Genomic DNA, 60,948 nt, shown 5'->3' on the forward strand with positions numbered 1-60,948 from the left:
TTGTTGGCAATGGCATTTGGACCCAATGACATGCAGCTTTTACCCTGTGTTTTCTTCTAAGGATTTTATAGCTTCAACTCTAACATTTATATCTTGGATCCATTTTGAGTTAATTTTTGTATATGGTGTAAGGTAAGGGTCCAACATCATTCTATTGCATGTGGGTATCCAGTTTTCCAGCACCATTTGTTGAAAAACTTATCCTTTCTCCAATGAATGATCTTTGCACCCTTGTCAAAAATCATTTGACCATATATGCAAAGGTTTATTTCAGGGCTCTCTATAATATTTCATTAGTATATTGTGTGTATTTATGCCAGTACCGCACTGTTTTGATTACTTTGTAGTAAGTTTTGAAATCAGGAAGTGTGTGTTCTCTGATTTTGTTCTTTTTTTTTTAATAATTTTATTTATTTATTTATTTTTCCCCCAAAGCCCCAGTAGATAGTTGTAGGTCATAGTTGCACATCCTTCTAGTTGCTGTATGTGGGATGCGGCCTCAGCATGGCCGGAGAAGCGGTGTGTTGGTGTGCGCCCAGGATCCGAACCTGGGCTGCCAGCAGCCGAGCGCATGCACTTAACTGCTAAGCCACCGGGCCGGCCCTTGTTCTTCTTTTTCTAGATTGTTTTGGCTGTTCAGGGTCCCTTGAGAGTCCATAGGAATTCTAGGATAGATTTCTCTATTTTTGCAAAAAAATCATTGGAATTTTTACCTCTGTGATTAAGTTGATTCTTAAGTATTTTACTCTTTTTGATGCTATTGTAAGTAAAAATGTAAAGTCTTTAAATTTCTTTTTCAGATTACTTGTAATTAATGTATAGAAGAACAACTTTTTTTTGCAGGTTGATTTTGTGTCCCACTACTCTGCATAATTTATTAGTTCTAAAATTTTTTGTGGAATTTTTAGGGGTTTCAACATATAAGACATTATGTGTAAACAAATATAATATTACTTCTTCCTTTCCAATTTGAATGCTATTTCTTTCTTTTTCTTATCTAATTGCTTTGGCTAGAACTTCTAATACCATGTTGAATAGAAGTGGTGAAAGTGGGCCTTCTTGCCTTTCTCCTGATCTTAGATAAAAAGATTTCAGTCTTTCACCCTTGAATACAATGTTCTCTGTGGATTTGTATATATGGCTTTTATTATGTTGAAGTAGCTTCCTTTTACCCTGAGGGTTTTTTAGTGTTTTTAACATAACAGCATGTTTAGTTTTGTCAAACGCCTTTTCTGCATCCATTGAGATGATCACTTTTTTTTCCTTCATTCTGTTAATGTGGTTAATTACATTGATTCATTTTCATATATTGAAACATCCTTGTATTCCAGGAATAAATCCCACTTAAAAATGATGTATAATCCTTTTAATATGCTGATGAATTTGCTTTGTTAATATTTTATTGAGGATTTTTGTATCAATATTCATGAAAGGTATTGACCTGTAGTTTTCCTTTCTCTTAGTGTCTTTGGTTTTGATATCAGGGTAGTGCTAACCCCGTAGGATGACTTTAGAAGTATTCTCTCCTCTTCAACTTTTTGAACGAGTTTGAAAAGAATTGGTGTTAGTTAATTAAAAAAAAGTCTTTGGGCCTAGGAATAAATTCAGCATAAAATAAATACAAATAAATAATTTTTAAAACTGTGAAAAAGTTTTTTCCTAAAAAAATTAAAAATTAAGCAAGTACATCATTTATCACTTTATTTCTAAAAATTTTTTTTAACCTACTAGTAAGCATGAACAATTTGTTAAAATTAAAATGACTCGTGTTAATTTTTTTCATTGCAAATTTTCTGACAGAAGTATGTGATGCCATCATGTATGACATCTTTTATGAAAAAATGGTCATTTTTTGTAGTATTTGAGAACATTATGAATTTTCCCAGTGGGCTCTGACAATACTCTGATATGCAAAGTTATCTTTTCAACATGTATGTCTTATCATCATCTTTAACAAATTAACAAACTCTGTCAGGTGCTAATTAATCAACTACTTTTCATATGATTCAGGTTCTCTGCCATCAACTTCTCTAACCATCAATAATTTCTACAACTTCTGCAAGATTAACAATTTTACCTTATATTGTATTCATCTCATGTGGTTTAAAACATCCAAAAATCATTGATAAACTGACCCTGTCCAAACTAAAGCATGGTGAATTATGAAAGATGGTCTCTGTTAAGTGGAGAGGGATTTCAGGTTTAACAATTTTATAAGTGGTCAATTTATTACACTGTATTGTTCTGTTATGTATTTCACTTCTTTTTTTAAAAAAAGTGATAGTTTAGGGAACTTAGATAATAAAAAGTTGAGAAAATAAGGAACTGACACACACTATAAGCTTCAAATATTTTCAAACATAAGATACAGTAAGAACTAAAACTAAGAAATGGCAGAGGAAATAGAGATAAGATGATAAAATTGCAAAACTGAAACTATAATAACATCTCAATGGCTACCGTTGTGGTGCCAAGGAGATGGTGAAATCAAAGCATTCATAAAGATGATAATAAACAGACTACAAAGAAAAAGGACTGAAATTTTTTTTGTGTGTATGTGTCAGGAAGATCAGCCCTGAGCTAACATCGTGCTAATCCTCCTCTTTTTGCTGAGGAAGACTGGCTCTGAGCTAAGATCTATTGCCAAGCTTCCTCCTTTTTTTCCTCAAAGCCCCAATAGATAGTTGTATGTCATATTTGCACATCCTTCTAGTTGCTGTATGTGGGATGCAGCCTCAGCATGGCCGGAGAAGGGGTGGGTCCGTGTGCGCCCAGGATCCAAACCCGGGCCGCCAGTAGCGGAGTGCACGCAATTAACCACGAAGCCACGGTGCTGGCCCAAGACTGAAATTTTTAAAGAGAGAATTTTTACAGCGATATTACTGATAGATAACAGGGAAGAGAAGTTGGAGTGAGAGACTGTTTCTTAAATTACTTCCACTGTAGAGAACAAAAAACCAATTTGCTGAAATCTTTATTCCCCTCTATGACCCTATCTTTACCTGCAAAATCTGAGCACTGAATCAATGTCACATTCCTCTTTTTCCATCCCTGTGGAACAGAACAATTAAGCTCATCTGAAACCTCAACTGCCCAGCCTGTGAAATAAGGCCGGCCATCCATTCTCACAGAGGAGCCAAATGGAGGTAGGATTTTTGGCTCTGAATTCAGCTAAACATCTTCAAAGAATTGTATCTGGCCTTCCTTATCCAGGGCTATCAATGAAGGGCTGGTTGGCTTTCAGAGAAGACCAATTCACAGCCAGCTCAGACATTTTCTGTTGAGCTCTCTAGAGAAGGCTGTGGGGCTTGTCAGGAAGAGTTGATTTCTATATGGGTTATAATTTTATTTTATTCAGAGATTTATAAAGAAATTTACATGGTAAATATTACTTATTATCAAGAAAAAAGGTGGTCTATTTTCTGATCATTTAAGCAAAATCCTCCTCTCAGGGCGCACCCATGGACAAAGCCCAGATTTAATCTCCAAGAGTCTGCCAGACACTCTGTGGTGCACGGGAAGCCCTCAAGTTGGCAGCCTGTTCCCTAGTGTCCTGTGCTGGTACTTAATCTTCCATCTCTTCAGAGTACAACTAGACAGAGTCTCAAAGGACTTGACATTGGAGAAATGTACTTTTCATGATCTTTATACTTCTACACTTTTCAGAAAGACTCTCAGCATTTCCAGTAATTGTGCAGCAGTTTACCCAACACTAAGGTTCTCACTATTAAAAATTAAAACAAATAAATTTTAAAAAGGAAAAAGTGATCTTTGCAATTTTGTACAGAATCTATATAATGGGTTCATCATTATAAAGGGAGGAAAGATAACAAATTTAACTATTTTGGTTAGTTAACACAGTAAGTAATATACTTTATATATTAGCATTTTTGAGATTATTTGTATTTAAAGATACTGCTTCAAACCCCTAAATCATTGTATGTAGTGGAGTCTACCATCTCCTTTGGCCGAACAATTATATACAGTAAGTCAGCCTAAATTCTTCCATTCCTATATAATCTTATATGTGGGTGGTAATGGTTAGTTCTTATAGATTATTTGAACACGTGCATATCACAAAATACAAGTGACCATTAAAAATTAAAGTGTTCACCAAATAGAAGATTATCTGATTCACAGAAAAAGAAAACATTACTGTGACATTAAGGCTAAAACTGTCAAAAAGGAAGCCAAGATACACTCAAGTCAAGCTTTTGCTGAAAAGTAATTGGCTCATCTTTGAAACTTTATCAGGTTTACTATGTAAGCAAGATACTTTCAGAGCCTGGAATATAGAAAGTGCTTATTGGTATGTTAACAATGTGATCATTTATTTTGTAAATGTTAATATTACAGATGGAATTCATTTTCTACTATATTCAAATTTTCAGGTTCTGCTAAATCTTAAGGCCACATTACTGGCAAGTTGGGATACCTCTGGACATCTGGAAAATATGAATCCTACACAGAAGCATATAAATTCTCTATTCACCAGGTTCTAAATTCTAAAACATTCTAAGCTTTTGGAAGAAACCAATGGCATTCCAAATTGACAGTAAGGCTGCATGTGCCATACATGATCCTATAGGAAGAGAATTCCAGATTTTAAATAGAGGAGATTGTGCACAAAAATAAAGTACATTTTCACGTCTGAAAGAGGATTTCAAGAAATAAGGGACTCTCAGGACATGTGGTAAGTGGTAAATAACTTACCAAGGGCTCTCTAAAGGAGAACATATTGTGGAAAAAAGAGCTTCACATGCAGAGAGCTAAAATGGCCTCTCTGGAATCCTCACGATGAAACAGACACTGAATTACTTTTTCCTAAAATTTAAAATGTGTCTTATCCTTCAAACAAATACCACCTCCCTGCCTTGTGGCTTACCTGGGCATGGTGACGTGTTGGAATCCTTTTTCTAATTCATTGTCTCTTAAACTTGATGGGCACCAGAAGCACCTGGAGACCTTGTTGAAACCCAGATTGCCAGGCCCCACCCCAGAACTTCCAGTTCAGCAGGTCTGCAGCAGCACTTGACAATTTGCATTTCTGCCCAGTTCCCAGGTGATGCTGATGCTGCTGGTCCAGGGACCCCACTTTGAGAACCACAGCCTAACTTACACCCTATATATGGTTACCAAATCCATTATTTCATCCCTTGGCTGTTACTTTTCCTTTATCACATCAGCACCTTAGCTCTGAATCTCCTCACCAAGCAATGGGAATACATGGAGAGTTTAACAGCTGGTTCTTCTTTCTGGCTCAGTTCTCCCTCTTCCTCTCAAAACTACATTCTCTTGCCAGGTAATTTTTCCTCAAACATCAGGTCATCATAGATCTTCTATGCTCAAAAACTCATGGCTCTTATGCTGAACACAAGACATTTTAAATTCTCTACTTGGCTCATAAGGTCTGTAATAGCCCGTAGAATGTGGACACCCTGTTCCCTACCCTGCCTGTTATAAAGGAGTAGGTGAGGATTACATAAGATACAGTCAGTTCTCGTTATGCACAGTGTGACATTCTACAAAGTCACTGTGAACACTGAATCAGTGAATATGACCCACTGCTCCTACAGGAAATACAGGGTTATGTTCCTGCAAAGCTTAGTCACATTTTCTTCAACTGATCAATACATAACCTTTTTCTCTGTGTGTTTCTCTTTAAAGTCACCTTATTTAATATATATTGTTGATATATTAACATTGAACTTAGACTAACAGCACTGTACCTCGTGTCTGAAAGAAGCTTGTTGAACACAAATACTTTCTCCGTAAAGATACGTCGCAGCCTCTTGCCCTGAGGAACACCAGGCAGCATTGCAGCACTACACATGGGGGACATATTAAACAGTCGAGTCACCAAAACAAGGCACAAAACTATAACAAATGAGGCACTAAATTGACTGTATGAAGGACACTCGTTTACAGTATGGGCTGAAACAACAGGGCAGAGAGTCACCTTGTACCCCTCAGCTGGGAACGTGCACTTCGAGTGAATCAAATTATTCACCACTTTGCGTTTATCTGCAAATGGACATGAAAGCCCTGTGAGTGTTGATTTGGGGGCTGCCAGTACATTTTATCTAGTAGGCAAGTGTGCAGACACGGAATCCACAAAAAATGAGGATCAACTATATTATGAAAACATCTTTTCAAAACCAGAGTATCGTTAAGATATAAGAGCAATAATGATAACACAACAGCTAACATGTTAATGCCTACTATGTGTCAGGAACTCTTCTAAATACTTTACATAAGTTAATGCATTTAAATCTCACTAAAACCCTATGAGACAGGAGTTCTCAGTAGCCCCATTTTATAGATGAGGAAACTAAGGCTCAGAGAGTAAATACTTTGCACAGGTTCTCCAGTTAAAAGCGGGATAACTGGGATTGCTGCCCAGAAAAACTGGTCCAAAGCCCACAGCCTCAAACCACTATGGTAGGAACGTGAGCGAATTTTCTACCACTCTCCAAAAAGCCCCTTCTGCTCCAGCCAGTGTGGTCTCCCACATACTTATTCACTCATCAAACATTTTCTGAGTGCCCCCAAGGTGTCAGGTACTGTGTTTAGATACTGGAGGGACAAATAGAATGTCGACGTAAATAATCCATAAAAAATCTATAAAACCAACTTGGGGTGAGTTTACTATGAGCCAACCTTTGAGGACCATATAGCCCAGGAGAATCCTTTCAGAAAGAAATGGAGCACTCCAAAGAAGTGGGGTGTACAGCGTGGTTATATACCATCAAAGAGCATGTACCACATGTGATTGCAACGTCCCTTTTACAATAGCCATGACATTGACCTGTCGGCACCTCCATTGATGGACCCAGTGGGTATCAGGTCTGTTGTCTCCATGGGCGTGGCTCTTGTCTCGAGTTGGGTGGTCACAGGATGAGTGCAGCAATCAAATCCTAGCCTAGGGAGAAATGTTTATCCTTAAGGAAATGCCAATGTGGGGGAAGTTGCATTTACACCTTAAGGGCATTGCTTTTGTCTTTGAGACATGTTAATTGCTTAAAGCGGATATACAATGGATGAACAGAGGCTACAGGCCCGTTTTGGAAAAAAAAAACAAGGTCAGGCCCAATTAGTTTTACACCAAATGGCTTCCTCATATGCTCCAATATATCCTATTGCTGGCCATTTATTTATCAAGAAGAGGGATAGTCTCAGCTTTAAGGAGCTCACTGTCTATGAGACATGAATAAAACAACAGTTATGGAAAAGTAGATAAGTATATGGTCCCAGAGTGGGGACATCAAAATGGGTCTCTAGATGGAGACCTCTCAGGAAAAGTCTCCAAGAGAAAGGAACATTTGACATGAATGTAGATTAAGAAATAGGAATTAAGTTGATTAAAAAACGGGGTAGGAGGACAGAAGAAGCACATATAAAAAGACATATATAAAGGATGCTAAATCTTTCAGAAAATCGGTGGTATTTTTAAGGCTGGAACAAAGCAAACATGTAGGACAGAGTGGGTGATGGGGGTAAAGATGAGGACAGCAAGGGAAAGCCTGCGTGTCCAGCTCAGGAGTCTGAATGTTCTCTATGCTACTCTGAACAGGCATTGAAGGAGTTGAAGCAGATATCAGATTTAAGCAAATTTGGATTCTAACATGTAACTCTGCAGGCATGGTGGAGGAAAGATTAGAAGAAATTAAGACTGGAAGTAAAGGGACCTGTTGGGAGACTAGGCAGCGATCCAGATAAGATAGGCCTTGGCTCAGGCGTGGGGTCTGCAGGTGGAGGTGGCCAGGAGGTGGGAAGCAGTGCTGGGCTTCTGCAGGAGGAAACTGAGCTGCCTCTCAGCCATGAGAAGACTGTGTCTGTCATGGCCTCCCCACCCCCATGCCCAAATGCCATGTTCCTTTCCACTTCTGTACATTTCCTCTCTTCCCCCATCCGAAATCCTCACTCTTTCTTCCCTCCACCTGCCCAAAAGTGTTTCCTTTGAGGACTTGATCTAGTCCATCTCTCCTAAGAAGCTGTCTTTAATTACAATTTCTCAATAACATTGCCATTTTTTTTAGGTTCTGTAATACAACATACACTAAATACCTTGGCAGAATCAAATTACATCTTGCAAACCATGTCATGTATGTGGAGGGGCTTGGAACCCTATAATTCTTTGTATTTCCTTCAATACCTACCACAAATACCTTGCTCATATAGGTCAATGGATGTCCAGTAAAGTTCAGTAAAGAAGAAGCACCCTTTATAAGCTAAGAACTTTTATAAGCTCAGTTATTCCTTTAGATCAGCTGCTTAAACCATTTGTTTTTCTCCACAGGTCAACAGTGTTGCCCAGCACAAATGAATTTTACACCTTCTCAAACTCAATAGAGCAAAGATGGAATTTCATTCCCCCTGCAAGCCTTACTGTCTCACATAAGCAAAACCAACGTGTGACATCTAATTCTTTCTTCACATTTTCATCTCAAATTGCAACTGATTTCCAAATGCTAACTGGTTTTCATTGTTAAAACTGACAGAAAAAATTTCCCATTATGGCTTTATTTCTTTTTTTTTCTTGTGAGGAAGATGAGCCCTGAGGTAACTTCCGATGCCAATCCTCCTCTTTTTGCTGAGGAAGATTAGCCCTGGGCTAACAACTGTGCCCATCTGCCTCTACTTTATATGGGATGCCGCCACAACATGGCTTGACAAGCGGTGTGTCTGTGCGCGCCTGGGATCCGAACCTGTGAACCTGAGGCCACCGCACCGGAGTGCGTTCACTTAACCGCTGCACCACGGGGCTGGCCCCTCTTTTATTTCTAAAGCTGAAATGTCTAAATCTTTCACTGGGCTTGTTGGAGTTTCCATAAAATGAAAACGTACATTCCAGAAAAATCCTTAACTTTGCAGAATAATCCTTAATATATTATGGTAAACACCTTTGCAAAATGTCACTGCTTTTCAATGCCAGTGCCTCCACAAGGGTATCTTTGCATTATCTCCGCTCCCAATCACGTGTCACTTTGCTCCTCCCCAGGCTCACGGGGTCAAAGTGTTTACTGAGCACTAAAAATGTGCAGAGTCTGAGGGAGACCTCAAGGATGACTAAGCCATATTTTCTGACCCCAACCATCTTTTTCCATCTCTCCTTTAACCTCTATTTTTCTCACTCTGGTTTCTACTTTAGTTGTTTACTTGTCTTTTGAATTGTTGTTTTGTGGTTTATAATTACCATGTAAATTCATGTTACTTTTTGCCTTAGAGTTTAGAAAGAACTTACATTAAACAATGTTTTTTTTCCCAGCTCTTTGATGTGTCTAATAACTTCCAACGCAATTCAAGGGGTTTCTTGCTTTTACGTCTCCATCATTATTCCTTCAGAATTATGTTCACCCCACACTTTGATCTGACCAATGCTGCTTTACCCTTTGAACTTTTCTATGCCAAGACTCACATGAGGAATCCCTCCAACACCATCAGCTAGGTGACCCCACATTCCTCACATCTGTTTACTTGATTTGTTCCTAAATAAGCATGTTTCTGAAACTAATAATAAATTGCACCAAGTGGTCATTGCATAAAAAGCACTATCACAGATACCTTAAAGAGAACAAATGAAAAAGAATATTCAATTCCTCAGATAAGTTTACAATCAAATGAGGCATTGAGGGGACCTGGGGGCACTGATCAGAGCAAAATCCTAAGAGAAGAGTTTTCAGTCCATTTCAAATGAGGTTAAAACAGGAATGAGATAGTATTTTACCAGTTATCTGAAATCATAAACATTTTTCTGACCTTTGAGAATTTATTTGCATATAAACTGTACAACGTGTAGGGTAAGAGAGTGTTGATATTGTTAATTTCTTTTTATTTTTCAGCACTTTGTAATAGATGTGGCTATTCACAATTAATAAATATCATAATGTGGAGAGACTCAACTTTCAACTGCCTGATATTATCAATTCTTACACAAAGCTTGAGTTTTAAAGATCAAATTTCATTTTAATTACCTTTCATCTAGTCGATTTATATCAGAAAGTTGTTGAGTTTTAGGAAAATACTTCAAATCACAAATTTTATATGTAATTTCAAAAGCAAAAAATGAGTTAAAAACTGGATGGTAACCAGTTTTGCTGCCATATATTAATCTTTAACATGGGAGCAAACCATTTTAGAGAATATAATTGATATTTGCCTATTTATATATTGTAGAATGTTAAAGGATTTACAGTCTTAATAATAATTTCAAATACCATAGAGTAAATAACAGAACTGTTTCAGTTTTATGAAATGGTTTTTTAGACATAGCAGATTTTCACAGTATATTACTTGAAAATAAAATAATCAGTTAATGAGGTTTAAGCAATGTGGTTTTCTTTTAAACTTGCTCATTCCATAGGAGCACCAATACGAGCCCTCCAGGAGTAGCTGACGCTCTTTCCCTCCACATGAGCACCAGCTGTGTTTGCTTTAAGCATCAGACTCTCGGGCAACACCATAGCCCTCAACTCCGTTACTTGAGAAAAGGCTTTATGAGTCGTGTGTTTTTTCTAGGGGCATGGAGCTCCCAGACTTATTAACTACAGGGAGAGAGTAAGAGTCAGAACACATTCAATAAACTCCAGTGTGCTCAGGTGAGAAGGTAAGTGCCTGAACTCACATCTGAAGAAGAACTTAGAGGATGCTTTCTGACTCTGCTTCATGCCTCTGACTAAGGAGTCCTGAACATCCCCGTTACGGCCATGGAATAACACAGGCAGCCTTGATGGAGCAGAAATCCTCTTATGTCCATCATTTGTACAGAGCAAACTGGCTTAAGACCTCTCGTTTCCTGCTGCAGTGGTAATTTACAGAGACACAGAACTGCCATCTAGTGACTAAGAAGAAAACAGCAAGGTGCTTTACATGGAAAATGAAATTGTGAGTTTTTTCAAAGAGAACAGTGAAGCACTAAAGTTGGTAAAATTGACACAAAGTTGACACGATGTGGCACACGAAAGTTATAGTAAACCTGAAAAATGTGTAGGTGAACTAATCAGTTGCTCTCTATGCCTCTAAAACATGTCTTGACATCTGACTCATAAATAGTACAGTTTAAATATAATAGAATATCTTTTGAAATAACTTCTCATCTCATCTCATCCAATGTTGTTGGTAGGAGCCGGTATTAAATAGCCAGATGGCGAGTACCCATGTTGAAGCACAATTTTTATCACAGTGGAGAGAATAGGAGGCATAAGCCCAACGGACTGATGTTCAGATCTTCCCTCTTACCCTTGATCAATTTTGTAAACATGGTTTTCTTTATCAAATATGAATTATAACAGTTACTTTAAAGGATTACTGTAAGAATTGCATAAGTTAATGCAGTAAAGGAACTGGCGCACAGTAGATTGATAGTTAATTCTCTCCTTCCCTGTCTCTCTTCTAAGAAACATACAGAAATAATCTAAGAATAGAACCCGTGTATAAAGTAAACTTATGGCTCCTGAAGTAAGGGACATCATTGTTGAGTGCTTAACCTCAACTGCCTCCAAATACTGTTAACTCTCAATTAATTTTATGTGTTTTCTGTCTTCCAGACACTTCACTGGCTACAAGGAAAGGAGAAGGTGTGAAATTTAAATTGATTTCCCCCTAAGGGTCTAGCTGTAACATCAGGTGTTTTAAATTACCTAGTTCTTCAGGTTTCCTGCTTATTACTATATATTTTACCATGGGTCACAGCCCGAGAAAATTAGAAAATCATTATAATTTTACACACATGAATATATATCCTGACTATTACAGCTGGACTCTTAATATATAGAGCAATGTTGTACATGTTTTGTCCTTGTCGATAGTACAGAATACTTTTGTACAGGTTTTCTTTGGCATTATCATTTATAATGAAGAACTCAGTAATATATGCCCTGGAGATAAGGGTTTAGAAAAATCTAACATACTATCCTCGTCATGCCTCAAAAAATATAAATAAATAAAAAGCTATAAAAATAGTGAGAGGATATTTTGAAGGCACTATTTTTCTTAATTATTTCCAACTTTATTTCCCTTTATCTCTTTTTAATTTTTCTCCGTCTTATTTGCTATTGGCTAATCATCTCACAGTAATTAAATCACCCTCAGCTGAGTCCCCCATGCCTCTTCAAGTGCCCCAGCCTGATGTAGGTCTCAGCTCTGACAAAAAGAAGCTGGAAAACCTGTTTTGTGGCACTATTCTTAAGAATATCTTTACTCTTCCAATAATAGCTATATTTTTGAAAGCCACCAGTGGATTACAAAACGAAGTACTCAACGAATGTTGTATCCTCATTTTCCCTCCGGGGGAGCACAACTTTCGTGTGTAATGCAGGGCTGCTGCTCTATTGTTTTTTCCTTTCAAGACATTTTATTACTTGTAAAACATAATAGGGTTAATAGTGATACATGGGTAACAATATAAACCTACAGACAGCAAAAAGATACTATTTTAGAGTCATAATTTTATATACTGTAACAAACAGTTATACTTTCAGAATGTAATATCTTGATTGATCATAAATTTTTTCCTGGCTCATTTTTATGCTAATTCATTTATTAGATTACCAAATTTATACTTTTATGATCTTTATTTTCAATCAATATAATTGAAGGGACATCAGTTGTTCTTGGTAAGTGAAAGTCACAAAAAATTTTTGATAATTTGTAAGTTTGAGAATGATCTTTCTACTTTTTAAAAGAGAAGTCATTTAATATTTGGGAAAGTTCTCAAAAATCATCAAATTCTTTAATTTTACAGAAAGGAATACTACATTGCAGAGAGCCTAAGTATGTTGTCACACACTAACCAGAAACAGACCTGGGCCTAGAACTCAGGTCTGAGTCACCTGACTTCTACTGGACCACACTCAAGGGAGCACACCCTCTTCTTACTGGTAATTTCTAATACTAAGTTATTTTCAAAAGCACAGTTGAGAGAAAGTGTAAATAAATAAAACAGATGATTTTATATAAAAAAGTAGCAATTGCTACCCACAATTTCTATTCCATATGAGTGTTTCCTTTCTTGCAGCTTTCTTTTTTATAATAGTAAGTCCATTTTGGTAACAAGAAAAAAGACATGAAATTTGGCTTCTTTAGTAACAAAAGAAAAAGCTTCTGTTGAAATTAAAAAGACACTAACTAATGTTTTATCTACTACAGCAACTTAAGAATATTATTTGATTTTGGAAAAGCTCTGAGAGATTTTTTTTAAAACTCATATCCATGTGACTATTAGTCCAGCCAGGCACATCTCCACATGACATCTCCTAGAGTGGCCAGTTTTCTGCTGGATCCAGCTGTTGTCAGGTCCAATGCTCTGGTTGGGTAGAGGATGATGCAGCTTCTGAAAAGCATGTGCTCAGTTCCACTTCAAGGCTGATTTTCTCTGCAAACTCTAAGTGGAAGAAAACATCCCCTTCCACCTGACTGGATTCCCCTGCAGGCTTAGAGAAACAAGGTGGCCTAGCCAGATGGGCAGACAGGAAGATAAATGAGAGTCTGTCACAATTTTATGATAAATAAGAGAGAAAAGGTTTTGACATCCTAACAAGATTTTCTTACCTGTTGAACAGCATCTGAACATATTTTTCAGAGTTTCCAAATTAGCAGATTGAGATTCTAGGTTGGAAAGGAAGAAGATAGTCAATATATTAAAAAATAAATTTTCTAATTTCCTCAATCGGAAAACAAAACTAAATAAAATATATCTTTCACCATAAGTACCTAAAATATCTAGTTTATCTTCCAGTTATACTTCTGTGTTATGAGAACATGAATACTTTTCAATATATTTAATATGTACAGAGACTAACACTCATGCCATTAATTACTTTTGAAATTAGACTAGGCCTATGCCCTTATTGACAGACATCGATCATAATTACTTTTATCAATTCCTAGTTTCTATTTTGTGTCAGAAAGTACTGCTAGACATTCACTTTTTATATTATTCACTTAGCGTAAGTCTGTAAAATGATGGAGGACAACTCAGCCATCTTGAAGGATGGGGTCTCAAATGCCATATCTCGCTATTGACAAATCACCTTCTGGTTTGAATGAGAGACAATGAGCTCTGTCACAAGAGACACTCGGAAAAAAGGGATCTTGCTCCTTTTGTCTGTCCTTTGGGAGTCTGTGAGACTGCAAATTCTTCATACTGGAAAACCTAAGTGAGGACCAAGTCCAAGAATCTTTTTAAAGCTAGGGGACACTTTCATCTACGTGAAGCTTGTATCGAAGTTTATAAACATAAGAAAAAAAACAAAGAGCCTTCAGGGCCAGCCCGGTGGGGCAAGCGGTTAAGTGCTCGTGCTCTGCTGCAGCGGCCCAGGGTTCGCCGGTTGGGATCCTGGGTGTGCACCGACACACCGCTTGTCAGGCCATGGTGTGGTGACATCCCATATAAAGTGGAGGAAGATGTGCATGGATGTTAGTCCAGGGCCAGTCTTTCTCAGCAAAAAGAGGAGGAGTGATAGATGTTAGCTCAGGACCGATCTTCCTCACAAAAACAAACAAACAAAAACCAAGAGTTTTCAGGAATACACAGTGCTCCATGGATCGGAGTCTGAAAACCACTCACCTTTTCCATTCTCCGCATTTTACAGATGAAACATAACACAAACAGTTGGTGACAACCTGAAGACTAGAGTTCGTCTCCTGACTGTCACATCACTCCCACCACCGACTGCTGTGCAGACCAGACACCTGACAAGATACAGCAGTCACTCTTGGGGATAATTTAGACATTCTCAATTTAGCAGCATTTTAGTTGATGTACTTGACAAGACTATAGAAAAACAAAAGGTATTTACTACTTAAATTGTATAAGGTATATTTAATGACATTGAAAGTTTTCATTTCACTTACAGCACAGTTTTGATGGGCCCAAGGGCCTTATTTCATCTGCTCACCCTCCCTGGCGTCTCAAACCTTCTCTGCCTTTCCCCTCTTGCTCACTGTGCTCCAGCCACACTGGCTTCTTGCTGCCCAACAACATCATAGTCACAGTTCCTCCACAGCATCTCTGCAGCCCTGGGATATCTGCACGTCCTCCTGCTCTGTCCCTTCCATCTGGGCCTTGCTCCAGCCTCCCTGTGCTCTCTAATTAAAGTAGCAACCCACTCACTCTCTAGCTCTCCCCATTGCCTGTCACTTACCTTCTTCTTGACACAGATCATCACACGATAGACTATGTAATTCACTTGTCTGCCTACTTATCCATTATCTCACTTAGCCAACAAAAACAAGTTCTGTGAAGACAGAGATTTTGTTGAAAAATTTTTCCTTAGTGTATCCCAAGCCTGGCATACAGTAGGTGTTTAAATATTTGTTGATTAATTGTAAGAGGGAATGAAAGGAGTGATCAGAAGAATGACCACACCATGGAAGTAGGTGCCACCATGAAGATGGGCATCCTGGGAAGGGAAAGAGGGAGGAAAGATTTTATATTAGGCAACACGGGTACCACTGTGCCTTTACTACTTCCTGCACATCAGCTTGTCAACATAAATAATCCATAATCAATCTATAAATCAAAATTGGGGTGAGTTTATTATGAGCAAACTCTCGAGAACCATGGCCTGTGGCCTTCCTTCCCTAAGGAAGGAAGGGCACCGAAGAAGTGGGGTGTACAGAGCGGTTATATACCATCAAAGAGCATGTATCGCAAGTGCTTGCAATGTCCGTTTTACAATAGCCACGAGATCAGCCCTGCCAGATTGCCCTGCCAGAACAGCTAGTGATGGACACAGTGGGGGAGCAGATCTGCTGTCTCGATGGGCGTGGGTGGTGTCAGGTCTGTTGTCTGGAGCTGGGTGGTCACAGGATGACTGCAGCAATCAAATCCTAGCCTAGGGAGAAATGCTTATCCTTAAGGAAATGCCAATGAGAAGGAAGTTACATTCTTATCTTAAGGGCATTTACTCTTCTCTTTGGGACACGGCAAAGCAGATACACAGTGCAGGCGACAGACCCTTTTGGAAAAACAAATTCATGCTGAATTAGCTTTACCCCAAATGGCTTCCTCATGTGTTCCAATATATCCTATTGCTTGCCATTTATTTATCAAGCTCAGTATGTCTTTCAAACAGAAATCATCGAGAATAGCATGAAGTAGTCACTTACCAACAGATGTCACTATGGCAACAGAATATGAACAAGTGACCTTCAAATATAACCATTCTCCCAAATACTGTATTTCACTGACTTAATCAAAAAGGGATTCTTCTCTCTTATACTGACAAATCTCCACTCTGAACTTAGCATTAGAGGTAGTCAATTTTGAATAAAGACCTTTAACATGAAAGCCAGCCAATAGATCTTGTTAAAGCAAATCCAAACTCAGGAACACTTTTGTTTTCAGTCACCTCCAATCCTCTCAAACTCAAGATAAGGTCCTGGTTTTGTGCAGATGGAGAAAAGCTTCTCTTCCTCTTTTTCTATTCAGATAGTGCAGGGAAGAGCCCAAAGGGTCTCCTGGTGGAACACTAACAGATCTTCATATTAGATATGCATGCAATGTTTCCTAGCTTCTTTTCTCTAGGCCGAGGTCTGATGAGCTGCCCCAAGGAGCAAACATCTGGGCTCCAGCAGTAAATAAAACTCTGTGCAGTTTACCACAACAATGAACTACAAAGAAGTATCAGGAAATATTTTGAACACCTACACCTAAGCTCTCAGTTTCCCTCTGTCTAATTCCATGGCTACCTGAACTGAATTCATTCTTCATCCCCATCCAATTTGTGATGGTTTTTATTTCCTTGAATGAGCATGTTATAACATCTAAGAGAAATTTATCAAAATACTCTCTTCAAAATAGCTAGCTGAAGTATAGGAGTTGTAGAGGGTCAAGATTTTAGGATGAAAGTGATGTACAGAGTAACTGTACTACAAAATAAAAAGAAAATGAATGAGAACAATAAGAGACAGAAAAAATGATAAGGAGAAGGAATATAATAGAGAGTAAAAGTAAGAAAAAGAGAAAAAAGAAGAAAGAAGGTGTAGGAAAGAGAGAGAGTCAGGAAAAGCATGAGAAATGGCAGAAAGGGGCAGGAGCAGAGGGAAGACACCAGGCTCAGAGCGAATGACAAGTCAACTGGCTTCTGAGCAGGGCTCAGGTCTAGAGTCACTGGGCTACATTTGAGAACTCCACTCAGTTCTAACATCCTGAGAATGACGACACTTCATCCAAACTCGGACGGCACTGGTTACCAGCGTTCTCCTATCCCAGCACCTGCTGGAGCTTTGAGAACTGCCTCTCTCAGCTCTGGGACTGACAGAGTCCCCATTAAATATTTATCAACTGGGATGGTTGTTTTGAAAGAGTAACCCAGAGAGAGCTCTATCAAGGGTACATTTAAACCTGCCAACTCCTTCACTCATCCTTCCAAAGAATTAAGAAACTAAACTGTTTAAAAAAAAAAACTACTGTTAAGCAAAGTAGCAGAAAACTTTCCTGGCCAACTTTAAATATTCCATCTTTTTTGAAGTTACCTCACAAAATTCTGAGCGTAATCTAAAATTCTGGGCTCCCCATAGTTCCAAATATCTTTCAGAAATGATCTCTTTTTCATCACAAAGTAAGCCTATGGCTTATGAAGCAAAATAAACTTGGATGAGTTTTATCGTGTAGAGAGAGGACAGCAAGAAAAAGAGTAGGATGTGCCTCTCTGCTATGAAGGATAATAAATAAAATCACACCAAAATATACAAAATATGCCTCTAAAACTGAATGAAGCAGTCTCTAAAGAGTTTTACATTTTAAGTAAAAATGCACTTATATAAAATTATACATCAGTTTGACTAAAATATAATCAACTTTATAGAAGAAGAATTCATTAAGTTTCATTTAAATAGCATGACTTAAGATTAGCTGCATTATAAATGCTAGATGTTTTAATTTGGGTATACCATGTCCTTCCACCAATGAGGGTGGGCTTAAACCTGTAATTTTCCTAAAAGGCACCAACCGTATGTTCCACATATTTGATTATTTAATAGTATGGATCTGCTCCTCATTGCCAATGAAGGATGTCTACACACACGCTTTAGCTTGCATATGTAAGGGGAAATGCAGGATGAGTTTATAAAAAGAAAAATTGAAAATGAGCATTGTCTTTAGGAGACGTGGTCAATCTGTTCAAGAACATTTTCTCCCTTGGTCAAGTGAGAAGCTGAAAGAGAGAATGCTATCAGCCTCTTCTTTGGCCCCTTATAAAATTCTGCATTACCTCAATTAAACGTGTGCTAAAGTGTTTGTAATAAACTTGGAAATGTGTTGATGATACTGTATTTGTATTACATCACACAGACTCTCTTTCATTAGGCACGATTCAAAACACTTTTTTGGGACATTAGAGGCCAGACAAGTTTTGCTTCTCTGACTGTAGCTTTTAATCTCATGGACATGAAATGATAGAGAATTGTTCCCATTTCCCTTTCTACTTTAAACCTGAGTGATAAATTTCCAACTACCTTTAAAAACTGCAGGTCCTTCTGAAACACATTTTAGTGTGCTGGTTTACTTTAGCTTCATTTCTTTGTTCTATCCTAAACTACTTTCAGTTTGATCTATTTACCTTTGTAATCCTTTTGTATACCTAGATATTTAAAATCTGCTCTTACCTATATTGGAGAAATGTTGGGTTACAAATCTTTCAGCCAGCATGTAAACTCAATTTTTAGGGTTCTACACAAAACGTTTCTCCCATGTTTCTACCAGCTCTCCTTCCATATATTTTCCTCCACGATTTCCTGAGACAAAATTACCTTTCTAAAAGCCAGTCCTCTGTTCACTATCTTGGCCTGTCACATTTTCATACAAAAATAAAGGACTGGATTTTCCAAAGATGCAACAAGAATGATCAAGTGCTGATTCACACCTAGATATCCTGCTTCTGTTCTCCATGAATTTTAAAATTAAAGTTAATTATCTCTTTCATTTTGTCTCAATCTATTGAGTAACCTTGGCACTGAGCCCCTAAATTGGTCCACAGCCTGCTTCAGCAGACACAAAACTCTCTCTCAAATGCTTGCATTCATGTGCTGAGTAGGTATTGTATTTATTTAGACCTTATTCAACAAAAGATCTTCATTGATTCACTCAAATACTTAAGTATATATTATGTGCCCAAAGGTCTTGAAATGTTGGGGGTCTGCAAGGAAGACAGATATGTATAAACAGATAAATTACGCTATAGAAATAATTTGATTGAAAGAGATATGAATAAAATGCCATGGAACTCCAGGAAAAAGAACCACCATTGGTTGACCTACAACTAAGATATATAGCAATGTACTGGGGTTTTGAGGAAAAAAAAAACACCATGGGTGGTGGATAGGGTTTATACCATCTAAGTAAGGGAAAATGAAGAGAGAGAAGATAAAGAGAAAACAAGATAAACGGAAAGGTTTTCTTCTTCTGAATGTTTCTGCCACCAACTTTTGGAGCACACTGCTTGCTGATGTCCTTTCTGGCCAGTCTTATCCTTCAGCCGGCTTCTAGAGACTTCAACAATTCGATTGTAACGAGCTGGGCTCCTCCGTGCAGACAATGCCAAGTCTGGAGGGAGCCAGGAGGGGAGCCAAAGATTCACAGGACTCTGCAGCCCTTCTGCAGCTCACTGGTGTGGAGGGGCACCGAGGCTTCACCTTGGCCTCTGTCTCCAAGTTCACAGAAAGGAGGGTCGGTTCCTTCCTCGCTAGATGAGCGTGGAGAGAAACCTCCTTCACAGAAGGGATGATGGAAAAATTAAAGTCAGAGCCATGAAAAAGGCAGAGGAGATAGCACCCTGAATCTGAAGTAACTGGACATGTGAATTAGTAACCAGTAGGAAGAAGAGCTGAAGACAAAAAAATAAAGGCAAAAAACCAGTTCTCAATTTTCTAAGATGGAAATGCAAGTCTTTCTTCTTCAAAAAGAAAAAAAGTCATTGAACCCTTTCCTTTAAAATAAAATTGAAAGGGGCCACATATTGCAAATAATGGTTTTAACCATGATGTCACTACACAATCATGTGTAGCCATCAGTTGTTAAGTGCACTACAAATAGTTCATTCCTTAACAATTATGTTACCAAAGTTTGCAATTGATATATATATTTTAGTAAATAGTAGACTGTGTGCAAATTTGTCACCATATTATTGACAATGTTACTCTTACACCTGAAAGCATGACTAGGAGCGAGAGGGTGGTGTGACCCTAGATTGCTAGAGTCACAGCAAGAAAAGTCAAGAAAGTGCCATCAGGTCATTTGGACAAAAGAATGCTATATGGCTGCTGGGTTTATAACAGATTAATTGGAGAAAAACAAGTCACTACAGTAAATTCTTGTCTACTTACCTCAGTCACCCTCTCCAAGAACACATTTTAAAATGAGACAAGTTATTATATTTAAAATTACTGGTTCTGGCATTTTAGAAACTACATCAAATAATGAAGTAAAAACTAGGTTACAAACATCCTGGTATCAATTCCAACTACCATCTTTTACCAAACTAAAACTCTAATTATCACTAATTCACTTGCAATCTAGTCCTCCTCCAATATGCAAAATCAACAACTTCAAATGTTTCATAACTTTTTTTAACTTTCCCTAAAATTTCAGAAGATAATATGAATATATCTCTTGGAAAATTTGAGAAAGATAGAGACACAAGGAAAAGTAAATATGAAAATATTACCCTAATAAATGATGTAAAACACAAGATATGAACAACTGTTAAAAGAATTCTCTATGAAATTGATAATTCTACTATCTGTACACCTGCTTATTACCTATCAGTAATTTGATACATAAACAAATAGAATAGTGTATTTAATGGGATCAATTCTTTCAGTTGTGTGCTTTTCCTTTTAAAACTACATCTGCTTTTATGTGCTGGCTTTATTTTCAGGTGGTATCACATTAGAACACCCTCATCTCTGAAGATTTTTGCAATAAGGAACTCTACCTCGGCCCTTGATCAACTGTACTCTGTGTTATGATAAAATCAGAGCCCTACATGGAACAATGTTTCCTAAATCCTATCTCTTGTGTGTTGTTCATGTCAGGGAGTATATTCCACCAAGTAAACACTAAACAGTGTTTCAATAGCATGGGATATTAAAAGGAGGACATGCAGGGTTGGGTGTGGGACCCCATTCAGTGCCTCAGTGCAAAGAAGAAAGAGGTAAATGCATCCCTCCAGAGACTGGGATAAAAACAGGAGGTTATGAGTCCGAAGCTCCCTCTGCAGGCCATTAGGCAGGAACCTGGAACAAAACTGTTGACACCATGGATCATGGTTGGTTTTACAGGGAACTCACGAGGAAGTGAAGGACATGAAATAATGATAATTATAATAACAGCAGCAAACACTTCTACTGAGCCAGGCACTACACTCTGAATGTTAATTCTGTGCTTGAACATACATTAACACACATAATCCTCAAAATATCCCAACGTAGTAGATGTTGGTCTTTTCACAATTATATAGATGAAGAGACTGGGTACAGTGGCTAGAAAACTCATCCAGGTTATACAGTTCATAAATGGCAGAGCCCAAGCTCAATGCTGTTATGTTATGCTCTTTTACTACAACTCCAAGTTAAGTTTCTAATGACTATCTCCACTGGCAACTGCCAAGACCTTAGTAGTCCCTCCATGGAGGCAGGCATGGGCATGGCAGGGACCCAGCTGAGGGAGGCAAAAAAAAACCAAGGTGTGGCACAGCAGTTGCCAAGTGGCTTCCTCCTCTGACAGGGGCGAGAAAACACCCAAAAAAACTTGGCGGCAGGCACCAAGACTCTCTCCTCCGGAACTGGTCCCCCTCGAAAGGGGCCTGGCGCAGGTGGATGAGCAAATAGGCCAGCCTCCTTTGGAAAAAGCAGGCGATCTGTGCCAGCCTTCCTGTCGCCCTGGGCGTGGCAAATGCACCCTCAGGCAGAGGGCCTCAGGCCTGCCTTCCAGCACGGATTTCTCCCCGGAGCCATGGCCTGGTCACTAGGAAGGCCAGGTCTGCCCGACTCCAGAGAGGAGGCTGGGAGCTGTCGCCAGAAGGACTTGCCCAGAAGGGCACCCCAAAGGCCTGAGGGCTGCTGGGGCCGCACGCCATATATCGCCATATTGCCTGTTTCGGCCCTTTTGTCTCCACAGAGCCTTTCCTCCACCTGACTGCAGTCGCCAAGTGTACGAGTGGGGTGAGACCATGGCTTTGTCTTTCCAGGAAGAAATGAGCCCCGGGACAAAGCAGCTGGTGCAGGCAGAGCCTTGAGCTCGAACCTCAGTCTGCCTGGGGTCACCAGGGCCAGACCAACACTTCCAAGAAAGTGAAGCGGCATGCGAGCTGAGTGGAATTGGGGGAGAGGAGGGAGACAACAGCTGAAGCCAAGTCAAGAAGGGCGGGCTTCCTTCAGCTGCAGCTGGTAGTCACTGGAAGGATGCCCCAGATGGTCAGAGCCAGGCGGGAGGGCGGGGCATTCACTGAGGACCACCGAGGGCCACCCTAGGCCCCGGCGGCCGTGCGTGTGCCCTTGGCCTGAAGGGGTTGAATTCAAGCCCACAGGGCTCACGGAGGGGCCAGAGAAAGAAGAGCCCATGGGAGAGGTAGCCGAGGTGGGCAAGGCGCGCCACCTCCCTCTCCTAAGGTACCCGAGAGGGAAAGACAGGGAGAGGGAGAGAGAAAGAGAGAGGGAGAGAGAGAGAGATCCCAGTCCTCTGAGTCTCTGCCTCCTCCGCTGGTGCCAACTCACATGCCATCCCACTTCCACCCACCACCCCCATGCCCACCTCGGGGCAGGCCCCACCACAGAGAGGCCGGTTCCAGGTCATCTCCGTGCCTTCCCTTCTGGACATGACCCTGGGCAGGGGAAACAGTTCAAAAAAGCCTTTACATGTCCCTCTGCACAACAAGCGTCTTCCTCCCCTCTCCCATCCCACATGACCACCCACGACATCTACCTTTGTGATTAGCTCAGGAGGGGATGCAAAATGAGAATCTATGCCATTGTGTGGAGAGACTCAGTTTCCCGGGTTTGTCCCATGGACACATGTTTTTCAGCTGGGTCTGATTTTCTCCAGACAACCTGTCTTGTTAAGGATTTGGCCAGCCCTAAGAACCTGAAGGGAAAGGGCGGAGAGGGATTCTCTCTCTGCGCCCGACAGCCCTAAGATGGGTCGGTGCCTCAGACGTGGCCAGGGACAGCCCATACCCCGGTGCCCTCTCCCGGAGCATCCTAGGGCAGGCTCGGCACCAGACACACCCCACTCCACCCCACTCACCACTGCCACGACCATTGTCCTCCCTCGGGAGGCCTGGGCAGGACAGGGACCCAGGTGTGGGAGGTCGCCAGATCTCAGGTCTGGCACACCGCTTACCAGGCTGCTTCCTCCTCTGACGGGGGCCCAGCACACGCCGCAGGAGACTTGGCAGCTGTCCCCAGGGCTATGTCCTCCAGAACTCGTCCCCTTGGAAGGGGCCTGGCCCAGGTGCCAGGTTCAGCTGGTTGGCCAGCCTCGTTTGGAGAAAACAGGCAAGCCGAGCCAGGCTTGCAGTGGCCCTGGGCGAGACACATGCGACCTCAGGCAGAGGGCCTCACGTGTGCCCTGCATGGTGGATTTCTCCCCAGAGCCGTGGCCTGGGCACCAGGAAGGCCAGGCCTTCCCAACTCCAAGGAGGAGGCTGGGGCCTGTCGCCGGAAGGGTTTGCCCAGTTTGGGCCTGGCTACCTAGCCCTGTGGTGCCACCTGCCTGTCTCGGCACTTCTGACTCCACAGAGCCTTTCCTACACCTGGCCTGGCTGCAGTCGCAAAGTGCAGGCATGGTGTGAGGCCATGGCTTTCTCTTTCCCGGAAGAAACGAGCCCCTAGACGATGCAGCTGGCCCAGGCAGAGCCTTGAGCTTGAAGCCCAGTACTCCTGTGGCCATCAGGGCCAGAGCAATGCTTCCAAGTAAGGGAAGCGGCCTTCAAGCTGAGTGGGAGTGGGGGAGGGGAGAGAGCCAACAGCTGAAGCCAAGTGCAGAAGGGCGGCAATGGAACAGCTGCAGCGGGGTGGCACCAGAGGTCCGCCCCCGCCGGTCAGAGCCTGGTGGGAGGGCGGGGCCTTCTCTGAGGACGCCCAGGGCCACCAAGAACTCTGAGGTCGCCCCGCCGACCTATGCACCACTCATCAAGCCATGCCGTGGCAGGCGTCCCACATATCAAACGGAGGAAGATGGGCACAGATGTTAGCTCTGTGCCAATCTTCCTCAGCATAAAGAGGAAGATTTCCAAAAAATGCTAGGTCAAGGCTAATCTTCCTCACCAATAGAACAAAAAAGAAACAGTTAAGTGCTTTCTAAACTGCCTTTGAATTACTCGGGGCAGTTAGTTGGTGACAACAATAGCCAAGATATGGACACAACCTAAGTGTCTGCTGATGGATCAATGGATTAAGAAACATTACATGTATCTACAATTAAATATTATCCAGCTTTAAATATGAGAGAAATCCTGTCTTTTCTGGCAACACGGTTGAACTTGGAGGACATTATGCTAAGCGAAATAAGTCAGACACAGAAAGACAATCACTGCATGATCTCATTTACATGTGGAATCTAAAAACGTCAAACTCGTGGAAACAGAGAGTGGAATGTGGCTACCAGGGATGGAGGTTGGTGGGTGCGAGGGGAATGGGAGATGTTGTTCAAAGGGTACAAACTTTCATTATAACATGAGGATGTTCTCAAGATCTAATATAGAACGTGGTGACCAGAGTTAATAATAATGCATTGTATACTCAAGAGAATTGATCTTAAGAGTTCTTAGCATTAAAAAAAGGGGGAGTTATTACAGGAGGTGACGGAACTGTTTGTTAGCTTGATTGTGGTATTCATTTCACAATGTGTACATACATCAAATCATCACATTGTACACCTTCAATATATACAACTTTTCTTTGTTAATCATACCTCAATACAGCTGGAAAAATATTTGTGCTGACTTCAGAAAATGCTTACGAATTAATGTGAATGAGGAAAACAAGAAGTGAAAGCACAAATGCAGCAGGGCCTGGGAGAAAATTTGCCAAATGTTACCCGTGGGTGATACTGGCCTAGAGCAAGTTGACTCGAGGGAAGCCATGTTGTAACTTAGAGTAACGTCTGACTAGCTCACTCAAGCTCTGTGTGTTTTACCTTGCACATAGCCTAGGAGATAAACAGCTCTCGGAAATAATCCTGGCTGACACACGTACCTCCCAAGAGTGATAGATGATAACTTTATTCTTTTGAGTTTCTTAGGAACATGACGACCTCCTCAGGAAGAACATCTATGCCGGCATCCATCATCGATGACAACTGAAAGACCCGGTGTGATGTCTCCAGTCGCCGATGCCAGATGGTCAATGTTGCTGAGCCCCCTCACAGCCCACTAGTCCCTATAGAACTGCCACAGATTATGTGCTTGTTTAAGATGGTCTCTGGGACATGAGTCCATCATCTTCCGATTTTGCTAGCTAATCGAGTAAATCCCTTTCCTGACCACCGACTCATCTTGTGATTGATTGGCTTCAAGGTTGCAGCAAGCAGAAGGAGACTTTGCTTGGTTACACGGGCAGGGATTAGCAGAGATTATGAATTTCTTCTTTACACCTTTCTCAATTTCTCACGTTTTTTAAAAGCACATTCACTTCACCAGGAGAAAACCAGCAGCAATTGTGAGTCACAACAAAAGGTGGAGAGATGAGAGGGTGCACCCCTAGCCCTACTGGCCCCAGGAGGGCTGGAGGGAGAACAGTGGGCAGTGCAGGCAGCCCTGACCCTGCTTGGCCCAGGGTCTCCTTCCCCAGAGCCTTTCAGGTGTCCACCAGGCCCCACCAGTGTGGCTGCGGAGCTCCTGCTGCTGGTGGCCCCCATCAGGGTGAAGCCCAGCTGAGTGGTGGCCTCTGAGTGACCAGCAGGACCTGGGTTGTGATCTTGGTCACAGGTGGGCAGGACCGAGGAGGGTTGGTAGCTCAGTTGGAGAGGGGTGGTGGGAGGCTGGACAGGGGCTGGGGCAAAGTAGAGCAGGGGCCTGTGAGGGAGTCCCAGCAAAGGAACCAAGGGTTGGCCAAGGGGCAGGGCTATGTCTGAGAGATGCTGAGGAGCACAGGGGGGTCACTGGGGCTCAGGGAAGCTGCCCAGGGCTGACCGTGACAAGAGTCTCCCTCAAGGTCACACAAGGCCCCTGACACTGTGGCCTTCAACCCAGCTCCAAGGCCAAGGGGATCCTTTCTTAGAGAAGGTGAAAGGACCAGAGCACTCTGGGGCTCTAAGTGTTTCAAAGTCTTTATTAATATGCTCCAAGTGCAGAGTGCCCATGCCCTCAGGGACCAGCCACCTGTGCTGATTAGGAGCACCTTCTTTATCCCCAGTGACCAAGCGAGGCCAGAGCTAGAATGTCCTTCCCCTGTCTTCCCAGGGGTTCTCACCTCGGAACCCTGGGTGTGGGTTGGGGGTGGCGACAGTTCTTCAGTCTGTGGCATGTTCTGCCCCCTGAAATGACACTGGTCTCCCCAGTTCGCTGGCACAGCCCAAAGAGCCTCCACACATTTCCCAAAACCCGGGAGACACCACGCCGCCCAGGGCAGGGTGAGAACCTGGCCAAGCTCAGCAGGTAGAAACTCCAGGAACACTTTTCGTGACCCTCAGTTCCACACCAGGTGTACTTGCTAGCTGAAGGAGGGCATTGGTGACACTTTTTGCACCTCCAGTTCCCCATATGACATGGGGACAATGCTGCTCCCAGGGTGGAGATTCTGTGCTGTTGAATGAGTTTGGTGCATGTGGAGCAGACAGTGCAGTGGTAGTTGTCAAGGTGAGTAGAATCAACACAGGGAGGGCAGATATGGAGACACGACTGCACCTGCTCCTCCAACTCTCCTAAGGATAAAATGTGGTAAAATTCATGCCTTCCCACTCATCTAAAATACCAGCGCCCACCTTGACCCCCTATCCTGTCCTCCCCACAGCCCTGTGAACTCTACTCTGGGCCATTCATGGGACCAGGGAGTTCTGGGACTCAGGGCCAAGGTTTTCCCGGAGATTTCTCATCTGGGTGGTGGTTAGGGAGGTCCCTGCTCCCTTCTGCTCTGTGCTTGGTGCAGGACACCTGGGGCAGCCCTGAGCTGGACCATCAGTGATCTGAGGCTGTTCTCCTTCACTCTGCTGGGCTGACAAGGGGACCTGCATCTGGCAAGCTCAGCCATCTGCGCAGGGGTGGAAATCCACGTCAGCAAAATGCCAGGGCTGCCAGTGCCATTCTCTGCTTCACGCCTCAGCTCTCCTGGGCACCGCCATCTTGCATGACCTTTGCCCTCACTCCCCAGTGGAAGAGCCCATGGCCACGGTTCCTACTGGCTGAAGGCAAAGGCACTGAGGGCAGCCAATAGCTCAGGGAGGCCTGAGGAGTGAGTCCCGTTGGTGTTGAGCATCTCTGGGCCCTGGCTGGACAGACAGGTGCACGAGAGGGCAATGGTGTTCCTGGGTCAGGCTGCCGAGAGGCGGGGTGAGTCAGTGACTGGAGCCCCCACCTGGGCTCCCGGGTGTGTCTTTGCCTCTGTGCCTCTCCCTGGTGAGGAAAGCTCACACCCTCTGCACCACCCTCATACCTCGCCCCTCCCTGCCCCATCCCTGTACATTCCAGAGTGGTGAGAGCTCAAGGAGAGGAGAGTGAGGGATGGGGGAGCCCTGACCACCCCTTGTCCCTCACCCCCAATTAGAAAGATGTGCTCTGGCTCAACCCTCAGCATGGCCTCCACTGGTTCCCAAGAAACCCCTTTCTCCCTCAGCCCCCAACCCTAATCCATCAGAGAGATGTGCAGTGCCACCTCTGCACCCCCTTCCTCCACGGGTGTCTCCAAAGCCCCCCAGCAGGTGCTGCCCATGCCACTGCCCTCAGCCCAGGGCACACATCTGAGCTGGAGAGGCATGCAGACCTCTCCTCCCCCAGATTCAGAGGGTCCAGAGCCCCCCAAGAATCAGCATTCTCCCCCTCCCACCAACTCCAGGCCACAGGCCCCTTGAGGGGAAGGAGGGAGCCAGGTGACCCAGAGCTGCCCACTGTGGCCTCTCCCACCAGGCAGCATGGCCTCGGGGACCAGTGTAGTGTCCAGAAGAAGATGAATGGTCTTGTGCGGCTTGTCCCCTCTGAGGGGACAGAGGAGGCCATGGAGGTCAGGAGAGAAGGCTCTGGGGAGATAGGAAGGGCCAGGCTCCCACCCCAAGCCAAGGCACCATTTGCCTGATAATCAAAGATGAACCGGCCCACCCACCTGGCAGCATTTCCCTGGAAGAACTTTAGGAGTCCCACGGCCACCCTGGGCCGCCTTTCTGAGCCTCTGGATCTGGATGTGGGGACAACTAGGGCCCTTGCCGGCCCCAGCTAAGAGAGGGGCCTTGGGGAGCACCCACATGAGAGCAGAGCACTCCAGCCCCGTGACTGAGGAATTTTTGATGCCACTCTCTGAGTGGACACTGGGCAGGGGTAGGAATAAAATACCCCCAATATATCTGTGCCTACTGTATGCCAGGGCAGGGAGCAGCCAGTCACTGCTGTCACATCCATGGAGAAATGAAGTTGGTGTCGCTTCGTGAGCGGAGCCTGGGGGAGGATGACGGAGTCTCCCAGCAGTGGAAAGAAATGAGCTTTGGCCTTTCAGGTTCCTGGATACTGTGCTGCGGGAGGGGCAGCAGCCCTCCATTCACAGAGGCCTCCTGGGAGGGGAGAAACCAGGGTGGTGAACGGTGGTCGGCCCAGCAGAGGGCAGGCTTGGGAATAGTGGCGAGGCTATCCTGAGGGTAGTGGAGCCGTGCTGTAGGAGAGACCTTTCACTACCTCTCAGAGCTCATCTGACTCTTTTCTTTCTTTCATTTTCAAATTAGAGGCAGCAAAAGGACAAGCTTACCTGTCTCTCATCCCCTTTCCATACCTTCAGCTTTGATGTCCACCCCTCCTATGAAGCCTACTCTCTTGGGAAGGTAAAGGCAGGGGCTGGTGGCTGAGGCAGCCTCTGGCTTTGAGGCAGGCGGCACCAGGAGTGGCTGGATGGGAGGTAGGAGCCTGCGGCCCGGCCCCTGGCGTCTGTGGGCAGCCTGGTGATGAGGGAGTTTGTGGCTCTTGCTTCAAGAGGGTGGGAGGCTGAGAGAGTCAGGAGTGCAGGTGGCCCCGGCCCTCGGGTCAGGACAGTGTTCTGTGGACAGCCACACGTGTGTTAACACACACACGTTAGGTGTGAGCATGTGCCGTGTCATCCACATTAGTGTGTGTGTGAACACACATGTGCAGAGCCCAAATCCTAGCTGAGGGACTGGCTCATCCAGTATTTTGAGGCCCCGGTAGCACTCTTACCAGGGGCCGACATGTGGAGTTGATGGTAGTGTGGCAGGCCTTGCATGCAGGACTTCCCCAGCCTACTTGACTGTGTAAATCTGCTCTGTGGAGGGGGCAGCGGTGTCCCCAGCAGGGGCTCTGCTGTGCTCTGCGAGGCCTGGCAGTCCATGCAGCCCAAAGGGGCAAGACCTGCTGAGCCGGCTCTTCAGAAGCATCCAGTCCTGAGGATACTATTCACAGGGAGAGGTTTTGGGTGCTGGTGCCCCCTCGCCTACTGGGGCTCGTCCCTGAAGAGGGTTCAGCAAGTTGGAGAAGGGGTGGGAAGGGGGTTTGAAAAATAGGCCAAATTCATGTCCCAAGTCACAGGTCAAGCCCAGTGAGTCTCCCTGTCCCCTGCTTCAGTTTAGCTATTCAGGAAATGGTCCAGGGAAGAACTGAGCAGGGTTGGCTCCAAAACTGGGGTCAGGGGCTAACAAACAAAAGATCCTGCTCTATGCCAAGATCATTTCTGTTACCCTGAGATGGGGTGAGGGGATGTTGGGGGTATAGTGGGATTCTGTGGGGCCTTGCCCTGCCCAGGACCTCGTCTTCGGGGGTCTGGCCCTCACCTGGCCTGCCCTAGGTCACCAGCAGTAGCAGTGGCACTTACATCTGTCCGAAGGTCTGGAGAGGGGAGAACTGGGCAGCCTTACACCCTGGTGGGGACCCTCACGCTTTCTTTCTTTCTTGAAGAAACATGAAACCCTCAAGATTCATGTACTGTGTGATGGAGAGAAAAAATACCAACTGTTTCTCCAAAAAGACAATGTATGTTGTACTTTGTAAAGTGTTAATTAAAACGGAGAAAAATATCATGTTGGCTGAGGGCGTCTGATTTTGAGCTGCTCCAGGGCCACATCTCATCTCTTTCCTTCTCCATTCCATGGTCGAGGAACATGGCCAGGGGCTGGGAGGAAGGCAGAACAACCTTCCCGTCCACACCCAGCGGCTGAGAGAGGACACATCCTCAGTGCGAGAGGGGCTGTATTAGTTACCTGATGCAGGGTAACAAGTTGCCCCAAATGCAATGGATTAAATTGATTGTTTACGTGTCACGGTTTCTGTGGGTTAGGAATTCGGGAGCAGTTTGAGCAGTCGACTCAGGGTCCCTCAGGATGCTGCGATCATCTGAAGTCCTGGCTGGGACTGGAGGATCTACTTCCCAGGTGGTTTACTCACAGGGCTGGCAATTTGGGCTCAGCTGTTGGCAGGGAGCCTGTTCCTCTCCACATGGGTCTCCCCATGGGGCTGCTTGAGTGTCCTCACAATACGGTGCCCGGTTTCCCCCAGAGCAAGGGATTCAAGGGCCAGTATAGGAGCCAAAATGGTTTTTTGGCCCCGAACCTCAGAATTCACACCCCTCTGCCTCCACCATACTCTGTTACCATACAGCCCTGCTCTGATTTGACAGAGGAGCAGAACACATAAGGGTGTGAAACCAAGAGGCCAAGGTCACTGCTGCATCTTGGAGACACTCTACTGTACCCACCATTCCTCCTAAACCTCTGGCAGAGGTGGGTGTGGGGGTCAGGGGCCCTGCGGAGCAGGACAGGGCCTTGCTGGTGGCAGGGGGAGGATCAGGGGCTGGATCCTGGGCCACAGGGCTTCTGGCACAAGCCTGGAGCCCTGCTGTGGATGTCACACCCCCAGGAATGTCCTTGGTGCTAGAAGCCCAGGAGCTGATGCCACCCGACAAGATCCCCTAGGGGCACGAGGGAGGGTTCGATGCCCAGCGTCCCTCACAAGGGATCTGGCATTTGGTTCCTGCCCTTTTGGCAGGCAGGCACTTGGGATGCCCAGGCAGGACAGAGGTCTTGGACCTTGGACACTCTTCACTGACCCTCTGTGACATTTTCCACGGAGGGCCGGTGTGAGCGGGGCAGCGCTGAAGACCTGAGCCTGCACTGAACCCCCCAACCTCCATCCCCACCCGCCTCACCCCTGCCCGCAGGAAAAGCAGACCTGGGGATTGAAGGGAGTGACAATGGCGCTGAAGCTCTCTCACCACCCTGAGCCCAAGAAAGTCTGGATGCTGTGAATGCTTTCCCTTCTGGGGTCTTCAGACTACGCCCCCCTCCTTCCTTCAGAGACCCCATTGGAGCTAGGACATCCACAGGGACTCTTGATGTCCCCCAAAATCTCAAAAGTTACAAAGGCCTCCAGAGCCCGACCTCCCTTTCCCACCACTCACTCACAGTCACTGTCACTCGGGCGGTCCTGGACTTTGTGCCAGGTGCTGGGGACCCCGAGGAACCTGCTGTGGCCCCTGCACCTGAGTCTCTCTAGGAGGTGAGAAGACAGGGAAAGGAGCTATTCCAGGGAGTGCAGGGCCAGGCTAGACCACAAGGGTGTGCTGTGCCCAGGGGGAGGGAATGACCACTGTCCAGCCGTAGGGGGCAGACCAAGAAGCCAGGACATTAGGGTTGAGCTTGGTAAGATGGGGACCCAGCAGAGGGAGGAGCAAAGGTGCAGAGGGCCAGAGGGAACCTTGGCTGGAATGGAGGAGTGCGGCAGGGGGGTGAGGAGTGGATGGGGCAAGTAGGAGATGAGGCTGAAATGCAAGGTGGGTGCTCACGTCTGCCAGGGGTCTCACCCTCCCACAGGCCATGGGGAGCCACTGAGGACTTCCACGCAGGGGACCAAACTTAGCATCTGAGTGGTGATCTGGGTTATGAAGAGGGCTGATAGGAGGAGGGAAAGGGGGACTGCCAGGGTCATTGCCTCAGTTCTCAGGAGGGGTCCCTGATGGTTCAAGTGTCTTCTGTGTGCAGAGTTGGGGTGGTGGGGGCAGTGGCACATGCAGGAGACCAGCAGATATCCAGCCAACCCTCAGAATCATGAATTTGCCCCACGCCCAACCAGGGCATAATATCTCGTGGAGCAGGTCTGGCTGCTTGTGGCAGGTTCTCACCACAGCTCACATTCGGATCCCCAGGGGGGTTACCCATGCCAGGACTCCACCCCCAAGAGTCTGATTCAGTTTCTCTTGGATAAAATAACGGTTTAAAGCTTCCCCCACCCTCTCTCAAAAGGCAACATAAAGAACTCGGCCACAGGAGGAAAGAGCAGCTTCTGTGGTCACATGGCCCCCCTGGTTTTATCATGTGACATTCCACTGGGGGGGCGGGGGCCTTATGATGGTGAAAACGAGCTCTCCAAAGGGAATGTGTGGGATGAGATCGTGGGGGTGGTTGCACCACATAGACAATACGCTAAAACCACTGAATTGTACACTTTAAAATGGTCTTACGTCATGTGACTCACATGTCAATGTTTTAAAAATATCGATGTGGTAGAAAAAGCAACAGGAATGGACGCTGGGCGTGAAGGATGGCCAAGAAAGAATGTGAGTTATTCTGACACTCTTGAGGGTTAAAGGAAGTCCCTATCAACATGGTGGAGGCAGCACAGAGAAGGAGGAGGAGGACGGAGGCAAGAACCCGGAGCTCCCATGTCACAAATGTTGATGGGGGAGCATCTCATTTGAGCTGTTTTTCCAGGAGCTCTGGACCTGAGCTGACCCAGCGGGAAGCTGTGCAGCGTCAGCAAGACCCAGGCCCATCACCCACCCTGACGAGCATGGGGCACTGGGAGGGTCCTGTTGTCCCGGGAGAACCTCGGAGAAGCAGGCAGAGCCTCTGAGGAGCCTGTAGGGAACAGCCCGAGTTGTCTTCAGGGCAATTAATACTCGGTATCTTGGACTCAAGATCACTGAGCGTGTCCTGAAATACGTGGTAAAAGTGTCCAAACTTAAAAAATTAAATGAAGACCCCAGTGATCCCACTCCTTAGGTATACACTCGAGAAAACTGAGAACACGTTCACACAGACACTTGTATGCGAATGATCCAAAAAAATATAATGCTGGGCCAATGTAAAACTCGTACATGAAGTTCTGGCATTATTCATAATAGCCAAAAAGCGGAACCACCCAAATGACCACCAACTGTTGAATACGGTACATCAACACAATCAATCAGTAACCTCCCAGATGATTCTATCACACAGGCAAGGTTGTGAGGCCCAGGGTGAGGTGTAGAATCTGCCCAAAGGAATCCCCTCATGAACACGGCCTCCTTCGGCTGCTTTGGGGGCAGGCGGCCTCATCTTGATTTCCTAGTTTGAGGCCAGACTCATTAGAGGCAGCCTGCCGCCCGATGCACCAGCTGGAATGAACGCGTCCTTCTCACCACTGCATCCCCTGCACCTGGCAACTCCTGGCGTACAGTCAGACAGGAACAGGGACCCAATCAGGCCTTTGCTTCATCTTCAGTGTTCTCCCGCTGTAAGGAGGGTGGATGACTTAGCTGTGGAACAGCTTCCGGTCATGAGCCTGAGCCTGTTCAGTTTCCGTCTCTGAGGGTGGACTCACACGGGCCATTTTTCTGTTGGGCACAGATTCCTGTGCTCTTCTCTGGCAACAGCTGGCACCACCCTACCAGAGCGACAGCAAGACCAAGTCTCTCCGCTCCTCATGGGCAGCCCCCACACCAGCTACATCCCACCTGTGTCCCTCCTTAGCAAGACAATGGACTCCTGGTTCGAGGAGGTGACCACACTCTCGGGATTTTTCCTTTTAAACTTGACTGCTCAGCATGCCCTCAGTGTGGCCCCAAGAAAATGACAACGAGAGGGACTCCAAGCACTGTCTCCAGCTCAAGCTCAATCTGGGCTGTTCCGTGTGAAATATCAAGGTTTGTGTGGAAGAAAGGCTGGGTTTCTTGGTCGCCACAGCATGAGCGTCTGAGGGTAGCTGGGTGATGCACCCTGGGAGAGAGAAGGCAAGTGTGGGCTCCTTGGGGGAGGGGATACATTCCTGGGGCTCAACCACGGGGCAGGGCAGGCCCCAGGAGAATGGAGGCCTCACAGAGCCACCCCAGTCCTGGGGGCCACCCCCAAGGCCATCTGAAGTGGTCTCTGGGAAGGTCAGGCAGCATGGTTAGGCCGAGGCACCTGAGCAGCTCCCATGCAGCCCCTGCGGGGAGAACGACCCTCAGAAGGTGTGAGTAACTCTGCTGCTGGTCAGGAGGTGCTGGGACCTGAGTGTAATGTGAGAGAGAACAGTGTGGATCTTCAGAAATGCAGCCCGAGTGTCTACCCTGTGCCAGGTGCTCAGCGAGACTGTCACCTGCTGTGCCAAGTCAGAGCACTCTTCCTGCCGTGTGGTGCTCAGCGTCTGACTGTGTCACATGAACACAGTGAGTGCACAGTAGGTGTTTCCTGACCTCGTGAAGATGTGAGACAACCACATATTCAAGAAACAAGCATGATCAGGACAGGACTCTCCTGAGTGAGTGAGGGGCGGACCTGACGAGAATGGCAGGCCAAGTGTTTTGGATTCACTGATGTCAGGGTCTGCCTGCCAGCAAGTGGGGCCCCATCCACGCCAGAAATCATCATGGAGTGGCAACCTGTACGCCCGGCATGTGGTCAGGGAACAGAAGACCGAGACCTAGGCCCCTGGGAACGGCTATCCACTGAGGGAGACTGGGGTGGCCACCGTGTGACGAGAGTCCCTCCACCTTCTCAGGCCACATCTGCCACTTGGGCTCTGCACTGCCCTCCTCTACAGACCCCAATACATGCAGAAGTACAGAGCCTGAGTGTAAGACGTCAGGACAGCCAGAGGACACGTCGGAGTGGCCCGTGGTCACTGCATTCAGGGTGTCCTCACACACTCACTGAAGTGACAGGAGCCCGGAGCCTGCAGACAGACTTTTCGCAGGGAAAAAAAGGATAAATTATAGCAATGAAGCTAATGGTGTAGACAGTTTCTGTGTCTGTGGGCCTCCCAAGGTCACAGGGAACCAGGAGAGCCAGCGGCAGAGGGAAGGCCCGATGGAAACAGCCCCTGAAACACCAAAGTGCCTCGAAACACTCTGCAGTGGGTTTTTGAAAGATAAATCCTTATTGTATTTAAATTATACATTTCTTTTGCATTTTTACAAGTGTTTTTTAAAAATGCTTTTCACAATTTCAAAAGACATTATTAATATCCAGCCTGCAAAGGAAATACTTAGGCCTGTGCGTGCACACGGTCGTACGCGCACACACACGCTCTCTCCGCAGTCTTTCTCTAGAGGGAACATGAGAACCAGAACCGGTGGTGCCTCTGGGACAAGAGACGGGAGACTTAGTTTTCATAAGACACTTTGTACCAAGTACATATGTTCTGTGTTCAAAAATATCAATAGCTTTGTTTAGAAAAACTGACTTAGTAAACAGTAAGATAAACTACAATTTAAGAAAGAACCCTTTAACTCTGAAATGAGCCTTTTGGTCTAATTGCATCCTCCCCGTTATGAAAACCATTATTTTTTACTTTGGTGGCTGCGGTAAGGCACTCTAAATATTAAATATCCTGCTTTCTTTTAAATGTGCTGTAAAACATTCCTCCAAACGGGCCTCTGCAAACAGCTCATGGCACGCCAGCTTTGTCATTTCAAATCTTTCCCCCTTGGGAGCCCCTCTGGGCCTCGTGGAGCCCGGCCTGTAGCTTCTGCCTGAGTGAGGTCCCGGGGGGCCTCTGTTTTTCTGCTCCACGTGCCCGTGGACAGCCTCTGATGAGGCCTCTTCCAGGGCACCATGGGACTGGAACCCTTGGTCAGGCTGTCCCCTGCTTGCAAAGGCTGCTCACTCACAGCCCCAGGAAGGAGCTCAGCGCCAGGGAGCCTGCAGCCTGAGAAGCTGCTGCTGGGCGCTCGCTCTGGCTCCTCACCACTATGCGGTCTCTCCTGATGCCCTGGCAGAGGGTGCGCTGGGGCAGGAGGAGGCCAGCGGGGACCTGGGAGGGGAAGCAGTGCCCAGGGACCTGGTCCTGGCCCAGCCACACACTGGACGCTGCTGCCACATCAGGTAGTCTGCTCTGTGGGCACACACTCACGCCCGTCCAGTCCAGCCTTACGCTCCATGGCAAGTAACGGTCTTCCAGGCAACCGATTCCCAGGCAGCCTCGGATGTTCTTGCCTCACACAAACAGCTCTCCTTTGTCTGCACAGAAAGGAAAAGGGTGGCTTGGCTCGGCTAGGCCAGAGGCAAGTCACCAAGAAGAGGAAGGGTCATGAGAATAGGCTTTCTAGAACCAGGTACAAACAGAGCCCAATGTTAAACTTCCATTTCTACCAGGCATTAATGCCTCCTTTTGAAGGGAAAGGTATACTATCCCCAAACCAAAGACATGTGCAAGCCCAGAATGACGGTGTGTCCGTCACATGGAGAAGAGCACACGCACGGAGCTGTAGGCCCAGGAGGCTCCTGGACACGGCCCACTCTGCTCGCCCCTTATGCACATCCCTCACCCACAGCCACATCCGACCACACCCTGCCCTCCACACCTCCCGAAGTCTGAGCACACTCCAGTCCTGGTCATGCCCTGATAGAGGGAGACCTCCATCTGTCATTCCTTGTCTGGGTTTCCACATCTCGGGAGCATTTGGTCAAGGGACACAGGGTGACTGGGCACCTCTTTGGGCCGGGTCGATGTCTGTGTGCTGAGAGCTGGGACAGGACAGTGAGTGAACATGTACGGTTCCTGTCCTCATGGGGCAGGAGCTAGTCAAACAGTTAGAAAGAAACAAACGATCAAACCGATATATACGTGTTTACAAACTGTAAAAAGTGCCAGGAGGGACAAGAACGGACAGAGTGCTCTAGAGGACAGTCCAGGAGAACAAATCTAGACTGGGCTCGGGAATGCCCACCTCCAGGATGGGACCCCAGACTTCGTGGGGCAGCCTCCCACTACCCAGCCTTTAGATACCACTTCCGTCCACATCAGCTCTAGGCATTCCTTGCCACAGAGGCCCCATTTAACCACCTCCACCTGAGAAGCAGAAGAAGTAGACAAGACATGGAGAAGCCAGGACTAAAATAATCTGACTGATTAATAAGGAATCCCTTTGTTCCCATCTGTCAGAGGCCCTCTGGTCTAACCACCACCCTGGGGCCTCCACCCTCAGATTTTACGTATTTAACAGAACAATTCAGTCTGGCCCCCAAAAGGTTAGCAGATCTCAGGGGAAACCAACCAAGTCCAACTCCCAGCTGACCACATGCAAACGCTGGGCACAGAAGGGGAGATACCCAAGCTCTGATGCTCCCTCTACTGAGGACAGTCACGGCACTTGGAGGGTGGCTGTGGGGTCTTGGGGGAAATCTAGCAGGGGATATCATTTCGGTGTGACCCAAAACGTCCACATGGCATGACAGCAAACAGAAAACAGTGTACTCTAGTTGAATACTTTGCACATTTCATACGGATTTCCAAGGATGTGACTCTGCACAGTTTAAGCCATAGATCATTGATACCTCCAGACTGAGTCCATAATGACTCTCATTTTTTAAATCAAAATAGCTTTAGAAGAGTCTGGCACCCTCAAGACATTAGCATATGGAAGTGCTGACTCCGAGTGACGGTGCTGAGGGATTACCCCAGTCATCACTATGACCAAGGGTGCTGTGCACACAGTCACCCCCCCACAGTCCACGCCACAGCCCATGTGTGTTACAGGCCTGAGATCTTAACATCAGAAGACAACTGAAGGGCAGTCAGGACTCTGGGTCGGGGGGCCCTTGGATAGTCCTCACAGTAGCGTGGGGCCAGAGAACACAAACGAGGATGACCCAACTCATTGTCCCGGCCCAGACGCCTAAAGAGAAAACAATAATTCACCAGACATGAGTAATTGAGATTTACAAATTAACATTCTTAGCTGCAAGGAAATAGGGAATTTACGTGAGGATCCCCACAAAATGAAATTAATTTTCTTCAGTCTTACCAGTCAGGTCAACTAAAGACTAGCAGACTGACCCGACAGTTACTGTGGTGGAACAGGAAAGGCAATCAAGGAAAGCGCACATCCGAGGGCGGGAGGCACCTGGGTGTCTGATGGCTTTGTACCTGGGCAAACCTTCAAGAACAGCTCCATTCCAGCCTTGGCTTTGATCATTCTCTCCCGGCACTTTGGAGAAATGGGGCATATTTTCCTCCACAAAACCCCAGGGCATCTGACAAATCAGCGTTCTGCCGTCCCCCATTCCTGGGTCGGGTCAGGGTTTGGGCTTGGCCAGGAGCGGGATGAGTCCCACACTTTCATTTCCCAATGGCTCTCCCGGGGATTCACCAAACCTCTGCTGGGTTCCCCAGCACCCCGACATCTCGAGGGTCCCCCTCCTACCACCGACTGGCGTCCTCTTGATAAAATTCACTTTCACATGAGCCCAACCACAAACCAAAGGGACCAAAAACAAAACTCCAGGATGAAAAAAGACACACATTATACAACTTCAAGCCAAACAACGTCTGGATGAGCTGCTCCCTGTAATTATCCACGTGGGGCGCCCCTCCACTGGATGGATGGACACTGAAAGCTGCCCACGGCTTGGGGTGAACCCAAGAGAGTGCAGCTCGGCCCGTCACTGGGGCCACACGAGCTTGGCCACTTACTGGTATGGGGAGCAAAGCGGCTGAGTCCACAGCAAATGCGGGAAACCTGGGCTTCTGGGTTGAACTCCATCAAGCTGAAGAGAGTGGGTGGAATCACTTCCGGAAGAGCAGTTTCCACTAGGTTTGGTCCTTTGCCAAGAATTCCGTAGCCTCAGACAAAAACATGTCCTTCTACATGACAGTAAAAACAGCGGTCAGTAAGTCAAACCAAGTGCAGCCCTCCTCACCAGAAATTCAAACAGCACCGCCGGGATGCTTTAGATCCACAGGGATTGTTTTCTCCTCCTTGCTTGGCAAAAACACATTAATGACACTTGGAAAAGAATCAGTTTCTTTTCTCCTCTTTTAAATTCTTACTCTGGGCGTATGTCAAGCAAACTAACCAAGCTCAGAATACAAACTTCCCACACCTGGAGGGCTACCTGGAGGGGCCTAGTCAACAAATCACCCAGAAACCCCATGTGAACACAGGAGAGCCTCAGAAGGGCAGTTGTCCCCCTACTAACAGCTCTAAGATTCACACTGACCAGGAGAGCAAGCCAAATACAAAACAATTTAGGCCCAGATGCCGAAGACTCTCAGAAATGATGTTTTGCTTATAAAAAGTGGAATACCCATCAGTGGTGCCAGATGTTTCATCCCAGGGGCATGGACCTCAGCGTCGAAACCCTAAGGCTCTTCTCCCTCTGTCTCTGTTTCTTGGTGCAGCCTCTCTGGAGAAGGCAGGGCCAGAGTCTCTGGCCCAGGCGACGGGAGGGGGAGAAAGCAGTTCCTTCTCGACTCCAGAGGTTTACTACAGAATTACTAAGCTCTGGGCTGGCTATTTGTCTACAGAGAAACCAGGGCTACTATCGTTCTGTCAGGAACATCACCCTCACCCTCTATTAACTGAACTCACTCTAACTAGGTCTTCCCACAGCCACGTTCCCTCCCTCAGGCTGAGGTCTGTGCCTGTGAATCCAACAGACACCGACCCTTCGCCATCGACCCCTCTAGAGCTTCCCAATGACCTGCCTGCAAGAGGCTCTCACCATTTCATACAGCACAGCCCGTGCCCCTACACGCCACGTGCTTAACGGTCCCCACAACTGAGAAGGGCAAGTACCGGGGGACATTCACCCGAGTCACAGGAAGGGTCCATACTGTTAGGAAGACAAACCGGTGAGAACTTGGAAGGATTCTGGTGAATGGAAGGAGCAGATAAGTGCCAGGTCATTCATTCACTCCACAAATATGTCCCAAACAGCAAACATACGCTAAGCATCTAACTGGTGATGGGAACATGAGGGGAAGGAAGAGACCCGGTCCCTCTCTCTGAGTTCAGTCTAGTGGAGGAGGCAGAGGTCAGCCAAAATTATCACCCAATTAATCTGTGCTGACTGCAAGGATGGCAGGACAGGGGCCTCCGTGAGGAAACGTCAGGGAGCCTGATGTAGTTCATGGGCAGGAGCGGTCGGGAGGCTTCACTCTATCCACGCAGTCTGAGGGATGAGTGGGAGTGTGGAGGGGAGGGGAGAGCACGGTATTCCACGTAGGGGAGACAGCACCTGCACAGGGAGGGAGGGGCCATGGCCTACTGAGGGAGTTTAAACAAGGGCCCAGTGGATGAAGCCAGGGGACGAGGGGGAATATTTGCAAGACGCCAGTGGGGAGCAGGGAGGGCAGGTCATGCAGGATGCTGTAGACCACGGAAGGGTTTGGTCTTTATTCTAAGCACAATGGGGAGACGGTAAGTGTTCTAAGTAGGGAGTGGACATGATTCCTAGAGGGGAACGTGAGTGGACGTGGCAAACAGTGGAGAAGGAGCAGGTGGGGGACGAGCAGGGGTTCACTTTTGGACCCACTGAACTCACAGTGCTTAGAGACGGCCAAGGGCAAACGTCAAGTGGCACTGAGAGATGTCTGCACCTCCCAAGAGCAGGCTGGGCCTCAGCTGCCAGCTGGAGAGTCCTGAGCACACAGACGGTGACTGCAGCCACGGTGAGAGTGAGACCTTCTGAAGGAGAAGGCAGAGGAAACGAGGAGAGCACAGTCCTGCCATGGGGACCTCTGACATGGGAGGGCCTGGCCCAGGAGCACAGCCAGGAAATGAGCCCAGAAGGAACGAGAAAGGAAGACAGCCCTCAGAGAGCCCAGTCACAGGGGCGAAAGGAAGACCGCTCTTCACCAAGATGCTCAGCACGTCACAGCCAATGTCAAACGCTGCGGAGAGATCAAGAAAGGGAAAGATTGGACAATGGTCTCCAGGTTCTTTATTATTGTTTTCAGCAACATGGAGGTCACCGTAACCCTAGCAAGAGCCACTCAGCAAACTGATAAGGGTGGAAGCTGAGTGGAACGGACAGAGGAATGAGAAGGAGATGAGGAAATGGAGACAGTAAGTCAATGCAGCTCCTGAGAAGTCTGGCCTAGAAGTGGAGGCAGGAGGTGAAGAGAAGGGGTGGGACTTGGGGGAATGGGAGGATGTGGAGGGCTCCACACAGGGCCTCTTAAGATGGAAGACACCTGAGTCATATGTAAAGACTGATGGCGAGGGACAAGTAGAGAGGGAGAGGCTGAAGTTGTGGGGAAGAAGGCCCAGCAGATGGAGTGAGGCTTCTGAGGAATGGGGGGAGATGGGATCCAGGGCACAGAGAGAAGCATCAGCTTCAGCAGGAAGAGACACGCTTCCCCCACCGCTATAAAGGGAAGGGACCCAGGGCGGGGACAGGTAGAGGCAAGTGTGCAGGAGTCCGAGTGGGAAACTGAGGGCTTTCTCAGCTGACGGCATCTGTTTCCTCTATGAAACAGGAGGCAGGTTCTTCTGCTGAGAGCGAGAGATGGGAGGGTCAGCGGTCTGGAGGATGAAGTGTGGCCAACTTAGCTTTCCAGCAGGATTTGATCTTGGTGCCTCTGCTGAGGGATAACTTTGGAAAGGCAGATTCTAAGTGCTTTGGAAAGACAGATTCTAAGTGCTTTGGTGAAGACAGCGGAACAACAACACTCCCTAAGTTGACTCAAAAGGAAAAGAGGGGTTTACTGACCCAGAAAGTGTACACCTAGGTGAGTGAGGCTGGCAGAGCCGGGGCCTGGCCTCTGCTGCCTGGCTCGCAGAGAGCTTCTTTACCTAACTGTGGTCTGGCAAGGGCCACTGGAAAGAAATCACTGTTGTCACTGACAGAGGGAGGCTCAGGCCACAGTCAAGATCATAGTTGTGGCAGGCTACTTCTAAAATGGCCCCTAGTGATCCCCGTCTCCTGCTGTTCACACCCATGTGTACTCCACACCCTTGTGTGGGGGCTGGACCTAGTGACTTGCTTCTCACAAGCATAAGGCCAGCAAAAGTGAAGGGAGGTCACTGCCCAGATTAAATGAGAGAACACCGGCTTCTGTCTCACTGGCACTCTGTCTTACCCTCTCATTTGGTCACTCTGACGGAGCCAGCTGCCATGTTGTGAGCTGCCACATGGAGAAGCCTACATGGCAAGGAACCGAGGAAGGCTTGTCCAGCCACCATTTGCTGGACAACTACCAGCAAGTAACTGGGGCCCCTGCATCTTGACAACAACCATCAGTGTGCTCCTGGAAGCAGAGCCTTCCCAGTGGAACCCTACGATGACTGCAGCCTTTGAGAGACTCAGAGCCCAAGACCCAGCTAAGCCCCCCCAGATGCCTCACCCACAAAATTCAAGTGGTACTTCTACCCACTGCTGCCGGCAGTATCAACTGGTAAAACTTCTGGAAAGAAGTTTAACAACACATTCTGACAACAATAAAAATATCCTACTCCTTTGACACTCCTGGGATTTATCCTAGAGCAATAATCCAAACGAAAGAAAAAGTCACGTATGCACACAAGATAAATGTCATGATATCTCCAACGGCCACTGCACTCCGCCTCCAAAGAAGTATGCCACATGACAACAGGGAAATGCTTACGTAATTATTTAATAAAATGGTTAAATGAATAATTAATTATGATAAATTAAATTGATGCTATATAATACAAATATTAAAAACTGTAACTGTGAAAACATTACCACCATGGAAAAATGCTTTATGTAAGTATAAATGATAAAACAAGCATATAAAACCACACCTATGGTGTGATTACTGTATACAAATGTGCACACATGGGGCCCATCCCGGTGGCGGAGCGGTTAAGTGTGCACGCTCCTCCGTTGCGGCGACCCGGGACTCCCAGGTACGGATCCCGGGCGTACACCGATGCACCACTTGTCAAGCCATGCTGTGGCGGCGTCCCATGTGGAGTAGAGGAAGATGGGCACAGATGTTAGCCCAGGGGCAATCTTTGTTAGACAAAAGAGGAGGATTGGCATCGGATGGTAGCTCAGGGCGAATCTTTCTCATCAAAAAAAAACAAAGAAAAGAAAAAAAGGGCCGGCCTCGTGGCTTAGCGCTTAAGTGCCTGCTCTCCGCTGCTGGCGGCCCGGGTTCGGATCCTGGGCGCGCACCAACGCACCACTTCTCTGGCCATGCTAAGGCCGCGTCCCACATACAGCAACTAGAAGGATGTGCAGCTATGGCATACAACTATCTACTGGGGCTTTGGGGGAAAAAAAAAGTAGTGCACATATGAACGAGGACTGGAAGAAAACACTAGACAATGAACAAAGATGATTTCATGTGCTGGTAGGATTACTGAGGACTTCTAAAAGATTTAGTCTTATATTTAATGGCCCTCCCTTCAGACCAATATCAGAAACAAAAAGGTTAAATATACAAGCTTGAGAAAATTTCTCAATCATTCCTCCCTGCATTAATCACATTCTTCTCAAATCAGTGAACATCAAGCTCCTTTTAGGGGACACTTGTTTTCTCTTTGAAAGCCTCACACAGTTTCCTGTCTCTGCTGAGAGAAAGGCTCACAGCTCCTCTGCTGAGGGGTGGCTCTAATCCTCCACCCAATCCTTTATCCGTTCCTTTCCATGGGAGCCAGGGTGAGGGAACTGGGAAGGGACAAACAGAACAGTGGCCCCAGGAAGTGATAAGAGAGGTAAGAGTCAAATGAAGGCAGGTGGTTCTAGCCCATGAGAGCCCCACCGCTCACAGCTCCATACTGCACCATCCCAAGGGGGTGTAAGGTCCACTACCTGTTTGCCCAGCTGCGCCCTATCCACCAGAATAGAACTCTCCTTTATCCATTAGGAACAGACTATAGTCCTGACCACTGGCAACCTATCAGACGAACAGAGGGAAGGCTGATGAGAAGAAATCCTTGGAAGCCCAGTGTCCCGCTCAAGGGACCCAAAGTACGGGAGCATTCCCTACTGCTCCTGAGCCCCGAGGGGGCCGGATCCAGGCAGGCTGCCCCACACAACCTTCACTTCTTATTCTTTCTCACTCCACTGCAGCCTGGTTTCTGCCTGCCCCTCCACTGACGTGGCTCTTGCTAAAGGAAAGGGCGAGATGTCCTAAGGAGAAGACCCAAGAGCTCCTCCATCCCAGTCCATCCCTGAGGAACCACTCCCTTCTCCACAAGCCTTTCTCTTCCCCATCCCTCTCTTCTGCCTCTCCAATAGCTTCCAATCTTGCTCCCTAGCTCAGCCTTACTCCTTACCCTTCAGTGTTGGAATCCTTCTCCAAGGTCTGTCTTCTGCCCTCTTCTCTCCTCCTCTTCACACTCCCCTGGGAGGCTGCATCCGTTTCCAAGGCTTTCCCTCTCACCTCTACACTGCTAACTCCACTCCCAACAACTCTACTGAGTTCCAGACCTGCTTTTCTAACTGCCTAATGAAAAGCACCGTTTACTAAATGCTTATTATGCCAGGCACTGTGCTAAGTCAATAACCAAGAACACCTACGAAGAAACTGAATCTCAGAGAAGGTTGGTAACTTGCCCAAAGTCATCCAGTTAATATGTGGGGAAGCAGGGACTTGAATTTGCATCCATGGGACTTTCAAGTCTGTGCAAGAAGGACTACACTCTACTGCATACTAAAAGCAATTTCACTCTCTACCTCCTCCTCGCTTCTCTCTCCCACTCAACCCAAGCCTGCCCCTCCTCCAGGACTCCCCCATCTGGGTTGAGAACATCAGCACCCACTCATTTGCCAGTGGAGTCAGGCTCCACTCCTTCTAGCTCACTCCCTGGATCTCTTATCAAGCCCCAAATCTGGTCAATCCTCTTTACATGTCTCTCCACATGTCCCTTCTCCCCACGCCTTCCCAAGTGGCCTTCATCACCTCCTCCCCCAACCCTAGAAAACCCTGCATCGCTCACTCTCCACCTGTCTTCCAGCCTATGCCACAGCACTCCCCTGTAAGCATGCCAAACTCCAGCCACCCCGCATGCTCTCAGCAGTTAAAGTCTCCACCTGCCCCCTCCCCTCTGCCATGAAACCTTTCCCACCCTCCATCCCCGGCCTATCTGATAGATTCCTCTGCCACCTCCTCCACGATGCCTTCTGTTCCTTCCATTCCACCCCCGGAAGACTTAACGACTCCCCTTTGCTACTCTTATAGCACTTTCTGTATGCATTCATTTATGTATTTAAGTATTGATTATAGCTATCTACCATGTGCCAGGCACTGCCCCCGGGGTGGGAATAAATGGTGAACAAGATAAAGCTAGCCTGGAACACACACAGTGCCGGGACACACTCGGGTACAGCTAATTTTTTCAATTGTCTCTCCCACTAGAGTGTTATCCCCCCCAAACCTTATTCAACTTGGTACCCCATGTTCCAGTACTGTACATCCTGGTGTACAGTAGCCAGGCAATCATTTGCATAAAATAATTTATTAACTCAGAAAATCCCCCTAACAAATTTGCCATCACCCCACCCAAGTTTCCCCCTTTCAAAAGTGCCCCAGGGGGCAGAATGATTGGCTCTCAGCCCACGCCTCTTACCCGGACCACCTGTCCATCGAAGGCCTGCGTTCTGTGGACTTTGTGACTTCCGCTAATGGCTGAGGGCAATCTGGGGAGAAGCAAGAGATATGGTCATGGTAAGCACTGCGGAGTTCTGGCCTCTCCTCTGTCATTCCTCACTGGTGGGCCCCCCCACACACACATAGTAACTGTTAGGGAAACTCTCTAGGTCAAAAAGAAGGCAGAGTTAGACACAGGTGCGAAGGTAAAATAATACAAACTAAATCACTTGGTGATTTTAATACGCTGCCAGAGCTGAGACTGGTGTTTAGACCCACCAGCATAATGCGAGGATCTAGAGAGAAATTTTTTTAAAGACCAACAGAAATAGAACTGAAACAGAGGAATTTTTGAAGTTAATCAATTTGGCTAAAAATAAAGAAGGAATCCAAAGAAGGTCCAGGCATCCCAATCAATGCTCATGCGCCCTCCCTCCCACCAGGCTGATGCACGGAGCTCCCCCTGAGATGGAACAACACCTTCCACAGCTCTCCGGGGAGCGCTCACTGATCCTCTCACGCATGAGGAACCTGGCTTTGTACTGCTCTGTGGCTCTATCACACAGTAATCACTCCAGAGATGTTTAATGCTCAACACAACTTGGGGAGGGGTAGTCCTTGTGTGAACTCACCTGTAAAGTTCATTTTCCACCACCTTCCTTCCACATTGTCCGTAATAGCTGTTGCCCAGGCTGAAGACTAAAGAATACCACCACCAATGAAATCAATTCTACAGGTGTGTGGAACCCAAGAATGTCAGGACTTGAAGGGGGTCTGGAAAGTGGTCCTAGTCCAACTGCTCACCCAACTGCCACTGGGTTTCCTTCTCCAATATTTCCAGCCAGTGAAGGCACACCTCCAGGCATGCTGGGGTGCAGACCTGCTGCAACAGACTGGGCCACCTGTACTTTCCCTCTGTTTCCCCTCTGGGCCCTCCTTCTGCCTCTCAGGAATTCCATGAGAGGCCAGCACCTCCTGTGAAAGGCCTCAGCACCCCCATGTCTTGACACGAGTACAGCCATGTTTGGCTGCTCCATTGACCTACAGCCAGCAGCACAAAAAGAAATATAAAAGCTGCTTTCTGCGTGGTGGGAACTGGCCCTTCTCCCATGGACGTAGTTGCAATGTGTAAAAATTTCAAGGCCCTTCGGGCACCGTAGCCTGGGGCTGACTAGCCATCTGTGCCGGGCTGGGACGAAACCACAAAAACAATGCACGTACACAACTACTGGGCTGCGACAATAGCCAGGGGGCTCAGTGCACGTACGCCACTGATAATCTTTTGTGCATGGAAACACTGAATGCTTGCTCTGTAAACTCTGTAACTGCTTATATAAACTGCTGGAAAGCGAGGCCTGGTGAGAGTTCCACCTGTGGAAGGGACGCCTTGCCCAGGACGTGTGATTCCCACCCACCCATGTCGATTGACAGGACTCTCCCGGCAGTGGGGCGTGGATGTTGTGAGCAATTGATTTATTGTGAAGTAATTGATCTGATGTGTTCTCTTTTCAGTCAACCTGGTGTTTCTCTTTCCGGTTGACTTGTGTCATTTCCCTTCAGTCGATCTGGTGTTTCCCTTTCTGATCGAGCTGGTGTTTTTCCCTCTTATTACTTGACCTATTCAGATCTGTTGGAGGACTATCGCCTTTACTATCCTCTATATAATAAAAAATACCTTCAGTCCATTTGTCTGGAGTGGAGTTTCTTTTACGTCTCTGATTGAATCCCCCGAACCACTCATAACACCCCATTCCTTGCACCTGTCACCAGGTTGCCCTCAAGGCCAAGGCCCCTCCGGAAAGAGTTCCTAATCACCACCTTCGCCTTTTCCTACAAAGCACCCTAAGTCAGAAAATGAAATGTGATGAATTTCGTCAAGTTGGCCTTCCCTGGATTAACCGCTTTTTTTGAGACGGTCGGGGTTACCCAAGACCCTGGACTCTGAAAGCCCCGCGTCTTGGAGGAAGTGTTAGCAAACAGGCTTCCCTCAGTACAGTAGAAAAGCCGTTTACACACATAGCCCAGCTCAGTGACTTCACAACAAAGGCAGGCGTTGATGAGGCTGCCTGGTGTACGCTGTCGTGTTTATAAATACCTGAGATTTCCCAAGAACCACAGAAAGCAGAGAACAGAAAAGAGTCAGCCAATTCTGCCCAACACAGTCTCTTGAGCCATGCTCCTGATTTGCTTGGGAAATTCCAAAGCTTCACAATCAGATGTGGCTCAATCAAATGGGCCACTTCAGGCCCTATGGCAAGAAAGTGGTCCCCCCACGCTCCATCAATCTTGAACAGGTCAATTCACGTCCTTCACCGTCTTGTCAGGATGAGAGTGGACGCTGCCGCAGGAGACCTGTAGCACCTGTGTCTCCTGAGGTCTGTCCAGAGGCAGTGGGACGGGTGAGAGCTCCAAAACACACGCGTCTCCCCTCGCTGAAACAAACACAACCAGGGCGAGTGCACTGACGCAGAGTCAGAGCACTTCTAACATGAGAGATGACACTGCCCCACCCTCACATTGTTACACAGTGAGATCGGAACGACTTACTCAAGCCACATAAGTTAGTGGCACAGCAAGGACCAGAACCCTGGTCCCCAAGTCCAACCCACTGCACCACACTGCCTCCATGACACACGGGGTTACTGAAAAGCATCCTTAGTCTTATTAAAGAAAGCTCTTCACATGTCATTTCACACCATTTGAATTTTTCAGAAAAGTAAAAGCAATAGCCACTTTCTGCAATAGCCACTAGGATTTCTCAGTACGGTGAAGAACAGCACATATTATATGACACGACTTCTAATAAAAGGAAGCAAAAAGAATACATTTGTAGATGCATTTGCTTGCACATGCGTTACATCTCTCCAGAAGGATAAACTGGAAACTGTTAATGACAGGGAGAAAAATCATGATGCTGGGAGGACAGAGGTGGAAAGCAGACTCTTCATCATATGTTCTATGGCGCCATTATGATTCTGAATTATGCAAATATGTTATGTATTCAAAACAGAAAATTTTAATTTTTAAATAAGCAAGAAAGAGGGAATGTTGTCTAGAAGTCACTCTAAAGAAGAAACTTGGGGCCGGCCGGGTGGCGCAAGTGGTTAAGTGGGCGCGCTGCGCTTCGGATTCGCTGGCTTGGATCCCGGGCACGCGCCGACGCCCCACTTGTCAGGCCATGCTGTGGTGGCGTCCCATATAAAGTAGAGGAAGATGGGCATCAGATGTTAGCTCAGGGCTGATCTTCCTCACAAAAAATAAATAAATAAATAAATGATTTAAAGAAGAAACTTAGTGTTCTTTATAATCCTACTGGAGAGGCCAGATTGGTCTACGTAGGGAATTCCTCTGACAGGTCTTAAACAATGAACTTTTGACTATTTACAGTGGAGGCTGGAGTTGAGGAGAAGATCTGCGAATGCACTGGTTCTCAACATACTCCTCACTAATGACCCTCTATCTTATCCTATGATCCCCATCTTTAAAAACATCTCATCTACCAAATAAATGGCATTATGACTGTTATAATAATCCACTTGCCCATCCATATTCATCAGTGACTGATATAATTTGCAGACAGAGCTTTTGATCTGCATGAAATAACTGGTTTATCACAATGAGATGATGTGATTCTAGGCAAAATCAAAGAAAATGGACAATGTTGTTAGCTCATATTAGTAGCTGAAAATATGAAGTACTTTAAAATACTGACAAGTGATTCACATCCCCCATTACTATCTGCATAGACCCCTAAGGGCCTGGGAAATGTTACTATATAACATTGAAAGGTAAACTGGCTCTAGCTCCAACTACCAATTGACAGGAAATACAGAGGACAGAGGATCATGTCAAACAGCACCACAGGGATGCATTCAACAAACTGCAGACTGGAAAATTCTATAGAATAAACAATGTCATTTCTTCGTTAAATACATTTCAAGGAAAAAAGATTCAAACAGACTTAAAAGACTATAAAAGTCTTCTCAACCACTTGCAATGTCTAGACCTTATCCGGCTTTTGATTCAAATAAATTTTTAAAATAACATACAAATCTATTGACACTTATGAGACAACTGTCAGTTTGAACACTTGCAAAGTATTTGATATTAAGGGATTACACTGCCAATTATTTTTAGGTGTGATGCTATACTTACCACCCTTTTCAGTCCTTATTTTTTTAGATATGTACTGAAATATTTATGAATGAAATCAATTTTCTTATGATTTGCTCCAAATTTGCTGAGGGAGCACAAGGGGGAAATGAGTAAAACAAGATCGTCATGAGCTGATGATGGCGGAAGCTGGTGACGGTCCATGGGGTGCATTATCCTATTTCATCCACTCTGCGTATGTCTACAATCATTCGAAACAAAAGGTAAAAAGAAATGTCATTTGGCATCGTACAGCCAATAAAGACTTCAATACTAAGGGTAAAAGGATTCTGATATGAAATGCAGTGAAAAAAGGAAGAAAACAAAATATACACTGTGATCAAAATTCTATAAACAGATATTTGTATACAAATGAGGGAAGAGGGAAAAAAATGAAAAGAAAGATTTGTCCAGTATGTATTTCTGGGTAATTCCCCTTTATTTTAAAAAATGTTTCATATTGTCCTCATAATATTGATTGACTAGTGTCTACTTTTGAAAATATCATAAATCATTTCTAACATTTTATAATCCAATTTCAAATATCTGGAATAAAGCCTCCATCTTAAGGCTTTCATTGAATTTTTTTCCCAGACCACGTTCTAGTCACTGTAGAGTGTCTCAGGATATCTCAAGCTAGGAAACAAAGGTCACCACTCTGGGGCCAAAAAATAACATCCCTACTTATCAGCAAAGGACCTTTACCAAACAGGCTGAAAATAATCTAGTCCAGATAGTTCCAAACAATGTGCCTTTCAAGTCTCCATCTATGTTGTTGTTATGGTTTGCTTTATGTCATCAGATTCTTGAAAATCAGAGGGAGCTTCCTCAGCGAATCACAGCAGAAAAAGCCAAGGGGAGAGCCTCAATTTTCTCTTTTTGGCTCCTGTGAAATCCAAACTGAGAATCTCTGTTGAGTTCCATCCCCCAAACTTTCGTCCCATCCTTACTTTTAGAGGACAGCAGTGTGAATTCATGGCCACAGGCGGCAGGTGAAATCTGAAAAAGAGTTCCCATAAAGCATTCACTGATCTGCGACGTCCAGTTTTTCCAGCAATAAATGGCAGCTTGTTTACCCATTCCAAGAACACACACTATTAACACAGCAACCAACACTTATGGAATGTTTGCTACATGCTAAGTGTTTGAGATGCACTATCTCATTTCATCTTCACACTCACCCAAGGATCTAGTTATCAGATCCTCCCCATTCACCAAGACACAGTCTCACAAAGCAGTAAAGTTGAACATAGCCTTCGTTTCAATCTTCGCAATACCAGAGGGTCTACAGCTGGTAGACCCTGACTGGTTGTGTGAGCTGACACAGACTGCTTGACCTCCCTGTGACTGTTTCCCTCTATGTGAACTGGAGTTCAGAATAATATCTCTCTTATTGGGTTGCTGTCAGGACCAAATGAGTTAATAGAGCTAAAGCCCCTACAGTGAATAGTACCTGACTTAATGTGTAAGAGCAACGGCATGTACTCACTATCATTACTGGTGGTAGTAAGAGGAGTAGTCGATAGAGGAGAAAATCGAGGCTCCTAGAGATTAAGTAACTTGCCTAATACAGTCATGCGGCTAAGAAGTGGAGGCTGTCTGATTCCAGAATGCACCCTCTTGACCCTGACGCTGCACTGTGACATTCTCAAAGCACTGCCATGAAGAAGCATACCACAGCCACAGCGAAAGTGACACATTCACAGCCCAGTGACTCTGTTGGGTGTTTCACCCAAACGCGATGTGATGTTATCAATGCTCAGTTTCACGGGCCACGTGAGGAAACTCAGGATTAGGTGGGGCTGAAGCCAAAGGCAGCCTGGCTTTAGAATTGGCTCCTTTCCCATAAAACCCAGAGTGAGCACCCTCCCGGGTGGCCTGGGATAGTCCTAGCTTACACCTGATGTTCCAACGTTGACTCTCGAACAAACTGGACGACAAATTCTATGGTCACCCACATGAGCCCCCACTGTCTCTTAGTGGTTTACAGTTCATCACAGGCCTCCGGAGTCAATCTCAGAGACTACACGTAAATCTACTCCTGAGGAAAACGCCAGCTGACCACTAATAGTGAACAAAGATGAAGAATTTTGGGGGGCGGGGGGCGGTCCAGTGGTCTACTTCCCAGTGGTTAAGTTTGGTGTGCTCTGCTTTGGTGGCCTGGGATCAGTTCTCTGGCGCAGACCTACACCACTTGTCAGTGGCCATGCTGGGGCGGTGACCCACATAGGAAATAGAGGAAGACTGGCACATGTGTTAGCTCAGGGTGACACTTCCTGTGCAAAAAACAAAGGAAAATAATTTTTTTTAATTCCAGCATTTCTGGAAGAAAGCTAGCTAAGTATTTCCTTTAAACTTGACTTGTTGGTGACTTGTTTAATCAAGTCATCCCATAGTGACACATCCCTCCTTTTGCCCTGTGATATTTCCTCTCCTCACATTCACAGGGAACATATACACATGCACCCCTGTGTGAGTCAAAAAGCTCAGTTCCCTGGCCTTTGGGAACGGCTTGGGTCCACAGAAACGACCCACTGGGGAGGCAGGAGCCAGCCCCTGACCACACGGCAGGAAACATAGAAAAGAAGCGAGTCCACAGAGGATGCCCAGCACTCTATGCTTTCTCTCATTGCTTGTGGTAGCTGTTGATTCAACACTCAACAAATACTTGGTGACCACCTACTGTGTTATTAAATCTGCTAGTATGGGAAAAGGCTTCGAACAACACCTGACACAGAGTCAGCATTCAGTAATGTGTGTTATAATAATGTGCCAGCAGAACACTTCCAACTATGGTGGAGTGAAGAAGTTAGTGAAGCTCTCACCAAAAAAGAACTACAAAAATGGAAAAAATTATTTAAAAAACACCACTTCACGGCCTGGGAAATCAGTAAAAGACAAATAAACTGAGGAATTATTCACAGAAGACTGCGAGAACTACAGGTAAGAACAGCTGGAATCTCCAGACTTCTTGTCTTGTGCTGTTCGTCCGCCCCAGCTCAGTGAGCACAGAAGTTTGAACAGGGCAGGGCTGGCCATGAAAACCTTCAGCTTTGTTGTCAGAAAGGACAGACTTAAATTGGGTGCTGAAACTGGAGGATGCAAACTCAGGCCCAACAGCAAACTAGTAGGAAACAAACAGCGAAAATGCACAACTCGAGGAGCCTGACTGCAATCCTGATTGGGGGCAAGAGGAGAGGCAGACCAGCCAGAAATTTCATGGGGAGACGCTAGAAAGGAGAGAGCGACAGAAGCCTCTGCCCACATCCACGGCTGAGTGAGAAACTTAACGAATGGACAGATGAGACCTGAGCACCAGTGGAAAGTAAAGATGAGGAGACTGGAGAACAGGCTGAACTTTGTTGTGTTTCCAACCTACACACAATCAAATGTAGAGGGTAGAAACCTTAGAAGCTCAAGGTGTTTGAGCACAACTTCGGCCCAAATCATTGGCTGACCACAAAGGGATGCAGACTGGGGGCAAACCTCAGGAAGTCAGGCTAAAAAAATAAGAGGGAGGGGGACAAAACAGAAACCAAGCAAAACATCAGTGGCCACACACAGCCCAGGAGGCTGAGGCTATAGATCAAGTCCATAAAAATTTAAAAAAAGAAAAAAAAAAAAACCTCAGCATGAAAAATATCAGAATCCAAAGTTGTTATTATATATCATGAAAAACTCCAATTTTTAACAAAAAACAATACAATAATTAAGAAAGAGTGACATATACCGGGGGGGAAAAAGCAACCAACAGAAACTGACACGCAGTTGACCCAGATGTTAGATTTATCAAAGATTTCAATGAACTGTTGTTCAAAGACTATTTTAAGACCATGTTAAAAAACCATATGAATACATGATGACAATGACTTGACAAATACGGACGCTGAATACAGAAATACAAACACAAAAATCCTAAATAGAAATTCTAACGTTGTAAACCAAAATAACAAAATAAAGAATTCACTATATAGGCTCAACAGCAGATTTGAGATGGCAGAAGAGAGAATCAGTGAACTTGAAGAAATACCAATAGAAAGTATTCATTCTGAAAAATAGAAAAAAAAAGACTGAAAAAGAAAACGAATGGTGCTGCAGAGACCTGTGGCACAACATCAAGTGTATTAACATTCAGGAAATGGGAGGCTCAGAAGGGCAAGAGAGAAAGAAAGTAGAACAAAACACTTATAGAAAGAATGGCAGAAAACCTACCAAATTTTATGAAAAACATAAATCTACATATCACAGGTGCTCAACAAAACACTGTTAACCTGTTAAAAAACAAACTCTGGAAAGCATCCAAAGAAAATGGACTCATCAGGTACAAGGCAACAACAATCAGATTCACGGCTCACTTCTCATCAGAAACTACGGAGACCAGAAACGAATAGAATGACATATTCAAAGTCTGAAAGGCAAAAACTGTCAACCAAGCATTAATTCTATATCCAGCAAAATTACACTTTAAAAAAAATTGAAGATGGAATAAAGACATGACCAAACAAAGACTGACAGAATTCACTGAAAGCAGACGCATCTGAACAAGTACTAAAGAAGTCCTTCAGGCTGACAGGAAATGACAGCAGATGGTCAGTAACAATCACAAGAAGAAATGAAGAACATCAGTCAAAGTAATTATAAAGGTAAATATAAAACACTGCACAAATATATTTTGTCTATCTTCATCCCTTAAGAGATTTAAAGGACAATCGCACAAAATCATAATTATAAATTGCTTTGCTGGGCTTCAAATGTATAAAGATGTGGTATATATCACAACAACCACACAAACGAGAGAGGAGGAAATGGAGCAATGTTGGAACAAAGTTGCCTTAGTTTCCTCAGAGGTCACTAAAAACCGGAAGTAGATTGTGATGAATTAAGACACATATTTTAATATGTGTCTATATATGTTTAATATGTGTTCTATAACCACAACCAAGAGCAACTACTAAAAAAAACAAACAAAATATAGTAAAACACCCAACAAAGGAATTTAAAAGGTCCGCTAGAAAAATACCTATTAACCACAAAAGAGGGCCTCAACGGAAGAGCAGAGAGATAAAAACGACATAAAGAAACAAACAGCAAAACGGCAGATGTGATCCGACCACATCCGTAACTACATTCAAAGGACATGGATTAAGCAACGTCAGTAAAAATAGTGGAGCAACAAAAACACGGGGACACTGTCAGAATCCAGTTTTCAAAACTCTGACAAAGAACCAAAGACTTCAAGCAATCTGGGGGATGTTTACTCCAGGAAAGCAGCTGACTCTCAGTCAGAACAGCAAGCTTGGTGGCATTTTAATCTGACCTATTCCCATCCACCTCTCCTCAGCTCTGCAGGAGCCCTCAACACCAACAGCTCACAATTTCAGTGGAAATCAGCAATCTGGGCGCCACGGGGGGAGGCAGAAAAGGATTGGAACAACTGCAAAGCCCCACTCCCAGAGAACTCGCATTTGTTCTTACTGGTGGTTCCCTGCAAGACCCCATTAACAAGGCTCTATTTTTCTGACCTGATGCAGATATGACCAAGAGCAAACAGCCTTTCCTCCTGGGATGTTTGTTGAAAACCATGAGAAGCTAATGAGGAACACTGAAGCTGCCTGGGTGGTGCATAATAGTAGGAGCAAACAATAGATTACCAAGAAACTATCAACCAACTTGACCTGACATCTCTAGAACACTCCACCCAAACAACAGCAGAATCCACATCCTTTTAGAGCACACGTGTAACATTCTTCAGGATAGACCATATGCTAGGCGAAAAAACAAAGTCTCAATACATTTCAACGGATTGAAATTAAAGTATGTTCTATAACCACAACAGAATGAAATTGGAAATCAAACAATAAAGAAATTAGGAAAACCATAAATATTTAGAAATTAAACACTTCTAAAGAACTCCAGGGTCAAAGAAGAAATTCCAAAGAAAACTGAAAAATACTTGAAGGTGAATGAAGACAGAAGAAATACAACATATCAGAATTTATGGGCTGCAGCTAAATAGTGTCTAGAGACAAACTCATAATTTGAGCTTTAAACTGAAGTTTAAAGCTTGTAATGTAGCTTCCAATACGTACATTACAAAAGAAAAACGACCTCAACACTAGCCAAACCCTCCACCTTAAGAAACTAGAAGAGCAAACTAAACCCAAAGCAAGCATTAAAGGAAATAGTAAAAATTGAACAATAAATCAATGAAACAGATAATAGAAAATCAATAGTGAAAATGAGTTCAACCAAAATTTGGTTCTCTTAAAATATTAATAAAGTTGCCAAATCTTCAGCTACACTGACCAAGGAAAAAAGAGAAAATGCAAATTACCAAAATCGGGAACTAAAGAGAGAAGATCACTACCAACCTACAGAACTGTGGGAGATGAGAAGTGAATACTACAAACAACTTTATGCCAAAAATTAGATAACTAACAAGGAAAGAACACATGCCTGGAAAGAAAGAAATAACCCAAGCTGACTCAAGAAGAGACAGAAAATTTTAATATACCCATAATTTTAATATACCCATAACAGCAGCCGGCTGTCCTAACATCAGAACTTCCGGGGCCGACCGCCCGAGTGTGGATCCCACTGTACCTCCCCCTACCAGCTGTGGGGCCTGGGGCCTGTCCCTTGACCTGTCTGAGCCTCCCTCTGCTCCCTGATCTGCGGGGACAACCCCGACCCCCCGGGGAGGTGCGGATACCGCGGGCCGCCACAACCCCGCCGTTTCCGCGCCTCCATCAAGGCGGGCAGCGCCCCTGTCGCCTCCCCCTCCCGTGCCTGCGGCCGCTCGAGGGGCGCCCTCCCGGAGTCTCACCCTCCAGCGCGGCAGCTTCTCCAAGAGGCCGAGGGCACGGGGAGGGGCGGCGGCGGCGGCGGCGGCGGCGGCGGCGGGAGGGGCCGCCCGCTCCTTCCGCTCCAGCTCCAGGCGGGATGGCAGCGGCTCGACCCGGCGGCGCGGCCGCGAGCCGGCGCGGGGCTCGGCCCGGAGCTGGGCAGCACGAATGGGGGGCGCCCTGCGCCCCGAAAGGCTGCAGCCCCCCACGAGGATGCGGTCGGCGCGGGCCGCGCGCTCGCCAACCTACCGGCCCACGGGCGCGCCCCCGGCCTCCGCCGCCTCCTGCCGGCTCCGCGAGCACACGGCCGCCGTTCAGAGCCCTCGCCCCGGCCCCGGGCAGCCCAGCGGGCGCCCCAGCCGGGCCCTCGCCGCTTCACGCCTTCAGGCCACCCGGCGAGGCCAACTTGTGTGACCCTTGACCCCACGCCCCAGCGAATGCGCCTGCCACGAGGTTTCCTATTGGCTGAAGGCAGAGGCGCTGAGGGCCCCCAGTGGCGCAGCCAGGGGGCGTGGCTGGACTGGGTGGAGCCGGGGACCTGAGATCCTCAGGGTGTTGGATGGGTCCCTGGTCCTGGCCCAGCCACCTGGTGCGCGACCTTCCTCTGAGCTCCAGCTCCGCCTGAGCGCAGTCCCCTCCCCACGCAGTGCATGTTTCCCGAGCATCTGCCCGGCTCGGGCGGGCGCAGGGCGCTTTCCTGTCGCGAGGCCCTTTGCTTCTTGGCATCGGCCTGGGAAACGCTGGAGGGGTGGCGCCCTCCATGCATCTCCAGGTAAGTCCTTCCCCTGCCCTGTGTACTCCCTTTGCCACTGTCCGTTGTCATCTCTTCCCTGGCCTTGTCGTGGGCGTTCCCCGCCCCCATCAGCTACTAGGCCACTCAGTCCCTGCTCCAGCCACAGTGAGCTAGAGGGTAGCTCTTCCTATTGGCATTCGCTGCCAAAACCCCTGCAGGCATTCCCCGCTGTCTTCCACAGTGCATCCTCCTCCCCAGCTCACCTGGCTCCTCAGCGCTTCATCCACTTGAGCAGAGGGCTTCACTTGTGCCTTCTGATCCCAGTGCTGTTTCAGGCCTCCCTACTTTGCACGCACTGCCTCCAATGCCCTTCAGATGTCTGGCAGACCCCTAGTCATCTTCTAAGATCCAGCTCAAGCACCTCCTTTGAACTGCTGTGAAGGCAAAAACTTCACTTCCTTCAGGTTGTCCTCACCAATGTTGTCCTCCTACAGGTTGGCAGGCGGCCAGGAACAAGGGGTGCCCTCCTGAATGAATGACCAGGAGTCTGGGGCCCTGGGTTCTAGTCCTGGTTCTGCTACTGAGTAGTAGTCTCCCTTTTCTGGATCTCCCATCTGAAATGAGGGGACGGGCTAAAACAAAAGTCAATACATGAAATGTATTTTTGTAAATGAATGAGGTGTTTTGACTTTATGACTTGTAGGATGTCTTGCAGCCGGTTATGGTCCCTGATGGGCATTCCCAAATACTAGCCCCAAATGCTGAGGGCCAACGCCCTCTGACTTCCATCCCTTGCTTGCTTCTCTATCTTTCTCTTGATATTGCTTGATCCCTGGAAATAATCCAGTTTTAATCTACTCCCAACACCAGCTTAGATTACTTTGTTGTTCCAGAGTGTGCCTTGAATCCAGTCTGAAATGTGCTTTTACTGGGACGATTGTCTTTTTGCAAAAGACAATGTGTACGGAATACATATATTAACGTCAAGACGGTAGTTACCGCTGGGCAGGAAAGAGAGAGGAAGGAGAATGGTGTCTTCCACTGTGTAATATTTCTTAAAAAACGACATCAATAAGGTGTGCTCTGTTAAATCTCAGCAAAGAGTAAATGGTTTCTGTTATCCTATTCTCCTTCTAAGTATATTTAAAATAAATATGTAACTGGAACTGAGATGAAATAACACTAATGTAATAGATGCTATTTGCTGGAGTGCTCCCACCATCTGATGGACAGCTCATGATGGGTTGGTGATGTCACTGACCCCATCTAAAGGTCAGGACACGTTGTTTACCAGCTGTGGAGCTAGAGAAGGCTCAGTCACCAGCAGCAGAGCCAGAGTTACCTCAAACTACAAAGTTAGAGCCACATAGCACCAGATCCTGCTCCAGCTGTGGACTAGTGAGAGCCCTGGCACCAGCTCTAGAGCTCACTTGCAGCCAGCTCCAGAACTAGAGCTCCCTCCAGCTCCCACACTTGACCAGCTCCAGAGCAGCAGCCATTTCCATCACTAGCTCCCGCACCAAATCTGTCAACAGTGCAGAGCTAGAGTCAGTCTCAGGACTGGAGCCAATTCTAGAAGCAGGTCAGGCACCATCGCCTGAGACAGAACGAGCTCCAGCCCCACATCAGGTCCAGCTCCTGGGCCAGTTGCACAGCCAGAGCTGGTGGGATCTCCAGCGTCAGCCACAGCAGTGGCTCCAGCGTAGAGCAGCTGCAGCACCACCCTCATCGCCAGCAGCTAAGGCCCGGACGGCTCCAGCTCCACCCTAGAGTTGTCCTTCACCTTGCCTGTGAGGGCAGGATGTCTTTTCCCTTTTCTATGTTTTGTGATTTTTTATGTTTTATGTGTTCAAATGTAGATTCAATAAAGTTTAATGTTTTCATCACATAAAGTTTTACAATTCAGGGCCGGCCATTAACTACATCTTCTATGCTATGTACCGTCACCGTTATCTAGTTCCAGATCATTGCTTCACTCCACCAGAACCCCTGTACCCATGAAGCAGCCATGCCCCCATATCCACTCCCCCACCCCCTGACAAGCACTGATCTGCTTCCTGTCTCTGTGCATTTCCCTGTCCCTGGTATGGCTCTCCTGAGCACAGCTAACCCTCCTTTGGCCCCTCCCCTCCATGTTGAAGACCCCTGAGGATGCCAATGTGTTCAGTGCCATGAACCCGAAGCCTAGTATGACTTTGACTTGAAGAAGCCCACTGTCACCAAGGGGGTGAGGTCAGGCATGGAGCCAGCTCAACCCGGCCTCACATGAAGAGGAGGGACTCGATATTGCCAAGGGCAACTTCTCCTCAGTCCCTAGTGCTGTTCAGCCACAGGGCCACCCTCCCCAGGTTCTGGCTAGCTGGGGAGACGAACACATACAGACTAGAGTGACAAAAACCAGGTGGCCATCTTTTCCGTCCAACCTGCTGGCCCAGGCTACCCAGGAGCAGTTTCACCCTGAACCTCTCCTGCTGCAGGCCTGATGCCTGCCAGTCAGCAGGCTGTCCTGGCCTGCCGTGGACCACTGGCAGCCTTAGGTGCCTTCTGCCCTCTAGGGTCCAAAGGACTAGCTGACCTTTGCCAAGGAGTGCTGCCCATGGGCATGAAGCCCTGCCTGCCACTGAGGCACTGCCCTCTGTGCACCTCCCTCACACCTTCCCAGGTGCGGGTCACTTGCATCTGTGACTTCAGGTGTCCCAGAGTCCCCACTCACCCAGTGGGTGTGACCTCTGCAAATGCAGCCCTTCCATCCAGCCTCCAAGCCTCCAGGCCCCAACACAGGCTTCAGGACCAGGGACAGCTCCCACACCAAGTGCTGGGACACCTCAGGTGGGGCCAGGACCTCAGTGGCAGGGACATTGTCCAATGCTCAGCGAGTACTTGGCTGGTTCCTCCAGCTCCAAGGTGAGGAGAGTAACATGAGTTTTGACCCAGAGTCCCCTGATTTCAAGGAAAAGAAGGTGACTGCCCTACCCATTCTCCCTGACAGCCCATTCCCAGTCCCTTCTTGCCCGGGACCAGTGTTCCCCAGCGACACCTACAAAGGGGCCAAGAAGCCCAGGAGCTGGATGCCGGCCTGGGGTGTCCTGCCGGGTCCAGAAAATCTGCTGATCATGCCATCCCCCACAGTTATGGAAATCAACCGCCCCCTGGTCCCCGATGGTCTCTGGTTTCATCTTGGCATCCAGCAGCACCTCTTCCTCCTCAGCCTCCACCACACCCGTGGCAGCTTTGGTCACACACAAGCGTTGTGTCTCAGGCTCTTCAACCATAGCTCCTCGCTGGCCCTCTCCATCCACACGGTGGGCGATGCTGCATCATCCCAGTCCACCTGGAATAAACAACAGCAACGTGGACAGGAGCGTCTTGTTTAGCCCACTGGTGGGACGTGCCCTTGGTCCCATCACTCAGAGCTCTCTGAGCACAGACCTGTCCTGAATGGCTACTTTGACAAGAAGCCCTCTCTGGGCCCTCCAGGCAGCATGCCCAGCCCAGGCAGGAGGTAGGCGACCGCCACAGTGCCCACTGTACATGGGAGGAAATGGAGGCA

General features: G+C 46.5%; 1 protein-coding gene and 1 long non-coding RNA gene across 2 annotated transcripts; one reads left to right on the forward strand and one right to left on the reverse strand.

Annotated features, from left to right (window-relative positions):
• Positions 1-4,332: 4,332 nt before the first annotated feature.
• On the forward strand, positions 4,333-9,267 carry LOC147911232 (uncharacterized). The gene is made up of 2 exons (XR_015551379.1): positions 4,333-4,693; positions 8,300-9,267. It is a non-coding gene; the product is annotated as an uncharacterized LOC147911232 (long non-coding RNA).
• A 25,128-nt stretch (positions 9,268-34,395) lies between these two features.
• LOC147911233 (uncharacterized) lies at positions 34,396-59,127 on the reverse strand. The gene is made up of 6 exons (XM_087428391.1): positions 58,990-59,127; positions 56,647-56,910; positions 50,771-50,819; positions 45,649-45,718; positions 38,796-38,966; positions 34,396-36,373 (listed from the first exon to the last, which is right to left on the reverse strand). Exons 1-6 carry the CDS (start codon positions 59,125-59,127, stop codon positions 36,202-36,204), a joined length of 864 nt encoding a protein of 287 aa, XP_087284517.1. The 3' UTR covers positions 34,396-36,201.
• Positions 59,128-60,948: the final 1,821 nt, after the last annotated feature.

The sequence above is a fragment of the Ceratotherium simum genome, unplaced genomic scaffold, assembly GCF_057802395.1.
Source record: "Ceratotherium simum simum isolate JZ-2026a unplaced genomic scaffold, ASM5780239v1 HiC_scaffold_45, whole genome shotgun sequence".
Lineage (NCBI taxonomy): Eukaryota > Metazoa > Chordata > Mammalia > Perissodactyla > Rhinocerotidae > Ceratotherium > Ceratotherium simum.

What these genes read in the sequence shown, in the direction of transcription:
- LOC147911233 (XM_087428391.1), bottom strand. Translation starts at nt 59,127, where the DNA reads ATGAGGGTGGTGCTGCAGCTGCTCTACGCTGGAGCCACTGCTGTGGCT. An exon ending in TCGATGGACAGGTGGTCCGG is followed by an intron (nt 38,967 to 45,648) that starts GTAAGAGGCGTG and finishes ACTGTCATGTAG; the next exon opens with AAGGACATGTTTTTGTCTGA. An exon ending in CCGCTTTGCTCCCCATACCA is followed by an intron (nt 36,374 to 38,795) that starts GTAAGTGGCCAA and finishes CCTCTGGCCTAG; the next exon opens with CCGAGCCAAGCCACCCTTTT.